The sequence below is a fragment of the Dromaius novaehollandiae genome, chromosome 1 (genome assembly GCF_036370855.1).
Source record: "Dromaius novaehollandiae isolate bDroNov1 chromosome 1, bDroNov1.hap1, whole genome shotgun sequence".
NCBI lineage: Eukaryota > Metazoa > Chordata > Aves > Casuariiformes > Dromaiidae > Dromaius > Dromaius novaehollandiae.
Genome location: NC_088098.1, coordinates 79,895,055 through 79,966,914, shown reverse-complemented (window position 1 = coordinate 79,966,914; position 71,860 = coordinate 79,895,055). Strand labels below are relative to the sequence as shown.

Genomic DNA, 71,860 nt, shown 5'->3' with positions numbered 1-71,860 from the left:
TATGGACATGGACCGTTTTCGGGATGGAGAGTCCTTCTGGAGCTCTGATTTCCATTGGCATCGCACAGGAACGACACGCAGAGAGAGCGAGCCCTCTGGCTCTGCCTCAGAAGCTGTCGATGTCAACAGCTCCGTAGCCAGGGCGAGGCCTTCAGAGTGAGAGACACGTGCCTAACTCTCGATGCCTAGTGATAGCTGTCCATCTCCACAGGCATTCTTGCTGTTTTCACAGGGCCCATCCTACTCTCGTGAGGCATCCAAGGAGGTTCGCCATCGACAACTCTCGATAGCGAGGGGCATCGAAGCCTGTCCGATTCCACACCTATCGATAGCCATTGATATCCATCGGCATCGAGAATATCGCTGCCGAAGGATATCGATGCCTATCGATAGGCAGCGGGAGCTGCCGATCTCGAGAGGCATGCAGGGCTTCCGGGCTGTGGGCCGTGTTGCTCTTGGCAGGCCCCGAGGCCTATGGACATTGACCGTTTTCGGGATGGAGGGCCCTTTTGGAGCACTGATTTCCATAGGCATCGCACAGGAACGACACGCAGAGAGAGCGAGCCCTCTGGCTCTGCCTCAGAAGCTGTCGATGTCAACAGCTCCGTAGCCAGGGCGAGGCCTTCAGAGTGAGAGACACGTGCCTAACTCTCGATGCCTAGTGATAGCTGTCCATCTCCACAGGCATTCTGGCTGTTTTCACAGGGCCCATCCTACTCTCGTGAGGCATCCAAGGAGGTTCGCCATCGACAACTCTCGATAGCGAGGGGCATCGAAGCCTGTCCGATTCCACACCTATCGATAGCCATTGATATCCATCGGCATCGAGAATATCGCTGCCAAAGTGTATCGATGCCTATCGATAGGCAGCGGGAGCTGCCGATCTCGAGAGGCATGCAGGGCTTCCGGGCTGTGGGCCGTGTTGCTCTTGGCAGGCCCCGAGGCCTATGGACATTGACCGTTTTCGGGATGGAGGGCCCTTTTGGAGCACTGATTTCCATAGGCATCGCACAGGAACGACACGCAGAGAGAGCGAGCCCTTTGGCTCTGCCTCAGAAGCTGTCGATGTCGACAGCTCCGTAGCCAGGGGGAGGCCGTCAGAGTGAGAGACACGTGCCTAACTCTCAGTGCCTGGCGATAGCTGTCCATACCCACGGGCAGTTTGCTGCTGGCACGGGGCCGATCTTATTCTCCTCAGGCTTCCAAGGAGTCTCGCCAGCGATACCTCTCGATAGCGAGGGGCATCGAAGCCTATCCAATTCCACACCTATCGATAGCCATCGATATCCATCAGCATCGAGAATATCGCTGCCAAAGGATATCGATGCCTATCGATAGGCAGCGGGAGCTGCCGATCTCGAGAGGCATGCAGGGCTTCCGGGCTGTGGGCCGTGTTGCTCTTGGCAGGCCCCGAGGCCTATGGACATGGACCGTTTTCGGGATGGAGAGTCCTTCTGGAGCTCTGATTTCCATAGGCATCGCACAGGAATGACACGCAGAGAGAGCGAGCCCTCTGGCTCTGCCTCAGAAGCTGTCGATGTCAACAGCTCCATGGCCAGGGAGAGGCCTCGAGAGTGAGAGGCATGCCTAACTCTCGATGCCTAGCGATAGCTGTCCATCTCCACGGGCAGTTTCCTGTTGGCACGGGGCCCATCCTATTCTCGTCAGGCATCCAAGGAGTCTCGCCATCGATACCGCTCGATAGCCAGGGGCATCGAAGCCTGTCCAATTCCACACCTATCGATAGCCATCGACATCTATCGGCATCGAGAATATCGCTGCCGAAGGATATCGATGCCTATCGATAGGCAGCGGGAGCTGCCGATCTTGAGAGGCATGCAGGGCTTCCGGGCTGTGGGCCGTGTTGCTCTTGGCAGGCCCCGAGGCCTATGGACATGGACCGTTTTCGGGATGGAGAGTCCTTCTGGAGCACTGATTTCCATAGGCATCGCGCGGCAAAGACACGCAGAGAGAGCGAGCCCTCTGGCTCTGCCTCAGAAGCTGTCGATGTCAACAGCTCCGTAGCCAGGGCGAGGACTTCAGAGTGAGAGACGTGCCTAACTCTCGATGCCTAGTGATAGCTGTCCATCTCCATGGGCATTCTGGTTGTTTTCACAGGGCCCATCCTATTCTCGTGAGGCATCCAAGGAGGTTCGCCATCGATACCGCTCGATAGCGAGGAGCATCGAAGCCTGTCCGATACCACACCTATCGATAGACATCGACATCCATCGGCATCGAGAATATCGCTGCCGAAGGATATCGATGCCTATCGATAGGCAGCGGGAGCTGCCGATCTCGAGAGGCATGCAGGGCTTCCGGGCTGTGGGCCGTGTTGCTCTTGGCAGGCCCCGAGGCCTATGGACATTGACCGTTTTTGGGATGGAGAGTCCTTCTGGAGCTCTGATTTCCATAGGCATCGCACGGGAATGACACGCAGAGAGGGCGAGCCCTCTGGCTCTGCCTCAGAAGCTGTCGATGTCAACAGCTCCGTAGCCAGGGAGAGGCCGTCAGAGTGAGAGGCATGCCTAACTCTCGATGCCTAGTGATAGCTGTCCATCTCCATGGGCAGTTTACTGTTGGCACGGGGCCGATCCTATTCTCGTCAGGCATCCAAGGAGGTTCGCCATCGACAACTCTCGATAGCGAGGGGCATCAAAGCCTGTCCAATTCCACACCTATCGATAGACATCGACATCCATCGGCATCGAGAATATCGCTGCCGAAGGATATCGATGCCTATCGATAGGCAGCGGGAGCTGCCGATCTCGAGAGGCATGCAGGGCTTCCGGGCTGTGGGCCGTGTTGCTCTTGGCAGGCCCCGAGGCCTATGGACATGGACCGTTTTCGGGATGGAGGGCCCTTTTGGAGCACTGATTTCCATAGGCATCGCACAGGAACGACACGCAGAGAGGGCGAGCCCTCTGGCTCTGCCTCAGAAGCTGTCGATGTCAACAGCTCCGTAGCCAGGGCGAGGACTTCAGAGTGAGAGACACGTGCCTAACTCTCGATGCCTAGTGATAGCTGTCCATCTCCATGGGCATTCTGGTTGTTTTCACAGGGCCCATCCTATTCTCGTGAGGCATCCAAGGAGGTTCGCCATCGATACCGCTCGATAGCGAGGAGCATCGAAGCCTGTCCGATACCACACCTATCGATAGACATCGACATCCATCGGCATCGAGAATATCGCTGCCGAAGGATATCGATGCCTATCGATAGGCAGCGGGAGCTGCCGATCTCGAGAGGCATGCAGGGCTTCCGGGCTGTGGGCCGTGTTGCTCTTGGCAGGCCCCGAGGCCTATGGACATTGACCGTTTTTGGGATGGAGAGTCCTTCTGGAGCTCTGATTTCCATAGGCATCGCACGGGAATGACACGCAGAGAGGGCGAGCCCTTTGGCTCTGCCTCAGAAGCTGTCGATGTCAACAGCTCCGTAGCCAGGGCGAGGACTTCAGAGTGAGAGACGTGCCTAACTCTCGATGCCTAGTGATAGCTGTCCATCTCCATGGGCATTCTGGTTGTTTTCACAGGGCCCATCCTATTCTCGTGAGGCATCCAAGGAGGTTCGCCATCGATACCGCTCGATAGCGAGGAGCATCGAAGCCTGTCCGATACCACACCTATCGATAGACATCGACATCCATCGGTATCGAGAATATCGCTGCCGAAGGATATCGATGCCTGTCAATAGGCAGCGGGAGCTGCCGATCTCGAGAGGCATGCAGGGCTTCCGGGCTGTGGGCCGTGTTGCTCTTGGCAGGCCCCGAGGCCTATGGACATGGACCGTTTTCGGGATGGAGAGTCCTTCTGGAGCTCTGATTTCCATAGGCATCGCACAGGAATGACACTCAGAGAGAGCGAGCCCTCTGGCTCTGCCTCAGAAGCTGTCGATGTCAACAGCTCCATGGCCAGGGAGAGGCCTCGAGAGTGAGAGGCATGCCTAACTCTCGATGCCTAGCGATAGCTGTCCATCTCCACGGGCAGTTTCCTGTTGGCACGGGGCCCATCCTATTCTCGTCAGGCATCCAAGGAGTCTCGCCATCGATACCGCTCGATAGCCAGGGGCATCGAAGCCTGTCCAATTCCACACCTATCGATAGCCATCGACATCTATCGGCATCGAGAATATCGCTGCCGAAGGATATCGATGCCTATCGATAGGCAGCGGGAGCTGCCGATCTTGAGAGGCATGCAGGGCTTCCGGGCTGTGGGCCGTGTTGCTCTTGGCAGGCCCCGAGGCCTATGGACATGGACCGTTTTCGGGATGGAGAGTCCTTCTGGAGCACTGATTTCCATAGGCATCGCGCGGCAAAGACACGCAGAGAGAGCGAGCCCTCTGGCTCTGCCTCAGAAGCTGTCGATGTCAACAGCTCCGTAGCCAGGGCGAGGACTTCAGAGTGAGAGACGTGCCTAACTCTCGATGCCTAGTGATAGCTGTCCATCTCCATGGGCATTCTGGTTGTTTTCACAGGGCCCATCCTATTCTCGTGAGGCATCCAAGGAGGTTCGCCATCGATACCGCTCGATAGCGAGGAGCATCGAAGCCTGTCCGATACCACACCTATCGATAGACATCGACATCCATCGGCATCGAGAATATCGCTGCCGAAGTGTATCGATGCCTATCGATAGGCAGCGGGAGCTGCCGATCTCGAGAGGCATGCAGGGCTTCCGGGCTGTGGGCCGTGTTGCTCTTGGCAGGCCCCGAGGCCTATGGACATTGACCATTTTTGGGATGGAGAGTCCTTCTGGAGCTCTGATTTCCATAGGCATCGCACGGGAATGACACGCAGAGAGGGCGAGCCCTCTGGCTCTGCCTCAGAAGCTGTCGATGTCAACAGCTCCGTAGCCAGGGAGAGGCCGTCAGAGTGAGAGGCATGCCTAACTCTCGATGCCTAGTGATAGCTGTCCATCTCCATGGGCAGTTTACTGTTGGCACGGGGCCGATCCTATTCTCGTCAGGCATCCAAGGAGGTTCGCCATCGACAACTCTCGATAGCGAGGGGCATCAAAGCCTGTCCAATTCCACACCTATCGATAGACATCGACATCCATCGGCATCGAGAATATCGCTGCCGAAGGATATCGATGCCTATCGATAGGCAGCGGGAGCTGCCGATCTCGAGAGGCATGCAGGGCTTCCGGGCTGTGGGCCGTGTTGCTCTTGGCAGGCCCCGAGGCCTATGGACATGGACCGTTTTCGGGATGGAGGGCCCTTTTGGAGCACTGATTTCCATAGGCATCGCACAGGAACGACACGCAGAGAGAGCGAGCCCTCTGGCTCTGCCTCAGAAGCTGTCGATGTCAACAGCTCCGTAGCCAGGGCGAGGACTTCAGAGTGAGAGACGTGCCTAACTCTCGATGCCTAGTGATAGCTGTCCATCTTCATGGGCATTCTTGCTGTTTTCACAGGGCCCATCCTACTCTCGTGAGGCATCCAAGGAGGTTCGCCATCGACAACTCTCGATAGCGAGGGGCATCGAAGCCTGTCCAATTCCACACCTATCGATAGCCATTGATATCCATCGGCATCGAGAATATCGCTGCCGAAGTGTATCGATGCCTATCGATAGGCAGCGGGAGCTGCCGATCTCGAGAGGCATGCAGGGCTTCCGGGGTGTGGGCCGTATTGCTCTTGGCAGGCCCCGAGGCCTATGGACATGGACCGTTTTCGGGATGGAGAGTCCTTCTGGAGCTCTGATTTCCATTGGCATCGCACAGGAACGACACGCAGAGAGAGCGAGCCCTCTGGCTCTGCCTCAGAAGCTGTCGATGTCAACAGCTCCGTAGCCAGGGCGAGGCCTTCAGAGTGAGAGACACGTGCCTAACTCTCGATGCCTAGTGATAGCTGTCCATCTCCACAGGCATTCTTGCTGTTTTCACAGGGCCCATCCTACTCTCGTGAGGCATCCAAGGAGGTTCGCCATCGACAACTCTCGATAGCGAGGGGCATCGAAGCCTGTCCGATTCCACACCTATCGATAGCCATTGATATCCATCGGCATCGAGAATATCGCTGCCGAAGTGTATCGATGCCTATCGATAGGCAGCGGGAGCTGCCGATCTCGAGAGGCATGCAGGGCTTCCGGGCTGTGGGCCGTGTTGCTCTTGGCAGGCCCCGAGGCCTATGGACATTGACCGTTTTCGGGATGGAGGGCCCTTTTGGAGCACTGATTTCCATAGGCATCGCACAGGAACGACACGCAGAGAGAGCGAGCCCTCTGGCTCTGCCTCAGAAGCTGTCGATGTCAACAGCTCCGTAGCCAGGGCGAGGCCTTCAGAGTGAGAGACACGTGCCTAACTCTCGATGCCTAGTGATAGCTGTCCATCTCCACAGGCATTCTGGCTGTTTTCACAGGGCCCATCCTACTCTCGTGAGGCATCCAAGGAGGTTCGCCATCGACAACTCTCGATAGCGAGGGGCATCGAAGCCTGTCCGATTCCACACCTATCGATAGCCATTGATATCCATCGGCATCGAGAATATCGCTGCCAAAGTGTATCGATGCCTATCGATAGGCAGCGGGAGCTGCCGATCTCGAGAGGCATGCAGGGCTTCCGGGCTGTGGGCCGTGTTGCTCTTGGCAGGCCCCGAGGCCTATGGACATTGACCGTTTTCGGGATGGAGGGCCCTTTTGGAGCACTGATTTCCATAGGCATCGCACAGGAACGACACGCAGAGAGAGCGAGCCCTTTGGCTCTGCCTCAGAAGCTGTCGATGTCGACAGCTCCGTAGCCAGGGGGAGGCCGTCAGAGTGAGAGACACGTGCCTAACTCTCAGTGCCTGGCGATAGCTGTCCATACCCACGGGCAGTTTGCTGCTGGCACGGGGCCGATCTTATTCTCCTCAGGCTTCCAAGGAGTCTCGCCAGCGATACCTCTCGATAGCGAGGGGCATCGAAGCCTATCCAATTCCACACCTATCGATAGCCATCGATATCCATCAGCATCGAGAATATCGCTGCCAAAGGATATCGATGCCTATCGATAGGCAGCGGGAGCTGCCGATCTCGAGAGGCATGCAGGGCTTCCGGGCTGTGGGCCGTGTTGCTCTTGGCAGGCCCCGAGGCCTATGGACATGGACCGTTTTCGGGATGGAGAGTCCTTCTGGAGCTCTGATTTCCATAGGCATCGCACAGGAATGACACGCAGAGAGAGCGAGCCCTCTGGCTCTGCCTCAGAAGCTGTCGATGTCAACAGCTCCATGGCCAGGGAGAGGCCTCGAGAGTGAGAGGCATGCCTAACTCTCGATGCCTAGCGATAGCTGTCCATCTCCACGGGCAGTTTCCTGTTGGCACGGGGCCCATCCTATTCTCGTCAGGCATCCAAGGAGTCTCGCCATCGATACCGCTCGATAGCCAGGGGCATCGAAGCCTGTCCAATTCCACACCTATCGATAGCCATCGACATCTATCGGCATCGAGAATATCGCTGCCGAAGGATATCGATGCCTATCGATAGGCAGCGGGAGCTGCCGATCTTGAGAGGCATGCAGGGCTTCCGGGCTGTGGGCCGTGTTGCTCTTGGCAGGCCCCGAGGCCTATGGACATGGACCGTTTTCGGGATGGAGAGTCCTTCTGGAGCACTGATTTCCATAGGCATCGCGCGGCAAAGACACGCAGAGAGAGCGAGCCCTCTGGCTCTGCCTCAGAAGCTGTCGATGTCAACAGCTCCGTAGCCAGGGCGAGGACTTCAGAGTGAGAGACGTGCCTAACTCTCGATGCCTAGTGATAGCTGTCCATCTCCATGGGCATTCTGGTTGTTTTCACAGGGCCCATCCTATTCTCGTGAGGCATCCAAGGAGGTTCGCCATCGATACCGCTCGATAGCGAGGAGCATCGAAGCCTGTCCGATACCACACCTATCGATAGACATCGACATCCATCGGCATCGAGAATATCGCTGCCGAAGGATATCGATGCCTATCGATAGGCAGCGGGAGCTGCCGATCTCGAGAGGCATGCAGGGCTTCCGGGCTGTGGGCCGTGTTGCTCTTGGCAGGCCCCGAGGCCTATGGACATTGACCGTTTTTGGGATGGAGAGTCCTTCTGGAGCTCTGATTTCCATAGGCATCGCACGGGAATGACACGCAGAGAGGGCGAGCCCTCTGGCTCTGCCTCAGAAGCTGTCGATGTCAACAGCTCCGTAGCCAGGGAGAGGCCGTCAGAGTGAGAGGCATGCCTAACTCTCGATGCCTAGTGATAGCTGTCCATCTCCATGGGCAGTTTACTGTTGGCACGGGGCCGATCCTATTCTCGTCAGGCATCCAAGGAGGTTCGCCATCGACAACTCTCGATAGCGAGGGGCATCAAAGCCTGTCCAATTCCACACCTATCGATAGACATCGACATCCATCGGCATCGAGAATATCGCTGCCGAAGGATATCGATGCCTATCGATAGGCAGCGGGAGCTGCCGATCTCGAGAGGCATGCAGGGCTTCCGGGCTGTGGGCCGTGTTGCTCTTGGCAGGCCCCGAGGCCTATGGACATGGACCGTTTTCGGGATGGAGGGCCCTTTTGGAGCACTGATTTCCATAGGCATCGCACAGGAACGACACGCAGAGAGGGCGAGCCCTCTGGCTCTGCCTCAGAAGCTGTCGATGTCAACAGCTCCGTAGCCAGGGCGAGGACTTCAGAGTGAGAGACACGTGCCTAACTCTCGATGCCTAGTGATAGCTGTCCATCTCCATGGGCATTCTGGTTGTTTTCACAGGGCCCATCCTATTCTCGTGAGGCATCCAAGGAGGTTCGCCATCGATACCGCTCGATAGCGAGGAGCATCGAAGCCTGTCCGATACCACACCTATCGATAGACATCGACATCCATCGGCATCGAGAATATCGCTGCCGAAGGATATCGATGCCTATCGATAGGCAGCGGGAGCTGCCGATCTCGAGAGGCATGCAGGGCTTCCGGGCTGTGGGCCGTGTTGCTCTTGGCAGGCCCCGAGGCCTATGGACATTGACCGTTTTTGGGATGGAGAGTCCTTCTGGAGCTCTGATTTCCATAGGCATCGCACGGGAATGACACGCAGAGAGGGCGAGCCCTTTGGCTCTGCCTCAGAAGCTGTCGATGTCAACAGCTCCGTAGCCAGGGCGAGGACTTCAGAGTGAGAGACGTGCCTAACTCTCGATGCCTAGTGATAGCTGTCCATCTCCATGGGCATTCTGGTTGTTTTCACAGGGCCCATCCTATTCTCGTGAGGCATCCAAGGAGGTTCGCCATCGATACCGCTCGATAGCGAGGAGCATCGAAGCCTGTCCGATACCACACCTATCGATAGACATCGACATCCATCGGTATCGAGAATATCGCTGCCGAAGGATATCGATGCCTGTCAATAGGCAGCGGGAGCTGCCGATCTCGAGAGGCATGCAGGGCTTCCGGGCTGTGGGCCGTGTTGCTCTTGGCAGGCCCCGAGGCCTATGGACATGGACCGTTTTCGGGATGGAGAGTCCTTCTGGAGCTCTGATTTCCATAGGCATCGCACAGGAATGACACTCAGAGAGAGCGAGCCCTCTGGCTCTGCCTCAGAAGCTGTCGATGTCAACAGCTCCATGGCCAGGGAGAGGCCTCGAGAGTGAGAGGCATGCCTAACTCTCGATGCCTAGCGATAGCTGTCCATCTCCACGGGCAGTTTCCTGTTGGCACGGGGCCCATCCTATTCTCGTCAGGCATCCAAGGAGTCTCGCCATCGATACCGCTCGATAGCCAGGGGCATCGAAGCCTGTCCAATTCCACACCTATCGATAGCCATCGACATCTATCGGCATCGAGAATATCGCTGCCGAAGGATATCGATGCCTATCGATAGGCAGCGGGAGCTGCCGATCTTGAGAGGCATGCAGGGCTTCCGGGCTGTGGGCCGTGTTGCTCTTGGCAGGCCCCGAGGCCTATGGACATGGACCGTTTTCGGGATGGAGAGTCCTTCTGGAGCACTGATTTCCATAGGCATCGCGCGGCAAAGACACGCAGAGAGAGCGAGCCCTCTGGCTCTGCCTCAGAAGCTGTCGATGTCAACAGCTCCGTAGCCAGGGCGAGGACTTCAGAGTGAGAGACGTGCCTAACTCTCGATGCCTAGTGATAGCTGTCCATCTCCATGGGCATTCTGGTTGTTTTCACAGGGCCCATCCTATTCTCGTGAGGCATCCAAGGAGGTTCGCCATCGATACCGCTCGATAGCGAGGAGCATCGAAGCCTGTCCGATACCACACCTATCGATAGACATCGACATCCATCGGCATCGAGAATATCGCTGCCGAAGTGTATCGATGCCTATCGATAGGCAGCGGGAGCTGCCGATCTCGAGAGGCATGCAGGGCTTCCGGGCTGTGGGCCGTGTTGCTCTTGGCAGGCCCCGAGGCCTATGGACATTGACCATTTTTGGGATGGAGAGTCCTTCTGGAGCTCTGATTTCCATAGGCATCGCACGGGAATGACACGCAGAGAGGGCGAGCCCTCTGGCTCTGCCTCAGAAGCTGTCGATGTCAACAGCTCCGTAGCCAGGGAGAGGCCGTCAGAGTGAGAGGCATGCCTAACTCTCGATGCCTAGTGATAGCTGTCCATCTCCATGGGCAGTTTACTGTTGGCACGGGGCCGATCCTATTCTCGTCAGGCATCCAAGGAGGTTCGCCATCGACAACTCTCGATAGCGAGGGGCATCAAAGCCTGTCCAATTCCACACCTATCGATAGACATCGACATCCATCGGCATCGAGAATATCGCTGCCGAAGGATATCGATGCCTATCGATAGGCAGCGGGAGCTGCCGATCTCGAGAGGCATGCAGGGCTTCCGGGCTGTGGGCCGTGTTGCTCTTGGCAGGCCCCGAGGCCTATGGACATGGACCGTTTTCGGGATGGAGGGCCCTTTTGGAGCACTGATTTCCATAGGCATCGCACAGGAACGACACGCAGAGAGAGCGAGCCCTCTGGCTCTGCCTCAGAAGCTGTCGATGTCAACAGCTCCGTAGCCAGGGCGAGGACTTCAGAGTGAGAGACGTGCCTAACTCTCGATGCCTAGTGATAGCTGTCCATCTTCATGGGCATTCTTGCTGTTTTCACAGGGCCCATCCTACTCTCGTGAGGCATCCAAGGAGGTTCGCCATCGACAACTCTCGATAGCGAGGGGCATCGAAGCCTGTCCAATTCCACAGCTATCGATAGCCATTGATATCCATCGGCATCGAGAATATCGCTGCCGAAGGATATCGATGCCTATCGATAGGCAGCGGGAGCTGCCGATCTCGAGAGGCATGCAGGGCTTCCGGGGTGTGGGCCGTGTTGCTCTTGGCAGGCCCCGAGGCCTATGGACATGGACCGTTTTTGGAATGGAGGGCCCTTTTGGAGCACTGATTTCCATAGGCATCGCACAGGAATGACACGCAGAGAGAGCGAGCCCTTTGGCTCTGCCTCAGAAGCTGTCGATGTCGACAGCTCCGTAGCCAGGGGGAGGCCGTCAGAGTGAGAGACACGTGCCTAACTCTCAGTGCCTGGCGATAGCTGTCCATACCCACAGGCAGTTTGCTGCTGGCACGGGGCCGATCCTATTCTCCTCAGGCTTCCAAGGAGTCTCGCCATCGATACCGCTCGATAGCCAGGGGCATCGAAGCCTATCCAATTCCACACCTATCGATAGCCATCGATATCCATCAGCATCGAGAATATCGCTGCCGAAGGATATCGATGCCTATCCATAGGCAGCGGGAGCTGCCGATCTCGAGAGGCATGCAGGGCTTCCGGGCTGTGGGCCGTGTTGCTCTTGGCAGGCCCCGAGGCCTATGGACATTGACCGTTATTGGGATGGAGAGTCCTTCTGGAGCTCTGATTTCCATAGGCATCGCACGGGAATGACACGCAGAGAGGGCGAGCCCTTTGGCTCTGCCTCAGAAGCTGTCGATGTCAACAGCTCCGTAGCCAGGGAGAGGCCTTCAGAGTGGGAGACACATGCCTAACTCTCGATGCCTAGTGTTAGCTGTCCATCTCCACTGGCATTCTTGCTGTTGGCACGGGGCCGATCCTATTCTCGTCAGGCTTCCAAGGAGTCTCGCCATCGATACCGCTCGATAGCCAGGGGCATCGAAGCCTGTCCAATTCCACACCTATCGATAGCCATCGACATCTATCGGCATCGAGAATATCGCTGCCGAAGGATATCGATGCCTATCGATAGGCAGCGGGAGCTGCCGATCTCGAGAGGCATGCAGGGCTTCCGGGCTGTGGGCCGTGTTGCTCTTGGCAGGCCCCGAGGCCTATGGACATTGACCGTTATCGGGATGGAGAGTCCTTCTGGAGCACTGATTTCCATAGGCATCGCGCGGCAAAGACACGCAGAGAGAGCGAGCCCTCTGGCTCTGCCTCAGAAGCTGTCGATGTCAACAGCTCCGTAGCCAGGGCGAGGACTTCAGAGTGAGAGACGTGCCTAACTCTCAATGCCTAGTGATAGCTGTCCATCTCCATGGGCATTCTGGTTGTTTTCACAGGGCCCATCCTATTCTCGTGAGGCATCCAAGGAGGTTCGCCATCGATACCGCTCGATAGCGAGGGGCATCGAAGCCTGTCCGATACCACACCTATCGATAGACATCGACATCCATCGGCATCGAGAATATCGCTGACGAAGGATATCGATGCCTGTCAATAGGCAGTGGCAGCTGCCGATCTTGAGAGGCATGCAGGGCTTCCGGGCTGTGGGCCGTGTTGCTCTTGGCAGGCCCCGAGGCCTATGGACATTGACCATTTTTGGGATGGAGAGTCCTTCTGGAGCTCTGATTTCCATAGGCATCGCACGGGAATGACACGCAGAGAGGGCGAGCCCTCTGGCTCTGCCTCAGAAGCTGTCGATGTCAACAGCTCCGTAGCCAGGGAGAGGCCGTCAGAGTGAGAGGCATGCCTAACTCTCGATGCCTAGTGATAGATGTCCATCTCCATGGGCAGTTTACTGTTGGCACGGGGCCGATCCTATTCTCGTCAGGCATCCAAGGAGGTTCGCCATCGACAACTCTCGATAGCGAGGGGCATCAAAGCCTGTCCAATTCCACACCTATCGATAGACATCGACATCCATCGGCATCGAGAATATCGCTGCCGAAGGATATCGATGCCTATCGATAGGCAGCGGGAGCTGCCGATCTCGAGAGGCATGCAGGGCTTCCGGGCTGTGGGCCGTGTTGCTCTTGGCAGGCCCCGAGGCCTATGGACATGGACCGTTTTTGGGATGGAGAGTCCTTCTGGAGCTCTGATTTCCATAGGCATCGCACGGGAATGACACGCAGAGAGAGCGAGCCCTCTGGCTCTGCCTCAGAAGCTGTCGATGTCAACAGCTCCGTAGCCAGGGCGAGGACTTCAGAGTGAGAGACGTGCCTAACTCTCGATGCCTAGTGATAGCTGTCCATCTCCATGGGCATTCTGGTTGTTTTCACAGGGCCCATCCTATTCTCGTGAGGCATCCAAGGAGGTTCGCCATCGATACCGCTCGATAGCGAGGAGCATCGAAGCCTGTCCGATACCACACCTATCGATAGACATCGACATCCATCGGTATCGAGAATATCGCTGCCGAAGGATATCGATGCCTGTCAATAGGCAGCGGGAGCTGCCGATCTCGAGAGGCATGCAGGGCTTCCGGGCTGTGGGCCGTGTTGCTCTTGGCAGGCCCCGAGGCCTATGGACATGGACCGTTTTCGGGATGGAGAGTCCTTCTGGAGCTCTGATTTCCATAGGCATCGCACAGGAATGACACGCAGAGAGAGCGAGCCCTCTGGCTCTGCCTCAGAAGCTGTCGATGTCAACAGCTCCATGGCCAGGGAGAGGCCTCGAGAGTGAGAGGCATGCCTAACTCTCGATGCCTAGCGATAGCTGTCCATCTCCACGGGCAGTTTCCTGTTGGCACGGGGCCCATCCTATTCTCGTCAGGCATCCAAGGAGTCTCGCCATCGATACCGCTCGATAGCCAGGGGCATCGAAGCCTGTCCAATTCCACACCTATCGATAGCCATCGACATCTATCGGCATCGAGAATATCGCTGCCGAAGGATATCGATGCCTATCGATAGGCAGCGGGAGCTGCCGATCTTGAGAGGCATGCAGGGCTTCCGGGCTGTGGGCCGTGTTGCTCTTGGCAGGCCCCGAGGCCTATGGACATGGACCGTTTTCGGGATGGAGAGTCCTTCTGGAGCACTGATTTCCATAGGCATCGCGCGGCAAAGACACGCAGAGAGAGCGAGCCCTCTGGCTCTGCCTCAGAAGCTGTCGATGTCAACAGCTCCGTAGCCAGGGCGAGGACTTCAGAGTGAGAGACGTGCCTAACTCTCGATGCCTAGTGATAGCTGTCCATCTCCATGGGCATTCTGGTTGTTTTCACAGGGCCCATCCTATTCTCGTGAGGCATCCAAGGAGGTTCGCCATCGATACCGCTCGATAGCGAGGAGCATCGAAGCCTGTCCGATACCACACCTATCGATAGACATCGACATCCATCGGCATCGAGAATATCGCTGCCGAAGGATATCGATGCCTATCGATAGGCAGCGGGAGCTGCCGATCTCGAGAGGCATGCAGGGCTTCCGGGCTGTGGGCCGTGTTGCTCTTGGCAGGCCCCGAGGCCTATGGACATTGACCGTTTTTGGGATGGAGAGTCCTTCTGGAGCTCTGATTTCCATAGGCATCGCACGGGAATGACACGCAGAGAGGGCGAGCCCTCTGGCTCTGCCTCAGAAGCTGTCGATGTCAACAGCTCCGTAGCCAGGGAGAGGCCGTCAGAGTGAGAGGCATGCCTAACTCTCGATGCCTAGTGATAGCTGTCCATCTCCATGGGCAGTTTACTGTTGGCACGGGGCCGATCCTATTCTCGTCAGGCATCCAAGGAGGTTCGCCATCGACAACTCTCGATAGCGAGGGGCATCAAAGCCTGTCCAATTCCACACCTATCGATAGACATCGACATCCATCGGCATCGAGAATATCGCTGCCGAAGGATATCGATGCCTATCGATAGGCAGCGGGAGCTGCCGATCTCGAGAGGCATGCAGGGCTTCCGGGCTGTGGGCCGTGTTGCTCTTGGCAGGCCCCGAGGCCTATGGACATGGACCGTTTTCGGGATGGAGGGCCCTTTTGGAGCACTGATTTCCATAGGCATCGCACAGGAACGACACGCAGAGAGAGCGAGCCCTCTGGCTCTGCCTCAGAAGCTGTCGATGTCAACAGCTCCGTAGCCAGGGCGAGGACTTCAGAGTGAGAGACACGTGCCTAACTCTCGATGCCTAGTGATAGCTGTCCATCTCCATGGGCATTCTGGTTGTTTTCACAGGGCCCATCCTATTCTCGTGAGGCATCCAAGGAGGTTCGCCATCGATACCGCTCGATAGCGAGGAGCATCGAAGCCTGTCCGATACCACACCTATCGATAGACATCGACATCCATCGGCATCGAGAATATCGCTGCCGAAGGATATCGATGCCTATCGATAGGCAGCGGGAGCTGCCGATCTCGAGAGGCATGCAGGGCTTCCGGGCTGTGGGCCGTGTTGCTCTTGGCAGGCCCCGAGGCCTATGGACATTGACCATTTTTGGGATGGAGAGTCCTTCTGGAGCTCTGATTTCCATAGGCATCGCACGGGAATGACACGCAGAGAGGGCGAGCCCTTTGGCTCTGCCTCAGAAGCTGTCGATGTCAACAGCTCCGTAGCCAGGGCGAGGACTTCAGAGTGAGAGACGTGCCTAACTCTCGATGCCTAGTGATAGCTGTCCATCTCCATGGGCATTCTGGTTGTTTTCACAGGGCCCATCCTATTCTCGTGAGGCATCCAAGGAGGTTCGCCATCGATACCGCTCGATAGCGAGGAGCATCGAAGCCTGTCCGATACCACACCTATCGATAGACATCGACATCCATCGGTATCGAGAATATCGCTGCCGAAGGATATCGATGCCTGTCAATAGGCAGCGGGAGCTGCCGATCTCGAGAGGCATGCAGGGCTTCCGGGCTGTGGGCCGTGTTGCTCTTGGCAGGCCCCGAGGCCTATGGACATGGACCGTTTTCGGGATGGAGAGTCCTTCTGGAGCTCTGATTTCCATAGGCATCGCACAGGAATGACACGCAGAGAGAGCGAGCCCTCTGGCTCTGCCTCAGAAGCTGTCGATGTCAACAGCTCCATGGCCAGGGAGAGGCCTCGAGAGTGAGAGGCATGCCTAACTCTCGATGCCTAGCGATAGCTGTCCATCTCCACGGGCAGTTTCCTGTTGGCACGGGGCCCATCCTATTCTCGTCAGGCATCCAAGGAGTCTCGCCATCGATACCGCTCGATAGCCAGGGGCATCGAAGCCTGTCCAATTCCACACCTATCGATAGCCATCGACATCTATCGGCATCGAGAATATCGCTGCCGAAGGATATCGATGCCTATCGATAGGCAGCGGGAGCTGCCGATCTTGAGAGGCATGCAGGGCTTCCGGGCTGTGGGCCGTGTTGCTCTTGGCAGGCCCCGAGGCCTATGGACATGGACCGTTTTCGGGATGGAGAGTCCTTCTGGAGCACTGATTTCCATAAGCATCGCGCGGCAAAGACACGCAGAGAGAGCGAGCCCTCTGGCTCTGCCTCAGAAGCTGTCGATGTCAACAGCTCCGTAGCCAGGGCGAGGACTTCAGAGTGAGAGACGTGCCTAACTCTCGATGCCTAGTGATAGCTGTCCATCTCCATGGGCATTCTGGTTGTTTTCACAGGGCCCATCCTATTCTCGTGAGGCATCCAAGGAGGTTCGCCATCGATACCGCTCGATAGCGAGGAGCATCGAAGCCTGTCCGATACCACACCTATCGATAGACATCGACATCCATCGGCATCGAGAATATCGCTGCCGAAGTGTATCGATGCCTATCGATAGGCAGCGGGAGCTGCCGATCTCGAGAGGCATGCAGGGCTTCCGGGCTGTGGGCCGTGTTGCTCTTGGCAGGCCCCGAGGCCTATGGACATTGACCATTTTTGGGATGGAGAGTCCTTCTGGAGCTCTGATTTCCATAGGCATCGCACGGGAATGACACGCAGAGAGGGCGAGCCCTCTGGCTCTGCCTCAGAAGCTGTCGATGTCAACAGCTCCGTAGCCAGGGCGAGGACTTCAGAGTGAGAGACGTGCCTAACTCTCGATGCCTAGTGTTAGCTGTCCATCTCCACTGGCATTCTTGCTGTTGGCACGGGGCCGATCCTATTCTCGTCAGGCTTCCAAGGAGTCTCGCCATCGATACCGCTCGATAGCCAGGGGCATCGAAGCCTGTCCAATTCCACACCTATCGATAGCCATCGACATCTATCGGCATCGAGAATATCGCTGCCGAAGGATATCGATGCCTATCCATAGGCAGCGGGAGCTGCCGATCTCGAGAGGCATGCAGGGCTTCCGGGCTGTGGGCCGTGTTGCTCTTGGCAGGCCCCGAGGCCTATGGACATTGACCGTTATCGGGATGGAGAGTCCTTCTGGAGCACTGATTTCCATAGGCATCGCGCGGCAAAGACACGCAGAGAGAGCGAGCCCTCTGGCTCTGCCTCAGAAGCTGTCGATGTCAACAGCTCCGTAGCCAGGGCGAGGACTTCAGAGTGAGAGACGTGCCTAACTCTCGATGCCTAGTGATAGCTGTCCATCTCCATGGGCATTCTGGTTGTTTTCACAGGGCCCATCCTATTCTCGTGAGGCATCCAAGGAGGTTCGCCATCGATACCGCTCGATAGCGAGGGGCATCGAAGCCTGTCCGATACCACACCTATCGATAGACATCGACATCCATCGGCATCGAGAATATCGCTGACGAAGGATATCGATGCCTGTCAATAGGCAGTGGGAGCTGCCGATCTTGAGAGGCATGCAGGGCTTCCGGGCTGTGGGCCGTGTTGCTCTTGGCAGGCCCCGAGGCCTATGGACATTGACCATTTTTGGGATGGAGAGTCCTTCTGGAGCTCTGATTTCCATAGGCATCGCACGGGAATGACACGCAGAGAGGGCGAGCCCTCTGGCTCTGCCTCAGAAGCTGTCGATGTCAACAGCTCCGTAGCCAGGGAGAGGCCGTCAGAGTGAGAGGCATGCCTAACTCTCGATGCCTAGTGATAGATGTCCATCTCCATGGGCAGTTTACTGTTGGCACGGGGCCGATCCTATTCTCGTCAGGCATCCAAGGAGGTTCGCCATCGACAACTCTCGATAGCGAGGGGCATCAAAGCCTGTCCAATTCCACACCTATCGATAGACATCGACATCCATCGGCATCGAGAATATCGCTGCCGAAGGATATCGATGCCTATCGATAGGCAGCGGGAGCTGCCGATCTCGAGAGGCATGCAGGGCTTCCGGGCTGTGGGCCGTGTTGCTCTTGGCAGGCCCCGAGGCCTATGGACATGGACCGTTTTCGGGATGGAGGGCCCTTTTGGAGCACTGATTTCCATAGGCATCGCACAGGAACGACACGCAGAGAGAGCGAGCCCTCTGGCTCTGCCTCAGAAGCTGTCGATGTCAACAGCTCCGTAGCCAGGGCGAGGACTTCAGAGTGAGAGACGTGCCTAACTCTCGATGCCTAGTGATAGCTGTCCATCTTCATGGGCATTCTTGCTGTTTTCACAGGGCCCATCCTACTCTCGTGAGGCATCCAAGGAGGTTCGCCATCGACAACTCTCGATAGCGAGGGGCATCGAAGCCTGTCCAATTCCACACCTATCGATAGCCATTGATATCCATCGGCATCGAGAATATCGCTGCCGAAGTGTATCGATGCCTATCGATAGGCAGCGGGAGCTGCCGATCTCGAGAGGCATGCAGGGCTTCCGGGGTGTGGGCCGTGTTGCTCTTGGCAGGCCCCGAGGCCTATGGACATGGACCGTTTTTGGAACGGAGGGCCCTTTTGGAGCACTGATTTCCATAGGCATCGCACAGGAACGACACGCAGAGAGAGCGAGCCCTTTGGCTCTGCCTCAGAAGCTGTCGATGTCGACAGCTCCGTAGCCAGGGGGAGGCCGTCAGAGTGAGAGACACGTGCCTAACTCTCAGTGCCTGGCGATAGCTGTCCATACCCACGGGCAGTTTGCTGCTGGCACGGGGCCGATCTTATTCTCCTCAGGCTTCCAAGGAGTCTCGCCAGCGATACCTCTCGATAGCGAGGGGCATCGAAGCCTATCCAATTCCACACCTATCGATAGCCATCGATATCCATCAGCATCGAGAATATCGCTGCCGAAGGATATCGATGCCTATCCATAGGCAGCGGGAGCTGCCGATCTCGAGAGGCATGCAGGGCTTCCGGGCTGTGGGCCGTGTTGCTCTTGGCAGGCCCCGAGGCCTATGGACATTGACCGTTTTTGGGATGGAGAGTCCTTCTGGAGCTCTGATTTCCGTAGGCATCGCACGGGAATGACACGCAGAGAGGGCGAGCCCTCTGGCTCTGCCTCAGAAGCTGTCGATGTCAACAGCTCCGTAGCCAGGGAGAGGCCGTCAGAGTGAGAGGCATGCCTAACTCTCGATGCCTAGTGATAGCTGTCCATCTCCATGGGCAGTTTACTGTTGGCACGGGGCCGATCCTATTCTCGTCAGGCATCCAAGGAGGTTCGCCATCGACAACTCTCGATAGCGAGGGGCATCAAAGCCTGTCCAATTCCACACCTATCGATAGACATCGACATCCATCGGCATCGAGAATATCGCTGCCGAAGGATATCGATGCCTATCAATAGGCAGCGGGAGCTGCCGATCTCGAGAGGCATGCAGGGCTTCCGGGCTGTGGGCCGTGTTGCTCTTGGCAGGCCCCGAGGCCTGTGGACATTGACCGTTATCGGGATGGAGAGTCCTTCTGGAGCACTGATTTCCATAGGCATCGCACAGGAACGACACGCAGAGAGAGCGAGCCCTCTGGCTCTGCCTCAGAAGCTGTCGATGTCGACAGCTCCGTAGCCAGGGCGAGGACTTCAGAGTGGGAGACACATGCCTAACTCTCGATGCCTAGTGATAGCTGTCCATCTCCACGGGCATTCTTGCTGTTGGCACGGGGCCGATCCTATTCTCGTCAGGCTTCCAAGGAGTCTCGCCATCGATACCGCTCGATAGCCAGGGGCATCGAAGCCTGTCCAATTCCACACCTATCGATAGCCATCGACATCTATCGGCATCGAGAATATCGCTGCCGAAGGATATCGATGCCTATCCATAGGCAGCGGGAGCTGCCGATCTCGAGAGGCATGCAGGGCTTCCGGGCTGTGGGCCGTGTTGCTCTTGGCAGGCCCCGAGGCCTATGGACATTGACCGTTATCGGGATGGAGAGTCCTTCTGGAGCACTGATTTCCATAGGCATCGCGCGGCAAAGACACGCAGAGAGAGCGAGCCCTCTGGCTCTGCCTCAGAAGCTGTCGATGTCAACAGCTCCGTAGCCAGGGCGAGGACTTCAGAGTGAGAGACGTGCCTAACTCTCGATGCCTAGTGATAGCTGTCCATCTCCATGGGCATTCTGGTTGTTTTCACAGGGCCCATCCTATTCTCGTGAGGCATCCAAGGAGGTTCGCCATCGATACCGCTCGATAGCGAGGGGCATCGAAGCCTGTCCGATACCACACCTATCGATAGACATCGACATCCATCGGCATCGAGAATATCGCTGCCGAAGGATATCGATGCCTGTCAATAGGCAGTGGGAGCTGCCGATCTTGAGAGGCATGCAGGGCTTCCGGGCTGTGGGCCGTGTTGCTCTTGGCAGGCCCCGAGGCCTATGGACATGGACCGTTTTCGGGATGGAGAGTCCTTCTGGAGCTCTGATTTCCATAGGCATCGCACAGGAACGACACGCAGAGAGAGCGAGCCCTCTGGCTCTGCCTCAGAAGCTGTCGATGTCAACAGCTCCGTAGCCAGGGCGAGGACTTCAGAGTGAGAGACGTGCCTAACTCTCGATGCCTAGTGATAGCTGTCCATCTCCATGGGCATTCTTGCTGTTTTCACAGGGCCCATCCTACTCTCGTGAGGCATCCAAGGAGGTTCGCCATCGACAACTCTCGATAGCGAGGGGCATCGAAGCCTGTCCAATTCCACACCTATCGATAGCCATTGATATCCATCGGCATCGAGAATATCGCTGCCAAAGTGTATCGATGCCTATCGATAGGCAGCGGGAGCTGCCGATCTCGAGAGGCATGCAGGGCTTCCGGGCTGTGGGCCGTGTTGCTCTTGGCAGGCCCCGAGGCCTATGGACATGGACCGTTTTTGGAATGGAGAGTCCTTCTGGAGCTCTGATTTCCATAGGCATCGCACAGGAACGACACGCAGAGAGAGCGAGCCCTTTGGCTCTGCCTCAGAAGCTGTCGATGTCGACAGCTCCGTAGCCAGGGGGAGGCCGTCAGAGTGAGAGACACGTGCCTAACTCTCAGTGCCTGGCGATAGCTGTCCATACCCACGGGCAGTTTGCTGCTGGCACGGGGCCGATCTTATTCTCCTCAGGCTTCCAAGGAGTCTCGCCAGCGATACCTCTCGATAGCGAGGGGCATCGAAGCCTATCCAATTCCACACCTATCGATAGCCATCGATATCCATCAGCATCGAGAATATCGCTGCCGAAGGATATCGATGCCTATCCATAGGCAGCGGGAGCTGCCGATCTCGAGAGGCATGCAGGGCTTCCGGGCTGTGGGCCGTGTTGCTCTTGGCAGGCCCCGAGGCCTATGGACATGGACCGTTTTCGGGATGGAGAGTCCTTCTGGAGCTCTGATTTCCGTAGGCATCGCACGGGAATGACACGCAGAGAGGGCGAGCCCTCTGGCTCTGCCTCAGAAGCTGTCGATGTCAACAGCTCCGTAGCCAGGGAGAGGCCGTCAGAGTGAGAGGCATGCCTAACTCTCGATGCCTAGTGATAGCTGTCCATCTCCATGGGCAGTTTACTGTTGGCACGGGGCCGATCCTATTCTCGTCAGGCATCCAAGGAGGTTCGCCATCGACAACTCTCGATAGCGAGGGGCATCAAAGCCTGTCCAATTCCACACCTATCGATAGACATCGACATCCATCGGCATCGAGAATATCGCTGCCGAAGGATATCGATGCCTATCGATAGGCAGCGGGAGCTGCCGATCTCGAGAGGCATGCAGGGCTTCCGGGCTGTGGGCCGTGTTGCTCTTGGCAGGCCCCGAGGCCTATGGACATTGACCGTTATCGGGATGGAGAGTCCTTCTGGAGCACTGATTTCCATAGGCATCGCACAGGAACGACACGCAGAGAGAGCGAGCCCTCTGGCTCTGCCTCAGAAGCTGTCGATGTCGACAGCTCCGTAGCCAGGGCGAGGACTTCAGAGTGAGAGACGTGCCTAACTCTCGATGCCTAGTGATAGCTGTCCATCTCCATGGGCATTCTGGTTGTTTTCACAGGGCCCATCCTATTCTCGTGAGGCATCCAAGGAGGTTCGCCATCGATACCGCTCGATAGCGAGGAGCATCGAAGCCTGTCCGATACCACACCTATCGATAGACATCGACATCCATCGGCATCGAGAATATCGCTGCCGAAGGATATCGATGCCTGTCAATAGGCAGCGGGAGCTGCCGATCTCGAGAGGCATGCAGGGCTTCCGGGCTGTGGGCCGTGTTTCTCTTGGCAGGCCCCGAGGCCTATGGACATGGACCGTTTTCGGGATGGAGAGTCCTTCTGGAGCTCTGATTTCCATAGGCATCGCACAGGAACGACACGCAGAGAGAGCGAGCCCTCTGGCTCTGCCTCAGAAGCTGTCGATGTCAACAGCTCCGTAGCCAGGGCGAGGACTTCAGAGTGAGAGACGTGCCTAACTCTCGATGCCTAGTGATAGCTGTCCATCTCCATGGGCATTCTTGCTGTTTTCACAGGGCCCATCCTACTCTCGTGAGGCATCCAAGGAGGTTCGCCATCGACAACTCTCGATAGCGAGGGGCATCGAAGCCTGTCCAATTCCACACCTATCGATAGCCATTGATATCCATCGGCATCGAGAATATCGCTGCCGAAGTGTATCGATGCCTATCGATAGGCAGCGGGAGCTGCCGATCTCGAGAGGCATGCAGGGCTTCCGGGCTGTGGGCCGTGTTGCTCTTGGCAGGCCCCGAGGCCTATGGACATTGACCGTTTTTGGGATGGAGAGTCCTTCTGGAGCTCTGATTTCCATAGGCATCGCACGGGAATGACACGCAGAGAGAGCGAGCCCTCTCGCTCTGCCTCAGAAGCTGTCGATGTCAACAGCTCCGTAGCCAGGGAGAGGCCGTCAGAGTGAGAGGCATGCCTAACTCTCGATGCCTAGTGATAGCTGTCCATCTCCATGGGCAGTTTACTGTTGGCACGGGGCCGATCCTATTCTCGTCAGGCATCCAAGGAGGTTCGCCATCGACAACTCTCGATAGCGAGGGGCATCAAAGCCTGTCCAATTCCACACCTATCGATAGACATCGACATCCATCGGCATCGAGAATATCGCTGCCGAAGGATATCGATGCCTATCGATAGGCAGCGGGAGCTGCCGATCTCGAGAGGCATGCAGGGCTTCCGGGCTGTGGGCCGTGTTGCTCTTGGCAGGCCCCGAGGCCTATGGACATTGACCGTTATCGGGATGGAGAGTCCTTCTGGAGCTCTGATTTCCATAGGCATCGCACAGGAATGACACGCAGAGAGAGCGAGCCCTCTGGCTCTGCCTCAGAAGCTGTCGATGTCAACAGCTCCGTAGCCAGGGCGAGGACTTCAGAGTGAGAGACGTGCCTAACTCTCGATGCCTAGCGATAGCTGTCCATCTCCACGGGCATTCTGGTTGTTTTCACAGGGCCCATCCTATTCTCGTGAGGCTTCCAAGGAGGTTCGCCATCGATACCGCTCGATAGCGAGGAGCATCGAAGCCTGTCCGATACCACACCTATCGATAGCCATCGACATCTATCGGCATCGAGAATATCGCTGCCGAAGGATATCGATGCCTATCGATAGGCAGTGGGAGCTGCCGATCTTGAGAGGCATGCAGGGCTTCCGGGCTGTGGGCCGTGTTGCTCTTGGCAGGCCCCGAGGCCTATGGACATGGACCGTTTTCGGGATGGAGAGTCCTTCTGGAGCACTGATTTCCATAAGCATCGCGCGGCAAAGACACGCAGAGAGAGCGAGCCCTCTGGCTCTGCCTCAGAAGCTGTCGATGTCAACAGCTCCGTAGCCAGGGAGAGGACTTCAGAGTGAGAGACGTGCCTAACTCTCGATGCCTAGTGATAGCTGTCCATCTCCACGGGCATTCTGGTTGTTTTCACAGGGCCCATCCTATTCTCGTGAGGCTTCCAAGGAGGTTCGCCATCGATACCGCTCGATAGCGAGGAGCATCGAAGCCTGTCCGATACCACACCTATCGATAGACATCGGCATCTATCGGCATCGAGAATATCGCTGCCGAAGGATATCGATGCCTATCGATAGGCAGTGGGAGCTGCCGATCTTGAGAGGCATGCACGGCTTCCGGGCTGTGGGCCGTGTTGCTCTTGGCAGGCCCCGAGGCCTATGGACATTGACCGATTTCGGGATGGAGAGTCCTTCTGGAGCACTGATTTCCATAAGCATCGCGCGGCAAAGACACGCAGAGAGAGCGAGCCCTCTGGCTCTGCCTCAGAAGCTGTCGATGTCAACAGCTCCGTAGCCAGGGCGAGGACTTCAGAGTGAGAGACGTGCCTAACTCTCGATGCCTAGTGATAGCTGTCCATCTCCATGGGCATTCTGGTTGTTTTCACAGGGCCCATCCTATTCTCGTGAGGCATCCAAGGAGGTTCGCCATCGATACCGCTCGATAGCGAGGAGCATCGAAGCCTGTCCGATACCACACCTATCGATAGACATCGACATCCATCGGCATCGAGAATATCGCTGCCGAAGGATATCGATGCCTGTCAATAGGCAGCGGGAGCTGCCGATCTCGAGAGGCATGCAGGGCTTCCGGGCTGTGGGCCGTGTTGCTCTTGGCAGGCCCCGAGGCCTATGGACATGGACCGTTTTCGGGATGGAGAGTCCTTCTGGAGCTCTGATTTCCATAGGCATCGCACAGGAACGACACGCAGAGAGAGTGAGCCCTCTGGCTCTGCCTCAGAAGCTGTCGATGTCAACAGCTCCGTAGCCAGGGCGAGGACTTCAGAGTGAGAGACGTGCCTAACTCTCGATGCCTAGTGATAGCTGTCCATCTCCATGGGCATTCTTGCTGTTTTCACAGGGCCCATCCTACTCTCGTGAGGCATCCAAGGAGGTTCGCCATCGACAACTCTCGATAGCGAGGGGCATCGAAGCCTGTCCAATTCCACACCTATCGATAGCCATCGATATCCATCGGCATCGAGAATATCGCTGCCGAAGTGTATCGATGCCTATCGATAGGCAGCGGGAGCTGCCGATCTCGAGAGGCATGCAGGGCTTCCGGGCTGTGGGCCGTGTTGCTCTTGGCAGGCCCCGAGGCCTATGGACATGGACCGTTTTCGGGATGGAGAGTCCTTCTGGAGCTCTGATTTCCATAGGCATCGCACAGGAACGACACGCAGAGAGAGCGAGCCCTTTGGCTCTGCCTCAGAAGCTGTCGATGTCGACAGCTCCGTAGCCAGGGGGAGGCCGTCAGAGTGAGAGACACGTGCCTAACTCTCAGTGCCTGGCGATAGCTGTCCATACCCACGGGCAGTTTGCTGCTGGCACGGGGCCGATCTTATTCTCCTCAGGCTTCCAAGGAGTCTCGCCAGCGATACCTCTCGATAGCGAGGGGCATCGAAGCCTATCCAATTCCACACCTATCGATAGCCATCGATATCCATCAGCATCGAGAATATCGCTGCCGAAGGATATCGATGCCTATCCATAGGCAGCGGGAGCTGCCGATCTCGAGAGGCATGCAGGGCTTCCGGGCTGTGGGCCGTGTTGCTCTTGGCAGGCCCCGAGGCCTATGGACATTGACCGTTTTTGGGATGGAGAGTCCTTCTGGAGCTCTGATTTCCGTAGGCATCGCACGGGAACGACACGCAGAGAGGGCGAGCCCTCTGGCTCTGCCTCAGAAGCTGTCGATGTCAACAGCTCCGTAGCCAGGGAGAGGCCGTCAGAGTGAGAGGCATGCCTAACTCTCGATGCCTAGTGATAGCTGTCCATCTCCATGGGCAGTTTACTGTTGGCACGGGGCCGATCCTATTCTCGTCAGGCATCCAAGGAGGTTCGCCATCGACAACTCTCGATAGCGAGGGGCATCAAAGCCTGTCCAATTCCACACCTATCGATAGACATCGACATCCATCGGCATTGAGAATATCGCTGCCGAAGGATATCGATGCCTATCGATAGGCAGCGGGAGCTGCCGATCTCGAGAGGCATGCAGGGCTTCCGGGCTGTGGGCCGTGTTGCTCTTGGCAGGCCCCGAGGCCTATGGACATTGACCGTTATCGGGATGGAGAGTCCTTCTGGAGCTCTGATTTCCATAGGCATCGCACAGGAATGACACGCAGAGAGAGCGAGCCCTCTGGCTCTGCCTCAGAAGCTGTCGATGTCGACAGCTCCGTAGCCAGGGCGAGGACTTCAGAGTGAGAGACGTGCCTAACTCTCGATGCCTAGCGATAGCTGTCCATCTCCACGGGCATTCTGGTTGTTTTCACAGGGCCCATCCTATTCTCGTGAGGCTTCCAAGGAGGTTCGCCATCGATACCGCTCGATAGCGAGGAGCATCGAAGCCTGTCCGATACCACACCTATCGATAGCCATCGACATCTATCGGCATCGAGAATATCGCTGCCGAAGGATATCGATGCCTATCGATAGGCAGTGGGAGCTGCCGATCTCGAGAGGCATGCAGGGCTTCCGGGCTGTGGGCCGTGTTGCTCTTGGCAGGCCCCGAGGCCTATGGACATGGACCGTTTTCGGGATGGAGGGCCCTTTTGGAGCACTGATTTCCATAGGCATCGCGCGGCAAAGACACGCAGAGAGAGCGAGCCCTCTGGCTCTGCCTCAGAAGCTGTCGATGTCAACAGCTCCGTAGCCAGGGCGAGGACTTCAGAGTGAGAGACGTGCCTAACTCTCGATGCCTAGTGATAGCTGTCCATCTCCATGGGCATTCTTGCTGTTTTCACAGGGCCCATCCTACTCTCGTGAGGCATCCAAGGAGGTTCGCCATCGACAACTCTCGATAGCGAGGGGCATCGAAGCCTGTCCAATTCCACACCTATCGATAGCCATTGATATCCATCGGCATCGAGAATATCGCTGCCGAAGTGTATCGATGCCTATCGATAGGCAGCGGGAGCTGCCGATCTCGAGAGGCATGCAGGGCTTCCGGGCTGTGGGCTGTGTTGCTCTTGGCAGGCCCCGAGGCCTATGGACATGGACCGTTTTCGGGATGGAGAGTCCTTCTGGAGCTCTGATTTCCATAGGCATCGCACGGGAACGACACGCAGAGAGAGCGAGCCCTTTGGCTCTGCCTCAGAAGCTGTCGATGTCGACAGCTCCGTAGCCAGGGGGAGGCCGTCAGAGTGAGAGACACGTGCCTAACTCTCAGTGCCTGGCGATAGCTGTCCATACCCACGGGCAGTTTGCTGCTGGCACGGGGCCGATCCTATTCTCCTCAGGCTTCCAAGGAGTCTCGCCAGCGATACCTCTCGATAGCGAGGGGCATCGAAGCCTATCCAATTCCACACCTATCGATAGCCATTGATATCCATCAGCATCGAGAATATCGCTGCCGAAGGATATCGATGCCTATCCATAGGCAGCGGGAGCTGCCGATCTCGAGAGGCATGCAGGGCTTCCGGGCTGTGGGCCGTGTTGCTCTTGGCAGGCCCCGAGGCCTATGGACATTGACCGTTTTTGGGATGGAGAGTCCTTCTGGAGCTCTGATTTCCATAGGCATCGCACGGGAATGACACGCAGAGAGGGCGAGCCCTCTGGCTCTGCCTCAGAAGCTGTCGATGTCAACAGCTCCGTAGCCAGGGAGAGGCCGTCAGAGTGAGAGGCATGCCTAACTCTCGATGCCTAGTGATAGCTGTCCATCTCCACGGGCAGTTTACTGTTGGCACGGGGCCGATCCTATTCTCGTCAGGCATCCAAGGAGGTTCGCCATCGACAACTCTCGATAGCGAGGGGCATCAAAGCCTGTCCAATTCCACACCTATCGATAGACATCGACATCCATCGGCATCGAGAATATCGCTGCCGAAGGATATCGATGCCTATCGATAGGCAGCGGGAGCTGCCGATCTTGAGAGGCATGCAGGGCTTCCGGGCTGTGGGCCGTGTTGCTCTTGGCAGGCCCCAAGGCCTATGGACATGGACCGTTCTCGGGATGGAGGGTCCTTTTGGAGCGCTGATTTCCATAGGCATCGCACAGGAACGACACGCAGAGAGAGCGAGCCCTCTGGCTCTGCCTCAGAAGCTGTCGATGTCAACAGCTCCGTAGCCAGGGCGAGGCCGTCAGAGTGAGAGACGTGCCTAACTCTCGATGCCTAGTGATAGCTGTCCATCTCCATGGGCATTCTTGCTGTTTTCACAGGGCCCATCCTACTCTCGTGAGGCATCCAAGGAGGTTCGCCATCGACAACTCTCGATAGCGAGGGGCATCGAAGCCTGTCCAATTCCACACCTATCGATAGCCATCGATATCCATCAGCATCGAGAATATCGCTGCCGAAGTGTATCGATGCCTATCGATAGGCAGCGGGAGCTGCCGATCTCGAGAGGCATGCAGGGCTTCCGGGCTGTGGGCCGTGTTGCTCTTGGCAGGCCCCGAGGCCTATGGACATGGACCGTTTTTGGAATGGAGGGCCCTTTTGGAGCACTGATTTCCATAGGCATCGCACAGGAACGACACGCAGAGAGAGCGAGCCCTTTGGCTCTGCCTCAGAAGCTGTCGATGTCGACAGCTCCGTAGCCAGGGGGAGGCCGTCAGAGTGAGAGACACGTGCCTAACTCTCAGTGCCTGGTGATAGCTGTCCATACCCACGGGCAGTTTGCTGCTGGCACGGGGCCGATCCTATTCTCCTCAGGCTTCCAAGGAGTCTCGCCATCGATACCTCTCGATAGCGAGGGGCATCGAAGCCTATCCAATTCCACACCTATCGATAGCCATCGATATCCATCAGCATCGAGAATATCGCTGCCGAAGGATATCGATGCCTATCGATAGGCAGCGGGAGCTGCCGATCTCGAGAGGCATGCAGGGCTTCCGGGCTGTGGGCCGTGTTGCTCTTGGCAGGCCCCGAGGCCTATGGACATGGACCGTTATTGGGATGGAGAGTCCTTCTGGAGCTCTGATTTCCATAGGCATCGCACAGGAAGGACACGCAGAGAGGGCGAGCCCTCTGGCTCTGCCTCAGAAGCTGTCGATGTCGACAGCTCCGTAGCCAGGGAGAGGCCTTCAGAGTGGGAGACACATGCCTAACTCTCGATGCCTAGTGTTAGCTGTCCATCTCCACACGCATTCTGGCTGTTTTCACAGGGCCCATCCTATTCTCGTCAGGCATCCAAGGAGTCTCGCCATCGATACCGCTCGATAGCCAGGGGCATCGAAGCCTGTCCAATTCCACACCTATCGATAGCCATCGACATCTATCGGCATCGAGAATATCGCTGCCGAAGGATATCGATGCCTATCGATAGGCAGCGGGAGCTGCCGATCTTGAGAGGCATGCAGGGCTTCCGGGCTGTGGGCCGTGTTGCTCTTGGCAGGCCCCGAGGCCTATGGACATTGACCATTTTTGGGATGGAGAGTCCTTCTGGAGCACTGATTTCCATAGGCATTGCGCGGCAAAGACACGCAGAGAGAGCGAGCCCTCTGGCTCTGCTTCAGAAGCTGTCGATGTCAACAGCTCCGTAGCCAGGGCGAGGACTTCAGAGTGAGAGACGTGCCTAACTCTCGATGCCTAGTGATAGCTGTCCATCTCCATGGGCATTCTGGCTGTTTTCACAGGGCCCATCCTATTCTCGTGAGGCATCCTGTTGGAAACTTGCACGCGAGGAGCCGACGGAGGGAAGACCCAGACGCTCAATATGAGTGATCAGTGTACTTCAACTTTATTAGGCGTGGTCTTTCTTTATATAGTATAGGACTAATCAGGCTCATACATATTGCAAAAGCTGAGCTCCTTATTGGTAACAGCAATTTGGTTTACCCAGCAACTTCTGCATTACATCACCCGCAAGTTCCCAGGACTACTAATCATTGATAACACCTTGGAGCCAAGGACAATGTGTCCTTGGCTCTAGCTGTTTTTACTCTCGTACGGGACTTGGCTCACATCAACTGTGTGCGATATGCACTTAGTTCTGCTTCCTTTAGTTGTTCAATCCACATGACCTCTGCCCTCAAGCCAGTCCTCCACAATTCCCCCGTTTTTATTTTGTGCGAGAAAGACCTTTTTAGTTAATTGTTCAAGCTTTTGTGTTAAGCAGCCAAAAATCACTCTTACAGCAATTAAAATTAATACAATTATGAATAGAATATATAGCCCTTCTTTGATCAAGCCCAAAATCCAGGTACTCACATTACCAAACATCTTTCTAAACAGATCATCAAACCAATTATACTGTACGGTGATTCTCTGGGTGTGGTCCTTTAGCCATTTCAATTGCTCATGGATTGACTGTCCATGATCAGAAAGATTAAAACAACACATTCCTTCAAAATCCTCACACCCGCGTCCCTGTGCTAAAAGCAGAAAGTCTATAGCTGCTCTATTTTGCAACACTGCATGTCTCAGGCTATCCATATCCTGTGACATTTCAGAGAGAATTTGTGTAGTAACATTTGATTGCTTAACAGCCCAACAAGCAAGTTTATTTAGATTAGACATGGCATGCGCAACTGCAACGTTAGGAGCTAAAGCTGCGGCGAAAAACCTTTCCGCAGGCCCCCATAATTCTACATCATCAACACAATCTGAACCTAGTTTTTTCAATTCACACTTGCCTCGACGATTCTCACTTCTTCTATGTTTGATTGCTGCAGTCAGATTTGACCAACGCTGATCATGTAAGTCAGGGGCGAAGAGTGTCCTAATGAGTTCGGCCAGCATTGAATTTTTTTTCTTGAATAGTTCGTTTTGGTTGTAACGGTGGTGCTATCCATTCTAGTACAATGGGTTCCGCCAACCCTCTTTTTTCCCCCGTTTTTATTTTGTGTTGTGTAATGGCTCCCATTAGGTATTGTGGGCCACATAAAATAGTAAGATCAAGTGGCTGATTTTCCAGGCATCGGTGCGTAGCACGCGTAGTAATTAGCGATGCAATTTCCTGGAGTACCCGTTGCTGTTCCTCTGTGAGCGTGACGGCAGCCGCTGGGTCTGTTCCCTTCAGCAAGGGGCGTAGCAGATTTAAAAGTTCATTAGGAATGCCGACAACCGGACGGATCCATTGGAGGTCTCCTAATAGTTTTTGAGCATCATTGAGTGTTCTTATGTCAGTCCTGATTGTCAATTTCTGTGGTCTGATGGTGGCATTCGAAATATGCCAACCTAGATACTGCCAGGGGCTGGATTCCTGTACCTTTTCCGGGGCCACCACAAGTTCCTTTTTCTTTAATTGTGTGATTAGATCAAATTTTTGTTCAGGAGAAAAAGGGTTTTTTTTGTGCCAACAATATATCGTCCATGTAGTGATATATTATGGTCTCTGGCCACTGTTGACGTAACGGTTGAAGTGCCGCATCGACATAGAGTTGACAGAGGGTTGGTGAGTTTCGCATACCCTGCGGTAGTACTGTCCATTCAAATCTTTGGTCTGGCCCCTCTCTATTGATAGCAGGGAGTGTAAATGCAAATTGCTGTTTATCATCTTCATGGAGGGCTATGGTAAAGAAACAGTCCTTTAAATCTACGATTAGCAGGTGCCAGCCTTCTGGGATCATTGCTGGGCTGGGTAACCCCGGTTGTAAAGCGCCCATGTCATGCATCTGTCTGTTTACAGCACGTAGATCATGTAAAAGTCTGTATTTGCCGGATTTTTTCTTGATCACAAATATTGGGGTATTCCAAGGGCTGGTAGATAGTCTTAGATGACCTTGTTTGTACTGTTGCTTTACTAGTTCATGTGCTTGAATGAGACTTTCCCGTTTAAGCGGCCATTGCTCTACCCACACAGGCTGATCAGTCCTCCAGCTGAGTGGGATTGGGAAAGTCCAGGCAATGGCCGGTGCTATAAAGGGTGTTCCGAGGTAAGCACCATACCCATCTGGGCAAGGATATCGCGCCCTATTAATGCTTGCACTCCTTCAGGTAGGGGTAAAATGGAAACGGAGCAATTAACCACCATGTTCCCTATAGTCCATTGTAGTGTCGATGATTTCCGGGCGAGGGTGACCCCGCCTACTCCAGCTACCGTGGAGCTGGTCTCTCGGGTTGGCCAATGCTGGGGCCAAATCTTAGTGCTAATTATTGATACATCCGCTCCAGTGTCCAATAAGGCATTAGTGCGTATAGATTCTTCTTTATACTTTACAGTCACGGTTTGTCGGGGCCTTTGATGCATTCCGACAGTCAGTAATGCTGCACTTCCAGTGGAACCAAAAGCACCATAGCCTCGTGGTTGCTCTTTCGCTGGTGCCACCCCTTCAGTCAGGTGGGGAAGCGGAATAAGTTGAGCTATTCTCGATCCTTGTGGTATGTGCATAGGTGGAAACATTGCTGAAACCACAATTTGTACTTCCCCGAAATAGTCCTTGTCGATCAATCCTGTCAAAACTTGTAATCCTTTCATTGTAGCGGACGATCTTCCAATCAGTAAGGCACCTACTGGCTCATGATGATTAATAATTACTGGTCCATAGACATTCGTCCGGATTCTTGTTGGCTTTGTATCCAATAAGGTGGCGTCTACTGCTGTTGCCAAGTCCAGTCTGAGACTCCCTCTGGTGGCTGGTCGAAGACAAAGGGGTTCATGGCGTTCGGAGTGGAGCTGGGCGCCGGCTGAGGTGGTTGTGTTAACTGCGGGGGTTGCTGAGTTGTTGTGGTGAAGGCCGCCTTTTGTGTCGTCGCGGGGCGGCTCGTCCCGCTTCTCCGGGCGTTTCCCGAGCCAGCCTTCCAGCAAGCCGCTCCATCATGTTTGCTGCTTTTGCAGTTGGGACACCATACTCTACTAGCTTGGCATTCTCGTGCCGATCGTCGATCGGGGGGGTATTTCCGCCGGGATTTTGCAAAGGAGCAAGGGCAGCGAATACCTGTCTTGGATTCTGTTGCATATTATCCCGCAACGCCTGTGCTTGCTCTCTCATGCTCTCTCCTAATTGTTTCACCGCCTCTACTAGCATAGCTTGCGGTCCTACAGGTACCTGCGCCATTCTTTCTAGCCCCTCCTCAATAGTCCATGTTCCCGGGAGTGTGGCTAAAATACTACGCGTTGAAGGGTTACTATTCTGTATTGCATATTGTTTCAAGATAGTCCCTTTCAGGTAATCTGGTACCCCTGCTGCTTGTATAGCATTGGCTACTCTGTCAATAAATAAGCCGAAAGGCTCTTCCCGGCCCTACTTTATTCCCATATAAGATGGGATACCCCCTTTTTTTTTTTTTTTTTTTTTTTTTTTTTTCAAACTGCTTTTATTAGTGGTTTCTGAGCATTAATATCATAGAGAAAAACTTATTTCACATTGATAGCCTGAGATGGGTGTCCTCAGATAACTGTGGCCAAAGGAAGAGGAGAAGGAGGAGAGGAGAAAAAGGGGGGGGGGAGAGAGGGGGGGGAGAGAAAGAGGGGGGGGAGAGAGAGGGGGGAGAGAGAGAGGGTGGGAGAGAGGGCGGGGGGAGAGAGAGAGGGGGGGAAGGGAGAGGGGGGGGAGGGAGGGGGGGGGAGGGAGGGAGGGGGGAGGCGCTGAGGGAGGAGGGGGGATCTGCCGCATGGTCAATGTTGCTCCTTTTGGCAGGCCTGTGTTCCCAGACCCTCCCTGGGCAATAGTAAAGGTTCGGATCGAGGGGGGCGATGGGTATGGGAACACAGGGGACACCTCTGCATGCGGGGGTTCCTTGAACCCATCGGGGCTTCCCAAACGCTCCGCGGCGGCGGCAGCTACTTTCTTTCTTTTTTTTTTTTCTTTTTTTTTTTTTTTTGAGGTGCGAGAGCATTAGTAACTGCCCTCCACGGCTTCATCAGCTTTTTTGCTGTCTTGTTGTCACTTATTACTTCATCAAACAACTTGTCCCCAAATTTTTTCCATTCAGTTTGTTCGAACATGGTATCTGGGTTAACAAAACACCCCTTAGCCACTCCGTAAGCTAATAGCCCTGGGAGTTCCTTATAACATTCTATTCCTTGAGTACCTCGCTTTTCTAAAAAGCATCTTAATAAATAATAAGCCGCTTGTCGCGCCGTGGTTACTCACTTACCGTTGCAACCTTTGCAAGACCTGCGGCGAGACTTTCTGGCAGGACCCCGTCTCGTCCTGGGCACGGACCCCCTTTGTTTGTGTCCTCTCCACCTCCTCTGTAGCTCTGGCACGTAGACCCCCTTTTGTGTCTCGTCGCCTTTAGCACAGCAGGACCAGCTGTCTCTAGCACTCTGTCGACTCCTGAGTTTTTAATCACCGAGTCCCTGACCGGCAGGGTCCCTGTTCGGGCGCCATTTGTTGGAAACTTGCACGGGAGGAGCCGACGGAGGGAAGACCCAGACGCTCAATATGAGTGATCAGTGTACTTCAACTTTATTAGGCGTGGTCTTTCTTTATATAGTATAGGACTAATCAGGCTCATACATATTGCAAAAGCTGAGCTCCTTATTGGTAACAGCAATTTGGTTTACCCAGCAACTTCTGCATTACATCACCCGCAAGTTCCCAGGACTAATCATTGATAACACCTTGGAGCCAAGGACAATGTGTCCTTGGCTCTAGCTGTTTTTACTCTCGTACGGGACTTGGCTCACATCAACTGTGTGCGATATGCACTTAGTTCTGCTTCCTTTAGTTGTTCAATCTTCACATGACCTCTGCCCTCAAGCCAGTCCTCCACAGCATCCAAGGAGTTTCGCCATCGATACCGCTCGATAGCGAGGAGCATCGAAGCCTGTCCGATACCACACCTATCGATAGACATCGACATCCATCGGTATCGAGAATATCGCTGCCGAAGGATATCGATGCCTGTCAATAGGCAGCGGGAGCTGCCGATCTCGAGAGGCATGCAGGGCTTCCAGGGTGTGGGCCGTGTTGCTCTTGGCAGGCCCCGAGGCCTATGGACATTGACCGTTATCGGGATGGAGGGCCCTTTTGGAGCACTGATTTCCATAGGCATCGCACGGCAAAGACACGCAGAGAGAGCGAGCCCTCTGGCTCTGCCTCAGAAGCTGTCGATGTCAACAGCTCCGTAGCCAGGGCGAGGACTTCAGAGTGAGAGACACGTGCCTAACTCTCGATGCCTAGTGATAGCTGTCCATCTCCACGGGCATTCTTGCTGTTTTCACAGGGCCCATCCTACTCTCGTGAGGCATCCAAGGAGGTTCGCCATCGATACCGCTCGATAGCGAGGGGCATCGAAGCCTGTCCAATTCCACACCTATCGATAGCCATCGATATCCATCGGCATCGAGAATATCGCTGCCGAAGTGTATCGATGCCTATCGATAGGCAGCGGGAGCTGCCGATCTCGAGAGGCATGCAGGGCTTCCGGGCTGTGGGCCGTGTTGCTCTTGGCAGGCCCCGAGGCCTATGGACATTGACCATTTTTGGGATGGAGGGCCCTTTTGGAGCACTGATTTCCATAGGCATCGCACGGGAACGACAAGCAGAGAGAGCGAGCCCTCTGGCTCTGCCTCAGAAGCTGTCGATGTCGACAGCTCCGTAGCCAGGGGGAGGCCTTCAGAGTGAAAGACATGCCTAACTCTCAATGTCCATCTCCACGGGCATTCTTGCTGTTGGCACAGGGCTGATCCTATTCTCGTCAGGCATCCAAGGAGTCTCGCCATCGATACCTCTCGATAGCGAGGAGCATCGATGCCTGTCCAATTCCACACCTATCAATAGACATCGATATCTGTCAGCATCGATAATTCCCCTCTCTTCGCCAGAATTGTGCCCAGAGTCCCCTGTGTGCCCTCTGCACACCCCCTTGCAGCCCTGTAGTGCACTCTGGATCACTCTTTTGCACAGAACGGGACCCCCCCAGCTGTCTTCTGGCCCCCCCAGCCCCCTTAGGCACCCTCTAGTCTCCTTGGAACCGCTCCAGATTTCTTCCTTCTACTCCGGAGGCATTTGTTGAGCATGTAGACCCCTTAGCACTGCACTAGTGCACTCTGCACTCCTCTTTCAGCCTTCCTTCTGCCCCATAGCTGCCTGTTGGGCCTCTGGGCCCTTTAGCACCCCTCTAGTCCTCTCAGAACCTCTCCGGATGCCTTTGTGGTGCCCCGGAGCCCCCCTTTGACCCTCCAGCACTCTCAGTGGCCCTCTCCTTTGCTCTGCACCCCTCTCTTGGCTGTAATTGGGCCCCAGAGTCCCCTGTGGGTCTTCTCCACCCCTTAGCACCCCACTAGTTCACTCTGAACCACTCTTTTGCACAGAATGGGGTCCCTGAGCTCCCTTCTGGCCCCCCAGCCCGTTTCGACACCCTCTAGTCTCCTCGGAACCCCTCCAGATTTCCTGCTTGTTCCCCAGAGGCCTTTGTTGACCATGTAGACCCCTTAGCACCACACTAGTGCACTCTGCACTCCTCTTTCAGCCTTCCTTCTGCCCCAGAGCCCCTCTTTGGCCCTCCAGCACTCTCAGCGGCCCTCTCCTCTGCTCTGCACCCCTCTCTTGGCCAAAATTGGGCCCCGCAATCCCCTGTGGGCCCTCTGCACACCCCTGAGCACCCCTCTAGTGCACTCTGGAGCACTCTTTTCCATGGCTTGGTCCCCTGGGCTGTCTTCTGTCCCCTCAGGCCGCTTAGACACCCTCTAGTCTCCTCGGAATCCATCCAGATTTCTTCCTTGTTCCCCAGAGGCAGTTGTTGACCATATAGACCCCTTAGCACTGCACTAGTGCACTCTGAACCACTGTTCTGCACAGAATTGGGCCTCCCAGCTCTCATCTGCCCAGCAAGCCCCCTTTAGACACTATCTAGTCTCCTCGGAACCCCTTCAGATTTCTTCCTTCTTCCCCAGAGGCATTTGTTGACCATGTAGACCCCTTAGCACTCTCCATTCACTTGCTGCTCACTGCTGGGGCCTCTCGGGGTGGGGAGCTCTCAGCCTCAAGGCTTATGATTCTTGATGTCAGGGTCCCTCGACTCACAGGGGTTTGGGCATTCGGCCTTCTCGGTTCTCATGCCGCCCCTGGTCGAGAGTGCTCGGATTCGAGGCTCCTAGACTGGCAGAACTCTGGGGGTCAGGCACTCTCAACACATACGCGTCTCAGTGCCAGTGCCTCTGCAAGTCGAGGCATCTCAACTCCCACGCTGCTCAGGGTCGATGTCCCTCAAATCGCATCTCTCTCCTGGTGTCAGTGTGTGGAGCTCTTTGGTGTCCGGGGGGGGGAGGGGGGGTACTTTCTGGTCACGTGAATCTGGGAGTCAGGACTCCTTGGCATCAGGGACACTAAATTTGCAAGGCTTGTGGTTTTGGGGGTTCACAGGGTCAAGGTGCACACTGGTCAATGTCTGGGTCCCTCGACTCACACAGCTCTGGGTGGGGGACCTCTCGACTCACATGCCTCCCATGGTCAGGAGCTCTTGGGTTCGAGGGCCCATGACAGGCAGACTTGTGGAGTCGTGCAGTCTCAACATGTCCTAATCTCAGTGCTTCAGCCTCTCCATTCTCCCATGCCTCTAGGGTTGGTGCCCCTCAAATCATGCTTCCGTCTCGCTGTAGGGGGTCTTGATGGCAAGCACTTTGGGCATAGGAGTCCTCCCTGCTCACACGCCTCTCGGGGTGTGGGACATCAAATTGGCAAGGCTTTTGGTGTCGGCAGCTCATGGCGTGAGGGTCTGCCAACTTGCACACATCTCCCTGTCGGGGAATCGTGCCGTCAGGGCGGGATGCCTCTCAAGTCACGTGCTGCTCACTGTTGGTGCCTCTCAGGGTCGGGAGGTCTTGGGGTAGAGGCACATACTGGTCGATGTCAGGGTACCTGGACTCACACGGGTCTGGTTCCTGACCTGTCAGCTCGCATGCCGCCCATGGTCGAGAGTGCTCGGATTCAAGGCTCCTAGACTGGCAGAACTCTGGGGTCAGGCACAGGGTTAGGCCCTGGTATCAATAATATGGCATATCGTTATGTCCCAACATCAACATACCAAAATACCGCTATTATGGTGTAAGGATATACCTGGTTGTAAATACAGAGTTTGTATACCATGATCAATTCACCCCAATATTTATACACCCTGACATTGATATGCCTCAAAATTGACAGCATGGGGTATATTCATAGACCCTGACACCGACAGACAGCAACATCGATGGCATGGCATATCTCTATGTTGTGGCACAGAATTCCAGCAATAAGGATGTCGGGGCTTATCAATATGCCGCAGTATCGATTTGGGGGCTTATCAATATGCCGTGGTATCGATTTCGGGGCCTATTGATATAATTCTTTACTGATGTTGGGGTGCATCAATATGCCTTGGTATCAATGTCAAGGCTTCTCGATAGGGCACAGTATCATTGTCCAGGTGTATCTATACACCATGGTATCGACGACGGCGCTTGTTGATATCAGGGCATAGCAATACCCCGGTGAATCAATGTCAGAGGCACTGCTGGATGCCAGTATCGATGTCAGGGCACAAAGATACCCCATGGTATCGATGTCGGGGCGTATCTCTGTCAGGGCTTATCAATACACAGCGCTTTCGATGTCAGGGACTATCGATACACCACACCATCGATGACAAGGGCTCTTGATGCTGGGGTTGTTGTTAGTATCGATGTTGGGGCTGAGGTATTGATGACAGAGCATATCACTATGCAGCGGTATCAATGTTGAGGCCTACTGATAAGCCACAGTGTCCATGTCGGGGGCTATTGACATGCTGGGGGATTGATGTTGGGGCTTATTGAAACGCCGCAGTTTCAATGTTGGGGTTATCGATACGCCACGGTATCAATGTCGGGGCCTATCACTATGCCATGGGATCATTGTTGGGGCCTATTGATACAACAGGGTATTGATGTTGGGGTTTATTGATACGCTGCAATATCGATGACGGGGCCTGTCAATATGGGGACATATCCATACTCCGAGGAATTGATGTCGGGGTTGTATTGATACAACGCAGTATCAATTTGGGAGCCTATGGATACACCCTTGTATCGATGTCGGGGTGTATCCATACGCCACGGTATCAAGGTCGGGGTATACTGAAACGCCATGGTATCCATGTTGAGGGCTATCAATATGCTGCAGTATTGATGTGGGGGCTTATTGATATGCCACTGCATCGATGTCGGGGACTATTGATACGCCACAGTATCGATGTCGGGACATAAAGATACACTGTAATATCCGTGTCGGGGTGATCTATACGCTGCAGTATCGATGTTGGGGCCTATTGATATGCCACGATATCCTTGCCGGGGCCTATTGGTATGTCGCAGTATCGATGTCGGGGAGTAAAGAGACACCGTGGTATTGAGGTCGGGGCCTATCGATCTGCAAGCCCGTCGACGTCGGGCGCTACAGACATCGCAGCCTGTGGATACACAGCGGTTTCGATTCTGGGGCTATCGATGTTGGGGCCTATCAATACGCCACGGTGTCAGTGTCGGGGTATATCAGAACGCTGTGGTATCGATGTTGGGGACTATTGATAGGCCACGGTATCCATGTTGGGGGCTATCAATATGCCACAGTATCAGTGTCAGGGCTTATCTATACGCCATGGCATCGATTTGGGGATTTCCTGATACGCCACAGTCTGGAGGTCGGGGCATAACAATACACCGCCATAGCCATGTCAGGCCTTATCAATATGCTGTGGTCTCGATGTCAAGGCATAAAGATACACCGTGGTATCTATGTTGGGGCCTCTCAGTATGCCAGGGCATCAATGACAAGGTATTGACAGACCACACTATGGATGTCGGGGTGTAAAGATATGCTGCGGTATCAATCTTGGGGCTTCTCGATGTTAGGGTCTAGTGATACTCCGCGGCATCAATGTTTGGGTCATATCAATAGGCAGTGGTATTGAGGTCCAGGTGTATCGATAACCACGGTATAGGTGTCAGTAGCATATGGATACACCATGGTATCAATGTCAGTGCCTCTTTATGTGCCACGGTATGGATGTCAGGGTGTATCGATACTCCGCAGTATCGATGTTGGGGCCTATTGATACCAGGGCCTACTGATGTTGCAGCCTATCGATATGCTGGGGTATCACTGTCGGGGCCTACCAATGTGCCATGGTATTGATGTTGGCCTATCTCTAAGCCCCAGTATCGATGTCACAGCCTACCGATACACCGCATTATCAGTTTTGGGGCTTATCTATATGCCGTGTTATTGCTTTGGGGAGGTACAGATAGGCTGTGGAATCGATGTTGGGGCATAAAGATAGCCCACAGTATGGATATCAGGGGCATTTCCATATGTTGTGGTATCGATGTCAGTGTCTCTCTACACACCGCGGTATTGATGTCAGGGCCTGTCGATCTCGGGGCTATCGAGATCTTGACCTATTTATACACCGCGGTATTGATGTCAGGGCCTGTCGATCTCGGGGCCTATCGAGGTCGCCACCTATCGCTATGCCACATTCCCGATGTTGGGTTGTAATGATGCTGGAGCCCATCGATGTTGGGGCCTACCGATACACCACGGTATCGATGTGGGGGCCTATCTCTATGCCTCTGACTATCTCTATGCTTTTCCATAAAACAATTTCTGTGAAAAATTTCCTCCAAGTCCTCATGGTGGTTTAGCTTATGAGGAAATCATGCATGAGTCTACAGTGATGCCAGATCCCTTCATGTAGACCCATTCACGATGGGAGGCTGTAAGGAGGACAGGACCAGACTCTTCTCAGTGGTGTCCAGCGACAGAACAAGAGGTAATGGGCAAAATCTGAAACATGGGAAATTGCACATGAACACAAGAAACACAAGAAAGCACTCTTCACTGTGAGGGTGAATGAGCAATGGAACAGGTTGCCCAGAGAGACTGCAGAGTCTCCATACCTGGAAATATTCAAAACCCAACTGGACATGGCCCTGGGCAACATGCTCTAGGTGACCCTGCTTGAGCAGGGGGGTTGGACTAGATGATCTCCAGAGGTTCCTTGCAACCCCAACTGTTCTGTGATTCATGCATGAGTCTACATTTTGAGGATCAATTAAATTGCTCGTGTTTTTCTTTGTTATTTTGGAGACTGCCTATATGGGAAGGATTTCTATATATACTACTTAAATTATCACAAACTGTTGTTAAAATAGGACAGTTTACTAGTCCACCTGTATAATCCCTGTTATGCCATCACAAAACTCAGTCTGATTTACATTCAGTCACTTCCCAACATATAAAAGCTAACCTGGGGAAAAGGCAGTCAAACCAGAATAAGAATGTTTACATTGGAAATCAAGCCACTTTAATGAAAGGAAATTAAATTTATACCTTATCATTTAAGAGGAAATTGTCCTTCTGTGGACAAATTCATAAGCAGGGTGTTGGCACAGATTTGCTCTCAGGTAAAACTAAAGCAGGTCTTTTGTTAGAGGCTGTGAGGTACTCAGCATCCTGAATTCCCACGGATTCCCTTGATCAGAGCTTTGATAACAGAAACAAAGGATCAGGATTTGTGTAAACCAGAATAGTGCTTTCTGTGACGTAACAAGATAGGGAGCTTTTAGAACAGTGATGCATTTGTCACGTTTATCTCTCTGTTTATCTCTCAAACTTCCCTATGAACCACTGTACACTATTCATCAGGTATGCAGGAGCACTGTGGGTTCTGTTCAAGGTTTTGAGATTGTATTGCATATCTGAAATACACCTACCTTTCACTGACAAGACCTTTGAGAGTATTCCATTCTTGGGTAGGAGGTTTGAACTGAGCATACTTTTTAATGAATAGTTTATTCACAGAAAAAAATAATATTGGATAACTAGCAATTGTGAATTTGACGTAAATTGACTGGGTACCTTTGAACCTATTTTCAAATGGGGGAGAGAGAACAGGATGTTATTAAAAATGTCTGTTTTACTGTTTTGGAAAGAAGACATTTCAGTTCTTCAAGACAGATTTATACTGACAGTGGTTATGGCCATTACTGTGGCAATTAGCCAATGCCATTAGAAAAGTTAGAAAGCTAAGTGAACAATGTTTAATGGAATTTTCCATGTTCCAGTACAGAGAGATCATCTATGTACTTTTTGGACCAGCAGCACTTCTACTTCTGGTTGCAGAAAACAGATGGAAACATAGTTTCTTATAAAGCCCACCTGAGATAGAAAAAAAGCAACCACTCCATTCATGTTATTTGTATTTAAAATAGAAAACATCATAACATTGTCTGTGGAAGAAGACTGATAAATTCTGATGGCAAACAGAATCTAAACTTCTTTTTATGGTTAAATGGGTTTAATATCTAAACTGATTTTTTAAGACTTCCTCCAGCTCTTTAGTCAAGTTGATACAAAAACACTGGTTAGCTTTTTTCACACATCCTTGTTTATCAGTCTTGCACCCAACATGGTTAACACAGTTAGTTTTGGCCTCACAGGATGCTCCAAGCCTTCAGCTTCTACTGAAATTATCAGGGATTCAACTACATAAAATGCTGAAACCTAACGAATATAACAGACTGCAATTAGTCTTTTGTGGGTTGCTATGGCCTTCTAATTCAAACACATAAAAGGGTCATGCTAACTGAAGAGATATTGAATGAACTGACTAACAATAAACCACACAAAACTTATTAGAAGTATTCCTTTAATATGAATTTATTCTTTTTTTTTACTAGTGTCTTTATTGCTCCAAGTGCCAAAATAATTAGAGAAAAGAATGTTTTTTAGGGTGCTTTCAACTCAGGCAGAAGCAGGAAGAAGTGGAAGTCAGATGAGGAAATTTGTTTTGTGAACAGACTGATTCTGCTTATTTTGAAATGAAGGCAAAAATGTTCATGACTTCAAGAAGTGCCTCTGATTTTTTTCAGAAAGTTTGCATGTTTATTAAAATTGTGTTATTGATCAAGCAAAAATCTTCTTCTTTTTTTTTTAATTACAAAGACATATCCCTGTTCCAGGCAGACGCTGAAGGCACACAGGTACTTTTCCACTGGGATTTCAACTGCTCAGCTGCCCTAGGTCAAGTCTTAGCATAGGCACTACTAATATCCGTGCTATAACGCTGGCACAGCCAAAGCCTACCCATAACTTGGTAGTCAAACCACATGCACTCATATAAATCACCAGTGCAACTACCCTAGTCATTAAAATCCTTACTGGAACAATGCATGGCATATAAATGATATATAAACATACCACATAGCAAAAATTTCTCACACTATTATTTTAAACTGAATCTTGAGTTCACATCCAGCAGCTCAGTGGGCATAAATTCATCTTCTCTGTATGATTATCAAAGTGCTTGTATTATTACTGTGCAAAATCTTGAAACAGCTCTGTTATCCTCACAGTATTCACAAAATGCTACATACTGTCAATTTGTCATAGGATAGTTAGGAAGTCAGCATTCAATATCCATATTCTCACTACAGAAGTCATACAGTAAATGTATCACCATACATACAATATGCAGTATATTCTCACCCCAATCACACAGTGTCACTGTGCACATTTATTCTTATTGTATGTTGTTTGTACTGTAGCTCAACCTTTCTTGTTTGGTGTATTCAGACCATTTCTGTATTCTTTTCACAGTAGCTGTTATAATTAAGGCCAGATGTCCCCCCCAAAAAACAAAATAATTAAGTCAGCAACTAGCAGCTTAAAGGAAAAGCACATGAATAAATCATCTGCTCTGCTTAAATGAATGATCAGTTAAGGACCATCCCTGAGAACTTAAAGTAAGGACTTTTCCCTGAGATGATGGGATAATAGGGATTTTGCCTTGCAGTACTCATGTGACCCTACAGCTACCATAGAAAAGACACAATCTACATCAGGAAAATGTAGTACATTAGTGTAACGACTTCTGCATCCCCAGATATGCAGGTATTTTATTTCAATAGAATATACAGTTCCCCTTCTCCCATGGGGAACTAGGGCATAAAGCACCAGGAGAAGTCCCAGAGAGTTACTGGACACTTAAAGGCAAGAGTGCAACTGACTTAAGTGGGTCCTTAGTGAATGTGTAACTAATGGACAGGAAACTATCCATTTGTGTTACCTATCCTGTCCACTTTCTCCTGCAGGACTGTGCTCCATAGCATAATCCCCAGAACATCACCTACTTTCTCTTTCGAATACCCCAGTAATGCAGTTTCGTGGGACAGAAATAATGGGGAGAGATTTCCAAAAACTCTCAAAATGCTTCTTGATATTCTGGATCAATTTTCTCTCTTTTTGCTTTAACTCAAATTTCCCAACACATTTTCTGTATCTTCCTAAACCCACTTTGCTCCCAAATGACCACTGCTGTGTTTGGTTGGACCCTTTCTAATAGAGTGGTATCAACAGGGTGAATTAATAGTAATAATACTGCTAATCCATTGTTTCAGGTGTGAAGGAGAAATCTGAAATATATAATGTGTTTAAAAAACAAAGGGATACTTCCCAGGATACATGCCTCATTCTGAACTTTGACAGTGTCTAGAAAGCAGCAATGTCAGAGACTTCTCCTTTCCTGACATGTGAAAGGTTCCTTCAGAGTACAGCGTAGTTGCTCACTAGACTACCCACATCAACACCAGCAACATTAGCATAGAATTCAGGCACCACCATCTCAGGTACCTGCAATACTTCATGGTCATTGCTGCACTTTATAGCTGTTTGTAGGCACTGGGTCAGGTCTGCTGGGGAAGGCCAGCTAGTTGCAGTCCACTGCCAGCAGGACTTCATGATGCTATACCTGCAGGATGGAGAAGCAGGGAGGAGCTGGGAATGAGAAGCACCAACACAAAGTTTTACTACAGTTAAGACATCTCATACTTCAGTTAGAAACTGAAAAGAGGAAATGATTGAGTTTAGTGTTCCCTTTTGAAACAGCAGATGGGATTCCTTATGGACAAAAGTGCCTCTGAATACTCAAAAACTGTCTTCACAAGAGGAACTATAATGCCCCGGATCATTCCCCACGGATGGTTAGTTCATTTCAGGGATAATTCCACCACTTTCAGGAGAAAAGGAAAAACTTACTCCAGAACAGTCCCGCACCATGCAGGGAAGCAGGGGAACAGCAAAATGGAAGATAATAAAACAGAAACAAAATCAAATTTTAGAAGTGTGAAAGAGAGCTTTAGGTAATTAAAGTTTCATGCAACAGAATCAAGCAAGAAGAGGTGGCAGACACATGAGAACAAGTCTCCTCAGCTAACAAGTAACTGTCTAGTTTTATTTGTCTCAAATCATTTGGCTTTTTTCACTTCCATTTAGTTTGGCAGATCTCCAATTCAATTGTCCACAAATCAAGTATCCTTACATGGCTTGCTGGCAACTTGAGGGCCGTTTCATGATGTTCCGTTTCTGCAGGTATGGTAAAATGTCAGAAGGTGGCACCTCAGGATATGGTGGAGCACCTGGAAGAGGAAAGAAATAACAGGAGAAAAAACATAAGGGAATGATTGCAGATAGCAGCTTCTACGTAAGAATGCCTTCCTTTCCTACCAAAACTGATTCTTCCTTTCCTACCACAATTCCTATCAACAGAAATTCTAAAAGGATCTGTCAAGACTTTACAGATTGGAAAAAATAGGATGCTTATTTAAAAGTTCACTTTACAATCTCAGATTTGAGACTTTGGATCTTAACTTGTTAATTGGCTTCCTTATATCCTTTTTTTATTTAATCTTCTTACCTAATGTAACCATTTCATATAATAGAATTCCAAAAGACCATCTGCAAGAAAAGAAAACAAAACAGTGTTAAATTTCCATTCTTGGCTGAATGAATGAGGTAGCTAGCTTAAACAAATACAGACAACTACGCATGACCTGCAGAAATGAGAAGGTATGAGCTACAAGGTGGAGCACTGTGATAGATAGATATGCCTTACTGTGAAGTTCAGGGCATCAAATGATGCATAAAGAAGTGAAAGAGGCCTGACAGCCAGATGAACTTCCAGTCCAAAAATGAAAACATACATGTCTGCCTTGATGCTGAGGGCTTTCTTCAGGAGTCGCTCTGGTGCCTGCCACTTGAGAGGCACAATCTGTGTGACCGAGCTGGCACCATATGTGTGAATTTCATAGGCCAGCCTCAAACCACAGAGTTTGGCAGTGAAGTTGTGCTGAAGGAGGACATTCCTGGCAGCAACATCACCATGGAACAACTTCTTCTGCTCGAGGTAACCCTGCAAATTTGGAGGAGGACACCATGATCATTATAAAGGGAATTTTAAATGAAAGAAATTTTCATATAGTTCGTACCCAGCCTCCACACTGCAGAATAGAAGTCTATGCTCAGCAGAACAATGCAAGTATATCTGGCTTGTCTTTAACAAACCACATCCTCAGTGCTTAGACCAAGAAGTTTCAACACCATGCAGGGACTTGTGTTGCAAGCAAGCCAGCAGGAAAAAAAGACCGCAAATCTGAGCAGACTTACCAGAGCTGCTGCAACATGCTGTCCAACTTCATATATCTGCCTCTCAGTGATGTCGTAGGGGATACCATCCACTGTCATTACATCCTAAAGACAAAAGAGCAAACCTTGGAACAAAGAAATGCCATAGCTTTTGGGTACTGGGGAACATGTTTCCCTCTAATCTAATAAAATAAGTGCTACTTAATCTTATGCTCCCCAGATGAATTCACAGATCAACAGCAGAGTGACTGAAAGATAAGGGCACACATATGAGTGGTGCTGATAGATGATAAGCTGGGTAAGATGAGTATACTAGAGACAACTGGTGGATAAATTGAAGAGTGGAAAAGAGATAAACAGGTTAGACAGGAAAGGGCATAATGACAGTGGAGAATGACAATCCACGCAGAAGAATGAAAGAAATACTACATATTACAGTGATGAGTAGAAAAGCACACTTATAAGAACGAACATCTAGGATCAGACTAACAGCCCATCTCTCTCACTACCCTGTCTCTAACAGTGACCCTAGATGGATGGCCAATGGAGAGAGAGAACAAGGTAAGAATATGATGCTTTTCCTGAGTAGGCTTCCTGCCCCAACTATTTTCAGCTCAAGGACTTCCTGAGATGGTTAGGTTTCAACACGTTCAGTAACCTTTAACAGGTTATATTCCATGAATTTATTCAGTCTCATCTTGAACCCATGTGAAGTCTAAGCATCCACAGCATTCAGTGGCAAGAAATTCCATTAGTCAACTTGCTGCTGTATTAGGAACCACCTCCATTCATTTATTTTGAATAAGGCACTTACTAGCTTTAATTGCTTCCACTTCATCCTTCTACTGAACAAGACAGTGAGCAATCTCTGTATGTAGTGTTCCAGATGTGGAAGGATGGATTTATATAGCAGCATTTTGTTTATATGTCTGTCTTAATAATTCCTAACATTTGGTTTCCTTTCTGGCCTGAGTTGACAGTTTCATAGGACCAAATGTCTTCATAGAATCAGTCTCATGATTTCACTGCTCATCAGCAATGGTCAGATTTAAGCCCATTGGTTCATATGTGGAGCAAGGATTGCTTTTCTACATGCATCATATGCAGTATATATAATATACTGAATTCCCTCTGACCCTTTTATTGGCCAGTCTCTCAGTCTTGGAAGAGCCTTCTGCAAGTCTTCACAGTCAACCCTTACCCTTACTGGCTGGTATCATCAGCAACCTTCATCACCTCACTGTTATCCTGTTCTCTAAGACAATAAACAGCACCAGGTCCTAGCATATATCCCAGAAAACCTTCACTGGTGACCTCTATCCATTGCAAATACTAACCTCGCACTTATATGCTCTGTTTTCTATCTTTTAATCAATTAGTTATCATTCAAGGACTTTCTTCCTGATGTCATGACTGCTCTGTTTCCTTAAAAGTTTTTGGCACGGAACTTTGTTGAAAGCTTTTTAGAAACTGAGGTAGCTGTATCAACCCTCATTCTTATTCCAACGCCTGCCGACTCCTTCAAGGAACCCCAATGGTCTGCAAAGTAGGTCTGTAGTCTTTACAAAAAAGCATGTCATCTTTTCCAAACTATATTGTATTGATCCAGGCATCCACTGTTTCTATTCCAGTTCAGATTGCTTTGGAGCTTTTTTGCAGGTACGGAAATAGTTTAGACAGATATAGATGGATGCATGGACAGATGAAAAGAATCATCTATGACTTATGGATTGATATGTACCTAAGCAGTTTAAGAAGATATTCTACCATCACTTTTTTTGACTCACCTTCCGACATGTCCATAGAAAGGTCAACAGGTCACCAAGAGACATATCCTCCATGATCATATAAAGGGGGAGCTGGCCTACACAGCATCCAACCAATTCCACCAGATTCTCATGATGGCCAAGATTTTGATGGAATTTAATCCTTCCCAGGAAATCTTTTATTTCCCAGGGACCAGCCAGGTCTGAAAGAACCAAAAAAATCCCCAGTCTGTCACCACATGGAGGCAGCAAAGAACAGGGCAAGCAGCTTGAACATCAACATGAGCAGCAACCTTCTTTGGTCCTTACATACTGCTTTTGAATAAATACTTCAAGAACCAAAATGCCACTCTGATTAGCTAATGTGATACTGAACACATCCTACTCTTGCCCAGTAGTTACTGCAGAGTTCTGTTCAGCATCATATCTTTGATACAGATACCTGTACCAAAATGGATTCCTGTCATGTACATTACCTTGTAAGGCTTTCAGTACGACAGTCCTAGTACTCCTGGGGTTCTCAATTTTCAATTCTGCCCTGTAGATACTCCCATAGCTGCCATGGTGTATCAGCTCCAAAGTGCCTGATGAGAGTTTCTGTCGTGGTATCTCTAGTTCTTTAAGAGTCAAGGATACAGAATTTAGCAGACTCTCCACAGTTGTCTCACTCAGCCGGATGTAGGGGTTCTCTGCTAAGCTGGATTCCTGCTGATTCTTGTCATTCACTGGCAAAACAAATACACATGATACATAAATACAGAAGTGACAATACCCATTCATCTACTCCCTTTGATTTGTGCTCCATACTGTTTTTGGAAATCAGGATGAGGTAAGGAAATGTTGTTTTATGTACCTTATCCCAGCCCTTGAAAGGGCTATATCTGATGAAAAGATATAATGAGTCCAGAGACCTCTACTATATTTAAATATGAAAATATTCTTGCTGGTAAGACACCTCTATACTTGATTCCCATGTGGTAAAGTAACAACCATTTTCATTTGTCACCAGTTACAAATTATTACAAAAAAAGCTTGCACAGGATGTTCGCACAAAGGCTTTATCTTTGTTCTCAATTATTTCCTTTAATATAGGCTGATGATGCCTTTTCCTGTGCAGAAACAAAAATAGTTCAGATCTGAATTTCCATTTCCCCATGGCAGCATGTTCTTGCCGTAATGACAGCCCTTTTCCCTACCTTCTCCCCAGTCCCTGTTCTATTTCCAGTTGTCCCCACAGGAAGTGCGAAACAGCATCTTGAAACAAAATTTCTTTAATGACAGTGTAGAAAATAGATTAATTAGATGTGATTTACAGCAAAAAGACTCATGCACAATTACCCTTGTGAAACTGTCCTTGCAGTAGGACCCATGAAGGCTGTAACATAAACAGAATTTGCAGCTCTCAAGTGATCTTACTATAGTATATTAATCAGCCTATGGGATATATGGTACATTGGTTTAGATTCCTCCGATCCATTTATACTACAGATTCTATTACAGCTACTGCAAGTGGGGTAACAGAGGGTTCCCAATTTTGCTAATGTTCCTTGGGCTGCTGAATACCACATTTAGGCTCTTCAGAAATTCTACTGTCTAACAGCTCAAGCAATGGGGAAATGGGATTGACTTCTGGCCACTGAAACCAATACTCTTTCCTCTGCTCTGAAAACCATGATGTTACCTTGGTGTCCAGGTGGTGATGATTCCTCCTGCTTTGTTCTCATGCCTCGACAGTGGAGCCAAAGGATCACACTTACCAGGATGATAAAAGCACCCACAAGGAGAACTGGGATAATGATCACTTCAGTCTGGTATTCACGCAAAACTGTCAGCAGAAAAAGAAAATGGGAAGACAAGGAATGAGTGGCATAGCTCTGAAAATGACTGTGTGTGCAGCATTGCCTGACGCACACTGATTCTGTACAGCAGAGCAGTAATAACCTATTACAGTAATTTTCAACCTCAAAAGTATGTGTACCCACCCTGTGTTCCTTGGAATAGCAATTGAACACTTTTAGTGCCAAATATCTAAACCTTCTGAAGCCACTGGGACTCCTGCACCTCAGGTCACTGACTTAGGTGCCAAAATACAGAAGCTAGAAATTGTAGCCATGTGCCTAACTATTATCCACTAGTTAAATGTAGCTGACCCTGGGAGAGGGGTAGGAAGGAAATGGGAAAGGCTGGAAGTTGTTGAGCCTTCACAAGTCCTTGTAACAGTGCAATTAGAGGTTTAGCTTGTTCCATTAAAATTATAGGGAATTTTAGGGTGTGGTCACCTGATTTGGAATTTGACTGAAGACATTGCAATTAACAGGAATGTTGCAGTTAACCAACTCTCTTAAGTCCCCAGATTTGAAGGTGGTGCTATTCTTGCATGCGGCAACACCATATTTCAGTTCCCAAAGATGACAGAAACTGATGGAATCAAAATCTTACAAGACTGGGCCTTAGGAAAGCAGCAGAGAATCTTTAATGACTATGTTTTGAGGTTGTAACCTCATCTTTATGTCTCATTTAAGGTAGAAATACTCTAAGATGGCTAATATTTTGTAAGATGAATCCCAACCTGCATGACTAAAGGCTGCATTCATGTAAAAGTTTCTATCCTGAGACACAATGCAAGGAAAGCTCAGTGAAGTTATTCTGTGTGGACTGGGGATGGAGGTAGAGGAGAGTAAAAGCCTTTGCCCACTTTTAGCAAAGTTGGCCTTGTTGTTCAGCATATGAAACCTTATTAAAGGAAGAAGTGCACGCTTGTGAATCTTACCACATAGCTTGTCATTGCTGCTGCATTCCAGTAGCATGCGTGTGAATCTTCTTACATCCCCTGCCACGTTCAATTACAAGCAATTATCGCCAACCTCTGTCTTCTGCAGAGACGTGAAGAATATTAATAAATTTTTTCAGGAGGACAGGATGATTTATGAAAAAGTGGGTGAGCTGAATATGGAGATTTCCACGCCTGTCAGTACTACTTAAGTTCAGTGGTAGTGCGAAGAAGGAGCACAGGAAGTTAGAAGCTTAGAAAATGACACGAGATATCCAGTACCAAATTCTATGAATTGGCAAGAATTTTAGAGTAAGTTTTTTCTATAGTGCTACACAAGCAATTGGGTATCTCTAGACCTACAGGTTGGCATATGCACAAACATTCATAATTATTAGCTCAATTATATAAAAATAATCTAGCTAATACACTTAGATGCCAGAATGACTCAGCCTCTTATCTTCTGTTTCACAACAAATGAACAGATCAGAAGCATGCATACAAAATGTCTGTCACCCTTGACTAGACCACTTGCCACAACTCCTATTATTGCTCCACAGACATGGGGAAACAAGAAGTCTTGCCATTAGGGCTCCCCAGTACTGAGTCCATAACATTGCCAGGTCTATAATTTGAATCAGAACATATGTAACTCCCTGATGTCCATGGAAGCACACTGGTAGTTGAAATTCCACAGTCTGTGCAAGCATGCACCTTTCCAGCTGTAATTTCAGATATTATTAAACCAATCCCTTAGCACTTGCAATCATACACCTACAAAACCTTCCGACTGTGTATGTGACATATACAATCTCACTCAGACGGAGCTAGATTCACCAGTGTATACCAGTGACTTTGTATTGTGCCAGGATTGAAACACAGCTGCAGACCCCCCCCAAACACATAACTGTGTTTCAGCTGTGCTATATTACAGGGGGAGCTTGAAGCAGACATGAGGTATGGCGTATCTGGTCCATAATTCTATTTATGTTTCCATGAAGATCCTTTTAAAGGTTAATTTTATTTTATTCTATGTTCAGTTCCTATCTGTTCTTTTCATATGAAGGAAATGCTTCTGCCTGTAAATATTTGTCCATGCTAATACCCTGTAAAAATTTGTATTTCAATAAGAATTGATATATGTGGGCTTTTTTATTCTCTTGAGAACGCATAAGAGTTTTAGAAGATGTACCACTGCTACACAAAGCCTACTATCTTTGCTGAAGATAGATTTAAACAATAGACATGGGCCCAGTGGTGCTGCGCTGATTTACATCAACAGAGGAGCTGGAGTATTATTTTTAAATTGTGAGAATCAGTGTGGTGAATGGTGATGGCCGACAGAAAAGCAAGGCATGTACATTTAGCCACTGTTACTTATAAACATCACCAGAAGTTTAACATCTGCAGCTTCACAAACAACTTCACCTAGAATGTTTTATATGCAATAGGACCTTGATCTTGTAAGTACTTACTTTATTTTCAGCTGTGCATAGAAGGCTATTACCCTCAAGAGCAAATGTTATACATTCTTATAGATACTAATGGGGTTTATGGAAATTGATGGTACATAAAACAATAAACAGATTTTGTTCTCCGGGTTAAAACTGAGGAGTAAATTTATGCTTTTACCAATTGCACAAGGGAGGCACTGCAAAGGGGAAAAGAGGAATACATACACACTTTAAAATATTGCAAAAAGTCTATTCCATTTTTTTATTTCTTTTGATTCTTAATATGTTAACAAATTCGCTTGTTTTCAGGGTGTGGTTGTAAAGTGAATCAAGCCAAAAGAGTAATGATACAACAATAAAATCAATCCAAGCTTCTCAGATACACTCTGAAAGCAAGCAAACTAAGTAAACCTACACTGGATATAACACATATGCACACTCACACACAAATACATATGCACAATGCTAAGGGGAACAGTCCTAGCGTCTTTCATTCTCAGACTGACACAGATACGTTATGTTGTGTCAAGACCAGTGCTATCTAGATCAGAAGAACCAGAAAGCTGAACAATGTATTCTGTATTACTTCAATTTAGAATTTCCATTGGAAACTGGTACAGTTGGTCAGTTGGTGCAATCACAGGTAAATTGTCAGCTTCTTTTTTTTTAATTATTCTTTTGCACACATTGAAATCTACTCATTGAAATCCTTGGATCTTCATTTCTCTTTATTGTTTTCTTTCAAAAATAGATGCTCTCCTTGCCTGGGCCTATTTAATATTTCAGCTATAGAAGATATAGAAGATTTTCTTCTTATTCAGTTGAAACTCCTTGACCTGAATCTTTATTTTTGTTGTTTAAACAGATGCTGGAATTTTCCTTTTTCTCTTGGACACATGCATTTTCACTAGATCCTCTATTGTGAAGCAAATCAATGAGACTTGACATCTTATCTAAGAAAACCAGTCTGATGTAGTTAGGAATGTAATAAAAAATGACAGGTAACAAGCATAGTGCTATGCCATTCTTCTTTCAGAATGTCAAGGACGAAGGTAGTAGTGATATGTTCCAGTTCAGCTTCAAATTCCAAAGCCATTTTGAAAGACACCTTACCTTTCATACAGTTATAAGAATGCAAATTAAAATTTCTGAAACAAATCTTTGCAAAACAAAGGAGTGAATGGAAGCAACAGTGAGCCATAAAGGTCTCTGCAAATGAGTTTTTAAAAGGTACTTGTTCCCCTGAAGGGAGGTCAGATAGGAAACAGGGTTTCCACTATGCAGATTTGGAGAGATGGGAAATCTGCTGCTGCGGCAGAAGGAAATTAATATGAATCAACCCAGCTAAAGAGGGCTTGAGGGCAAAGCTCGATGCTTTATTAACCCTCTTCAGACATTACATGGTTATCAGTGGACTGCAATAATGATGGCAGCCAGCCTTTCTTTGATCAATAGCTGAATCCAAAGCCCCTTCGGCAAGCTAAATGCACAATAAAGATTGCAGTAACTAGAAATAGCAGAAGCTGCTGCCCTTAGACAATGGGATACACTGCAAAACATGAGCAGAAGCTACAGGCAACAGTGTTTGCAAACTGGTGCTATCAGACTACTTGGTAAATTGGGGGGGGCGGGGGGCAGCGTCAGTAATTAACAGTCATTCCTTTAGTGACAGTGATAGGTTAGTGAGCCCCCCGTATCTGCCCTTCACTGACCACTTGTTGCCACATTTGCCAACATAATGAGCACTGGGGAAAAAAACCTGTTAACTTTCAGACATGTTTGTTCACCACACTGGACTGCCACCCCAGTAATTCTGACATACCACGGGGCAACATGGGGACAGGAATAAGTAGCCAAAAGAAGGCAGCTGTGAGGGCTGCTTCAACCAGTTCAAGGAGACCCAATACTGAATATGAACACGGTTTGGTAATGCAACTGAGCTGAATTAAGTGCTTCCCACTGCCAAAAAGAGGAGTATCTCTTTTCTCCTCTCTCTCTTCCCACTCCTCCTTGTTCTGCTCCCAGATGAGCAATTGATCACAAAGTAAACTGATTTAAATCACTAAGACAGCAGAATAATATTCACCTTTGTCTTCCCACTTTAATGTCCTAGCATTTTAGTGAGTGGTATCAGTTTGCCAAGACAATTAAGCAAGTGCCAAAGGAGGCTCAAGGAAGTGGCAGGAGCATACATCCAGAAGCAGCAACAGGGAAGATGTATCTCCCTCTACTGAGGACGGTGAATGGCTAATTTGTCTAAAGCCACATTGTAAAAACTTCCCCTGCATCAAATAGGTTCCACAGGCACTGTATGCCAGCATAAGCCCAGCTATGATTTTACCCCATAAACCCTACTGTGACTTTCCCCACCCCCCGTCACTCATTCCCACATGCATGCTGTCCCCTTACTTAGCGCTAGCACAAGCATTCACACAGCAGTGCTGTAAAGTGGATTGGGAAGCTGTTCTGCCCTAAAAATAACCATCCTCTCTTGCATGTTACACTGGACTTATTTTCTTAGCAGTCTTATTTTATGCTATTTAATTTGCTAGGATGTAAGAGTCAAGCAGCCTTAGTAACAGACCTAATTGTGAATACTGAAAAGAAACAGAAATATAGAGTTCTATATGTCTGCAGTAAACAACGGAATAGTTGGCTTGAGAACTGTAAGCATGGAAAATGCCTGTCGTTTGTTCCCACCACAGTCAGAAAAGCAAGGTGTTATATATATTCACTGTAAATAAACAGTTTCATTCATGAAAATGCCTGATTTGTAACATCAGTTCTCTTTATAAGAACAAAGTTCTAAATCCATGAGTCCTGACTAGCTATTCTGGCTAAAGGAATGGCTGATTAAATTAAGTACTGTGAAAATAAAGTCTAGGATTAATTGGGATCTTCATTAGACCCTTTAAAGTATATTTTGTAGGAGGTGACATGGGAATTAATGCAGTTACTTCTCCAGACTTCCTGACCAATATTAAGTAGGAGGTGACATGGGAATTAACGCAGTTACTTCTCCAGACTTCCTGACCAATATTAACTACACATCACTTTATTATCAGAATATCCTTACAGCTGTTTTTCACTACTCATAAAGACCAACTAAAGGTAGGTAAAGCACAGCTGAATAGTTACTCACTTCAATCTAGCATATTGCCTGGCTGATAAAAGGCAAAATAAATTCTTTAACCATGATGACTTCTATATAATTTATTGCAACAGAAGAATCATATTCTCAGGCTTTTCCAGTCACCATTTCTGTATTGCTTTTATTATTTTCTTCCTCTGTTTATATGACCTTCAGAACACAGCCACAAGTCAGGGCCCAGACAGTCACTGTGCACAAGTGGACTGTACTGGCCATGCAGATGAAAGGGAGAGTGCTACTGAAGAACTGCAGAAACCAAAATGGTGAGGATACCCACAATGTGTGGGCTTAGGAGGGCTTTGCTGTTGTGAACATGGCACGTAAGAGAAGAGGGAGAAGACAAGGAGCATGGAAAAGCAGACAGCAAAACAGAGATTTCTTCCTCTGCAGTGCCTACCATTTTACTAAAAGCAGCACACCAAACTAATCAAAAACAATTCCCACAGCTTTCAGAACTAACAACTTTATAGCATAGGAACATATTTCTGCAGAATGCTGCTTACCTGTTACACCGCATGTTCTGTCTCTCAATTCTTCTGCCTTCAGCAGACTTTAGTGACTATTTCCAATACCCCAGCAATCTCCAAGGAGATCATGACATCTTGGCAAAGTTTCTGTGGCCCATCAAGTTATCTCATCTCTCACTGTAATGTGTCTCTGAGCTACTAAGCAGCATCTCCAACTGTGTAGAATGGGGAATTCTGTCAATTCAGTCCTGGTCATAATGTACCAGAGCTGCCTCACTTCTGTCCTGAATAAGATTTGCTGGCAATATCCTGGAGCTCGTTGTACTGGAATGTGATAAATTCTCAGCTATAAAGATTTGGTAAGCCAACTCACATTCACACCAGCCGCACCAGCCGGTGGCCGTAACACTTTATAAGAAAACAAAATGTTTCAAAAAACAATGTACAGTGACTTGAGATTTTCTCTCAGCCCAAAATTACTAGCACTGCCTGAACATCAAAGCAGGCTAGCTGCTACTGAAGTATATTAAGGAGTGAAAGAAAATAAGGCTGACCACTTCTGAAGAGCTAGATCATGGAGAAAACAGCAAATAATGAGGTTCAGGCTGCTATTTGAACAGGTGATTAACTTATGGCAATCTTGGTTCCCTTCTGCTCTTGGGAGCAGCAAATAATAGGCAAAGTCAGCAGTCACTACTGCATTGAGAAATATGGGTGAGGAGGACCCTGCACTGCTGTGCTTTTATGCTACCAAGGTTAGTCCACACCAGCACCACATCACACATACACATATATACAAGATCTCATGGTGTTAAGTGTTGCTTAAACTTAGACTATCTCAAAAAATGAATTTATTTGCATAGCATGAGGAAGTTCTAAGTACAGAAGTGTGATACTGTGCAGAAACTGAATAGTGATTAAGACAATTTTTTTCTAATGCAGGCAAGCCATATGTATTTTTTCTGAAATATTAATGTCTATCTACATCAGATTACCTCTGAAATTAAGGCCACAATAAATTATTTGTCACAGGTAATCTGAAAAATTAAAATTAAAAAACCCTGAGGAATACATTAACCTGAAAACTCAGCGAGAAAGCTGTTCAGCATATGAAAGTCTGGAGGCCAGATTCTCGACAGCACACTCTTGCCTATGATTTTCATTTATGCAGTTCAAAATCACTTGCTACTTTTGAAAATGCTGGTCATTCTGTCTCTCTCTTACTATCTGAACTCTGATTTTGTTGGCAGCTGCAAGCATGAAGCCTGTAACAAACCCTAGGCCAAACTCAATACAGGTATTCTGGAACATTGTGACAGTAAAAGCTGTGAAAGCATATAAGAAGAATGAAGGAGCTTTTAAAAGACTGCACATACACGTATTTCTTGTAGAAAAATACTGCATGATACTGTATTACTGAATAATGGCTTAAATAGAACGTGAATCTGCTTTTATAAATGCATTAGCACAAGTTGCAGTTGTGTACACAACTTAGCTTCATAAGTTCCCGACTTTTTGACGTCTAGTTGTGCATTTAATGTAAACAGGTAAACACATAGAAAAATCTAGATATCTGCACTGCATTGGGTTAGAGTTAACTTCCTTACAGTTGAGTGATAATGATGGAAATCAAATATGCCTGTAAGTTATTTCATTTAAATCAACCTGAGTGTAGAAGAAATACCACTCTTTTCTTCTCAAGCCCCCAAATCATCAGGATAACATAAATTTATTATTACAGGTAACTTCAATATAAACAATAAGTACATGCGCAGATGTATATGCATACATACATGCACTCACACATATAGGCTCTGTATAGCTACATCCTAGTTCAGGTGACATAATTAAAGTCTTTTCAAAGATTTAAATATTTATTATATAATCTTTAGGTAGTGTTTTCTCTCACCTGAATTATATCACTTCTCCTGCACTGCGGTAGTCTCTCCGTGGAGCTGGCCTCCTGCTGCTTTCCAGTTTGTCTGAGGCCACTCCTGATAGCGCTGATGGTTATACCTTGTGTGGTTGTAACTAAGTTACTCCTTAGTGATTTTCCTACCCCAGACCTGCCCAACTTCAATTCTTTACTCCTCAAAGTCTTCTCAGCTGTCTCCCCAGAGGGATCATGTAATTGTTATGACTAACATGCCAGCTGATAGGTAAGCAGACACTGGTAAAACGGGTCTGCCTGGCTGCTATGCATAAACTGTTCACCCTCTGATGATAGAGCCAGCCAAGGGAAAGAGTCCTGGGGCGGGGGCCTCAGTGAACAATGTGAAAGGCAGGCAAACAGATCAAGTGGGATAGACTAATGTAACAGACAAACAGTGATCATACACTTCAGACGAAAGGTTCACCTTTAGAAAAAAATGGGTGCTCAGAACAGAAAACCTGTACAAAATCCCTAAAAGCTTCCAGATGCTGAAACTACTTTCTCAGCAGGAATAGATCCTAATGGGAAATACGCAAATGAAGAACAGGAGAAAAGGAGAAAATGTCGAAACATGTTACAAGGGAAAGAGGCAACGTAGGCCTTTTTCACATTTAGCCTTGCTTATATCCCTCCTACCTGGGATGTCCATGCCTTCTGCCAACATCTTCAAGTCCTGCTGTCAGCCATCCCCACCTCCAGCCCTGAGCTCCTCACACAGCCCTGCCAGTGATATCCATTCTTGCTTTTCATTCAGCTCCTCACAAATCCACCCCGAGCTCCCCAAACAGACCTATTAATATCTCTTGAACTTGCTGTAGAACCTCTTCCTGTTACTATGCCCTTGAGGTCACCACACAGCTCTGCTAGTGACCTTAGTTCTGAGCAGCTCTAAAGTATATTCTTCATTGCATTTTAGTTCTTCAATATTCAGTTCTGTAGACTTCAAAATTTGCCTGTGTATTTACTTTTCAGTTGTTGGCCTGCAGGTTCCTCCTATTACCTCCAAGACTCTCCTCACCTATCACTGTAAAATCTTTTGTTAGAGTTTTTCAGATTCCTGACTCCTGGTTATATGAGTTTGTACAAGATTATTTGCTTACCTTTTTCATAGAAGTGGGAGGCAGTTGTATTACAAGAGGAAACAACATGCAACCTGCTGTTGAGAGACAAAGTTCATTTCACAGTCAATGACATGCCGCAGGTGGCTTTGAGAAGATGCAGAAGATGATATAATTTCTGCCAACTGCTCAAGCAAAACTGACTGCTCCTATTAACACTTTGGCGTTGTGTATATTCTTTTATTATGGGAGGATTTTAGTTGTAGATGCAACGTATAGATATTAGATATTGAAACACAATACCTCATTTAGCCATAAGAGGGACTGCATATGAATGTATTTCTAATAGCAGTACCTCCTAAACTTCTCCCTGCAATTATTCTTCCACCCCACAGATAGTGCCTGTGTGGGGGAAATGGCGAAAACAGAAGTGGTTCTCTTCATTGCCTGATCTCTATATAATAGAGACTAGCAGAAGCAGGCAAAATAGTATTAGTGGAATCGTTCTGTGATGTGGACTTTTGTCCCCTGAGAGGCCAGGAAAGGCATTATCTAGACTGAAAATTCAGTACAAGTATAGAGTGTAGGCTCAGACTCTCTTTCTATTTTCCTTTTACTGTGGCATTAACTTGTGTAGACTCTGAGAAGTATTTTCTCCATGAAGGAGCAGATCTGCCCTACACCCTGTTCTCTGTCAAGAAGTGGGTAAATTGCAAAAGATAGTTCTTCATTTAAATGGGTTCTTTATTGAAATGTGTCCCTTTCCATGGGCATGCTCACTAAGGACAGCTGGGAGAACCTACTCAAATTTCCTGTTTAAAAATATGATAATCGACCATCTTCTTCCTTTCACACCTTCTTCCCCATTTTTCCAGCTCTCAACTGTAGAAAATAGAGTGGGAAAGGCAAGTGGTTAATATTCAAGTCATGCATATGAGGAGCAACCACTGCTGCTGTTATTTTCCCCAGCCAGTCTTCCTGCTGTGCTCCCAGTCAGACTGGTTGGAGAAGATATTTTAACAGTTCAGAGTACAGGCCTGTGACTAGTCTTCCTCACTGATCCCTAAGCCTCTCCCCGTTTGGTTAAGGGACAGCAATCAATCACTGTCATGTTTTGTCCTGCCAAAAGCAAACTTTCCTGCTACAAATCTGTGCATACCCACGAAGAGAACACTGCCTGTTGAAATGCTTCCTTCCATCTGTTTTTTTTGCTTAAGCAAGTATGATTAGGTCGATTGAACAGTAGTGGACTGGCAGTAAGTCTTATTAACTCAAATGTACTCTTTATCTCCAGAGCAGCTGCAGCACATGTAGCAACCATGCAAACCACACACACTCAGTAGCTTCAATAGCGTGCATCTGAGACCGAGCAGCAATTCAACCACAATCCATTCAGCCTTGTGGCCTATGTGATGACTGTTAACAAATGTGCTAATTTTGCAGTTCAACCTCCAGAAAGTCAGCAAACATAGAGGAACTACCACTGGACTAGAAAAAGCACACTTCAGATGAAAGGATCCCCTTCCTAAATGACACTGAGGTATTCACATTGCTTGCAGTAATTTAGAGGTTAGTAAGGTCTCAGACTTGATTTCACATCCCAATGTAAAATTTAAAACCATGGATTACGAACATGGCTGATGGACAGTGACTGATTTTTTGGTCAACCTAAGCCCACTGAGAAAAAAATGAAAGGTTCAGTACCTGTTCCTTTGTTTCTACAAGCCAGCCATTCATCCCAGTATGGGGTACTAATCAGAATAGGTGATCTAAAAGTGAAAGAAACATTCCCATTGTTATCCCAAGTCACTATTGTTCCACAAGAGCTCTGCCTCTGCCTATTTAAGTTCAGACTTTTCTTGAAAATGCTAGTTCTAGTGTGGTTTTCACTTTATCCATGCAGGTTTTGTTACTTAAAATTTCCAAAAGAACAAAGGTGGTGGTAGGGGGGGGCGGGTAGCATTACTTGAAAAGAAAGAAAAAAATACAAAGCTTCTCCTTAAGAAAATGAAATGACTGAATGATTATGCATCTATCCTCTGCAGCCAGTTGAAGGTCCAGTAATTTGCCAGCACTTCCTCTATTTAGGTTTAGGCATATGTAATAATATTTTTGTTCCTCTGCCAGTAATAGTTTTTTCCTCCTCCTGCCAAATTCGACCTTGTTATTCCTAATTCTTTTCTTAAATCTAAATTGAAATTTCCTTTGAACATTTTTATGCAGTCACTGGTCTGATCAGCCCTCCCTACTCAAACTAGACACTCAGAAAAGCTCCTGAAGGTTGGTCAGATGCCCTAGGTTAAATGAACTCAGTAGGCTATGGTAGAGTTTCCCCCCTTGGTTTCTTTGGCAGATTTTCCAGGCCCAAAGACTGGGATTCGTTCTACATAGCTAAAAAGCTAAGTTGCCCTAGGTTCTCTGTATGGTTAATACAAGGTCATAGGCACTTTTGTGGGTGAATTCAATTCAAATACTAAAATCTTCTCTCCCTACATTGACTTGACAGGTATAAAGGGGAACCTTGCTCCTGATTTACATGTCTTGGTCAAGTGACAGAAGTTAGATGGCATACATCTGGGCTAAATTCTGTTTGTTGTTTTTCTCTTCATCAAAGAAATAACTTCCCAGAGCCAGAGTTCTTTGGGCTCCCAGAATCAGCACCAGTCCACAATATAACTCGATAGCTTGACCATAGCCTCTCCCAGAATTCCAGCATTAACGGATGAACTGTTAGATTGTAAGTTAGCTGCAGCACATAACACATACACTTATTTAAGTTTTGTGAAGAGTTTCTGAATGCTCTTGTTTTTTACTCAAAACATGTGAGCATACCTTAGTAATTAACATCCTGAACACAATGTGGGTGCATTTTTTTCTCTTATTTTTACTTCATTCCTTTCTTTATGTTCCTTTTGTTAAATATATATACTTTTCTCTGAAGCTCCTGCTCTGTCACTGCATTTTTACACTGTTCACATTTTTCCAGTGGGAATCCTACAGCTCTTGCTGAAAAAAACTAGAAGCGAGTGAACAGAGCTATAGTGACCTAAACATTCAGTCTAAGAACGGGATAAATTGCAGGGCTTCACACAAAAATAAGTAAAGGAGGCTCTTCAAAGGGGGCAACCCTGGAAAGGTTGCCCATAGGGACCTTATAACAGCTAGAAAGTACATCTTACTGAGGGCTATCAGATTGTTATATAAAAATGCATTTAAGAACTATTCTATTTAATAATGCTATTTTTAAAATCTGAAATTCACCCGCTATCACATCACTGTCTCCTAAAGGATACTAGAGGAAAAAATGCAAATAAACCAAAACATGTTGAAACAAAACAGGTTCCGGTCTGCTGATTTCACTGGAAATGTATTTTAGCCCATTTATTAATATGCAGTAGCAAGGTGGCTGCTAAACTATTGGAATTACACACATTCTAGGATAAATAAATAAATTATTATATAAACACACAATGTTTGCTGCCCAGGTTTACATAGACTAGTATAGCAGTACTGAACAGCAACACCACTAAAATTAAGAGCCTCCTAATCATATATAAACACACACATGTATAGCACGAGGCAGCATCTGGAAGACAGCTTAATGGCACACAATTTAGGAGCTAGGGTTACATAAGAAGATTAAAATGACAGTGCTACATCAAACCAGTGGTCCATCTAGCCTAATATTATGCCTCAAATAGCTGTCAATGAGTGCCTAGGGAAGTGAAAGACCATAACAAACATAAAATGATACTTCCCTTAGTACTTTCACTATCTGCCAGTAATCTGTGGCTCAAGGATTTCTTTACCCAAATATGACTTTTTTCATATGTCTTGAAGGATTTTGCTCAACTGTTTTTGAATGCCTGTAAAATTTTAGCAATACAATGTGCCATGATAAATTCCATGACGTTAATGGAACTTGTAAAAATAAATACTTCATTTTGTTTGTTTTGAAGATGAATTACAGTCCCCAAAGTAGCCACTTGTTCTACTGGTTTGGCAGTGAGATGAGTGGTGATAACAAGAGATGAATAAAAAACTTTCATGCACTTTGAAAATATGCATTTATTCAATCGTTTTCCTATTTATTGTGGCAAAAAACCCACAAGACTTTCAATGATTGTGTTTGCAAATGAAAAAGCAAAACAAAAGACAGCTCAGACAGTTTAAGGTTTGGATACTCAGCTTGAATGGTACATGACTTGGGACACGAACAGCTTAGAGAAAGACTTGGATCTAGGCTTCCTATGTACCATCTAATGCCTAATCAGCCAGCTCTTGACAAACTTTCAGTCTTGTTTCTCAGTCATCAGAAAATTTCTCACCCTTCTTTGACTAGCACTGCAATCATCTTCTCTGATATTTTTTAAAGATAAAAACAATGCAGAAGCAGAGATGAACCCCTGCAGAAAAAGAAGTAGATGCACCCAGCACTGGACTTTCATAACTTCAGACTTTGGGCTTGAGACTTAACTTTTGGGTTTAGATTTTTCACAAGAATTACAGAATTTCTAGTGCAATTTATGTTGTCCTTGCTGCAAATGTTGCAAGTCAAACAGCCACAGTCAGGAAAGAAACTTGGAGCAGTGATAAAGAAATGAGTGGCACTTGTAGATTCCTTAAGCAGCTGCCAGCTTCTTGTCAGAATGCACGTACTTAATGCTCTTCACGTAGAACATCAGAATAATTAAATTATAGTAATAACAAAAGACAAGAAATCAGATGTGTAGGACTCAGGACAGTGAAATAAACAGCAAAAAGGGAAAGAGGACATTAAGCTTTGGTTTTCTGGCCTCCGGGAAAAGCTAATTATTTTATGTCGTAGGCAAAGTGATGAGATACTATCGAGGAAGTAGAAAATGCGATCTGCCAGAAAACCACGGAAGGAGCCAGGCTAGGTGAGAGGCCAGATTAACGGCAGCCCCTGCACCCCCGGGCGGGAGAAAAGTGGGCCTGCCCCGGCTGTGACTGCGGGTCCCTGCGCCGGGGCTGGGGTGCTGCCGGCACGGGCCCGCCCGGGCGGTCTCCAGTGTGCTGGCGCTTCACTGCTTCTGGGCCCGGGCCGTAACGTGACTCCTCGCCGGCCACGGCTCCCGGGGCAAACCCCGCCAGTGCCGTCCCCGCCTCCAAACAGGGTATCTTTCCCGTTCTCTCTCCTCGGCCGCCTACTCGTTACCGAAATGCTCATTTTGGTGAAACACAGAATTAACCGAGTATGTGAGTTTGGGGGCAGAGCAGTGACATCGGAGGACGGTTACGAGGGAACATTTCTGAGTGTGCCGTTCCCGGCCGCTCCTGTTATCATCCCTGTTTGTCTCGCGCCCGGCCGCAGCAGTCACGTGAGGCGGGGGAGGGGCGGTAGGCGTGCGCGCGGGCGCCTCGAGTACGGCGGATTGGGGTGGGGCGGATGAAACAGTTGGCTTTGGCGGGAAACGGGGAGGGTGAGGCGCTCGCAGGCGTTGCGAGTGGGCTACGAAGTACCCCCGCCCGGCGGATGGGAGCGGGGTTTGGTGGGGGTGCGGAGGTTGTGGCAGGGCTGGAGAGGGAGGCAGAGATGCTGGTGGAAGCAGGGAAAAAAAAGGTCCTTCCTGTTAGGAGGGTGGGAGGGAGGAAACCAGTCGGAGGCTGAGGTCTCAGATGGATGGGTGCTAGGCAGCACCTGAAGGTTGCTCCCCCGCATGCCTTTTGGACTCAGGATGAGGTGCAGAGATCACCCAGTGCCAGCTGTCCTCTTCTGTCAGTGCATCGCAGGGGAGCATGATTGAGTAAAGGGTGTTGAGCAAGCCTCCTGCCCCAGAGCTGATGTCCAGTAGTCCTCGGTGCCTTTGGGGTAATTCAGTCCTGGCGGAAGGTGAAACCGTGCCCATAATATGGTACAACAAGGGAGGGGGTTGGTTTTTTTTAAGGTCTTTGCAGTGAAGGGTTTGTGAGTTTGCACTTATCTAATGGAATTGGTTGTGTGATTAGACCTTTTAACAGCAAGCATCTTGATAAGTCTTGACATTCCTTTAAAATGCTTTAAATCCAATATAAAAGATTGCCTCCCTTTTTATAGCATTTATCTACAACAAGAGCTAGCAAATGGACCCCATAATTGAGTGCAAGAAATTATTTTTAAAAAAAGACAAACACTAGTTCTACTACATGATGTCTATCATGTATATTTACTAGAGTGAAAGTATTCCCTCTCCTTTGTGGTCTCATTACATCTACTGGTAGTTTTCAGAAAAGGAATTTAAAAGCAAAGGTGTATGTCACAGTTTTGGTTAATATGAGGGTTCTGAAACTAATTGCAGCAGTTGGGGCCCAGTTTTATTTATTTACTCCTAAACAATTTTAATGAATTCACATGTAAATTTAGAAATTCAGTATGTTGTATTAAAATTTATCAGAACGTTACTTTCCCTCAACTGTGAAAATCAACTCACTTCAATGGAAAATACAAGTATGAAATTCTTGTTTTCCTTGTAGATGGCCAAATCAGAACCTCAGGAAAGAAACTATGATAACATGGTAAAGATGGTGGAGGACCTGAACAGGGACTTAGAAAAACTTCTGGAGGAAATGGAAAAACTATCAGGTATTGCTTTTTACTGAAAATAATATGGATTTGTCTACTGGAGGGTAAAGACATTGGAGCTTTATTAGGTATATTTATTATTGTAAACATCCCTGTGTGACAGAAATGTAAATAGAAAATATTGCAATCAATTAATATCTTAATGTTCTCAAGTGAGGGAAAGTGTACAAGTAATCTAGAAGTTTTAAGTGGCTCAGAATTGAAAATTAACAGGATGCTCACTTCAGAGTGGTGTCTGAGAACAGAAATAACATTAAGGCATTTAATTTACAGTGATTAAAATGTAGTGTATAAAATGAGATTTACTTTGGAAAAATGGTGGAATGCATTTTCAGGTCAGTGCATGACATGTTTAATTATTCAACTAGAATAAAGGCTCCCCTGCAAATTTACCCTTAGTCCTTTATGTATGGAGAGCTGCAACAGTTCTCTCAGAAATTGTGTGCAACTACCAAGAATAGACCAAAATTAATAATTAAACTGTGTAATCAAGTACAATTTAGGAGTGCATTTGAGAAAACTACTCAATTTAAGTCAGATTTTATGTCAATTTATGGTAGAACAAAAGAGGAAAATACGAAATAATTGCAAAAATTACTTGCTCTGCTTTGTCAGGTACTAATTTTTTCAGATTCTATCTCATGATTTAGCTTGTTCTTTAAACCATCTATCACCTTGCTGTGGCCTTCTGGTTTTCCTTTCCTTACCTAACACTGGTCTCCTGACTGTTACAGGTCTTGAAAGAGAATTCTTTGATTCTGTTAATTTATTTTAAAAGTCTGTTTTACCCTTCTTTTTGATTGCCTGTTTGTCAATTTTTGTAACAGTGTCTGTCTCTTGTTTCCAATTTATATAAGTAATAAATATATTTCACTCTGAAGCATTTTGAGACATTTATAAAAAAGTAATAATAGATGTCCATTTTTTTAATCTTGAATATTATTGTGGGCAGTGTCTACTAGTTATTGTATTGCAGGCCTGCTCAGACATAGATTTGAACTGATTATCATTAATGTCCTTTTAACTTTTATTGAATCTGCCATTGCTTTTTTTTTATGGTAACATTGCTGGCTTGGTAGTATCTGTTGGTTTTTTTGTAGTGCAGGCAACCTGGATGGCTTATGACATGGTAGTAATGCGTACAAACCCAGACCTGGCCAACTCCATGAGGCGACTGGAAGATGCCTTCCTGAATTGCAAAGAAGAGATGGAGAAGAAATGGCAAGAGGTGCTAAGGGAATCTAAAGGTGAAGAGCAAAAAAATGAATAAATTGGCTTCAATCATGTTGGTGGCAGAATTACATCCCTTGGAAAATCATTCCATTTTTTTTGTTTTCTGGTCCTGAAGGATTCACAAACACCATGGAAAAATGGATTGACTTTCATCTGTTTGAGAACTGCATATATGGCTGTATCTGTGGTTGTATTTTGATGAGTAGACATATATACGTTGTTGAAACTGAAAGGTAATGATGTGTCTATTTTTATGATGCTCGTTAGTAGTCCTTGGAGCATTTGTGCATACACAACTTACATGTATTCTGTGTTGTTGTTCCTGAAAGACTGCACTCGCTTTGTAGTATATATGTGTACATGGAATTCTTTGTCCCCTGTACCAATGTAAGATTTTTTTGGTGCAGCGGACCATTGCAATTGTATTACACCAGCATGTGCCTTTCAAGAAAAACCGAAGAACAATTCTTTTTCCAAATGAAAAACAGCTGGGTTACTTTGATTGGGGATTGCCAACTAGATGCTCAGTTACAGAATTTGATTATTTAGATAACATTTATAGCTGTTTCATTTGTTTTCTTGGATTTTAACCATTTCTTTGGATTGTTTTTCCCAGAAAGATTGCTCCATCTTACTTTGAAGATAATGCATCTAGATTGTTTACAATCACAGACTGTACAGTACAATCACCACTACAATACTATCACCACTGAAACCACAGCAATGTAGTCTGTGGTACTGCTGCAGAAACCAAGCTAACTCTATTCTTAAACGATTTTCTCAGTATGCTCCTACTGTGCAGGGAGTACTGCAAGAGGAAGAAAAGTAGTGACTTTTGTCAAGATATGGATTAAGAGCATCACCTTGTGGCCTGCAGGTACGGCATAACTGAGTGTTCTGAGATGGAAGTCTACTAAGTTTTGAGGAGAGGGAAGTCCCCTTTCATTAAAATCAGTCTCTTTAACAAGCTGATTTCTAGTAAGCACCTTTCATGATTTAAATCACATCTAAATGATCTGTCAAAAGTTTGCTTAATTGTTAGATTAAGTACTTTCTTGAGACTAGTTGTTCTCAATTCACAGGAAAAAGGTGTTTTTTATTTTATGAAGTGAGAAACAAGTAACTAATTTCACCGGTTTTGTTTGCAATGCTACCAAGTGTTTCCAGAGACACAGTTCCAACATTAATTTTGACCTCTACCTTTGACTTTCCTACTAGCAGGTGGGTCTTCATTCCTGGCAGAGTTAGGGCATAATGGTAGAGCAGCATGAGGAAACTAGCAGTTTGATTATTCGCCGGAGGATTTTAATGGCATATTGTCACTTTGGTACCTTTTCACAACACTACTTTGTCTTCATTCTTGATAATTCAGTATTAAAAACTAAATGCCTTTAAAGAAGCATTGTCTTCAGCAACTTGTGTAGGGATGTACTAAATTGTGTGATTTTGTGTGACCTTTGACCATTAAGTGCTAAGTACTCAACATTGGCTACAGATTTTCAGAGTAGCTCAGTTTCTATTTGGGGATTTAAATGAAGTGGCCAGTGTTACAAAAAAAAGATTTTCTTTGCATCCAGCAGTCCTGTTGAGAATAGAGAATGCTGCTTGAAAACAATACTTCTGAAAATGTCTTTTAATGTATTAAGGACTCCTTTGTGATATTCAGTGAAGTTACATCTGTAGGCCTCCTCTGAACTTTTATTATGTTAAGTTGAATCCAATTTCCTGTGACTGGAAGGTTACATTGAATTAATCTTTCAGAATAGTGTTTCTCCATAGTGAAAGGCCGCAAATTAGAGAATGTAATTGCACGGAAGGGAGGTATCTGGTAACATTTTTTTCGGTCTTCAAGTCTCAGTACTTTACAACTCTTCCTTTCCAAATTTTGGAAAACAGTCTTTTTTCTGTGTAACCACTGAGGCAGAAGGGTACCTTAAATTTCCTCCTCATCAAGAAGCAGATAAGCAGTAGGCTACTAACCATAGGCCACCAATTTATCCTCTAGGACAGGTACTGAAACTGATGTTCTAGGTACACCCTCTATGAAGGAACAGAATGAGTTCAGAGAAGCAGTGTTGGGGATACCCGCAAAAATTTTTTGTCTGTGCCACTCTTTTTCTTACTCCTGAAAGGTCTCACTCTAGCAACCACATGAAGAATGTTAACGCTTAACTGTGATGAGCAGCAGTGACACAGGTTGGGAAGAAAGAACCAAAGTCTGCAGTTGGGACTACAGCATGTGCTTTGCCTAGATGCTCTGGCTGGCTGAGTAGACTGGGTCTGTCTCTTTCTCTCCAGGCTTTCCTTCTCAGCTATATAACATCAACTAGAGAAGAATCAGGGGGATGCACCAGGGTAGCAGTATATATTCCTTGAAATACTATATGGCAAGATGATTATACTTTTCTTTTTCTTTTATCTTTTATCTTTATACTTTTCTTTATTCTTTCCTAAAAATAATCTGGGCTTATTTGGGGGGTGGGGTGTTACATTGAGAATCAGCTTGTGGGGACTGTGTGTTTTGTTTCCATGCATCTTACTTATCTATTAAACTTCAACCCAGCTAGGTGCTTTAGACTTGCAACAGAAATCAGCCCACATTAAAATATATTGGCTTCCTGTCACAGGGGTGTGTAAGAATTTTTCAATAAAAATTATGTGGAGCAACAGCCCCATCTAGTGCTCACATAACCTAAAACTGTCATAATAATCAGGATTGCTGGGTTGACGTGTTAATTACCCATCATGGAAGATTTTTATAATGAGAAGTGCCAGTAGCAGTTTAGCTTTATGTTCACTCTTAACAAACTCCACTTTTGTGATTAGCCTGTTCTGCAGTTATCTACAGATGCTTCTTGTACCGTATTTAAGGGAAAGCATGCTTCTGCACAACAGCTACCAAAACAAGAGAAGTTGGCACTGGTGCACTGCCAATCTGTATGCCCAAATACAGCAGTAAGGGATTCTGTTTCTTTAGTTACTCATTCCTTAACCTCTTATGGTAAGACTTAATAAGCAAGTCGCACATCAGCTGAAGTGTTCATTTTTCTTTATGCAGAAAGCTAGACAGATACTGGAATCGGTATTCACTTGAGTTCATTTGGCATGGATAAGCAGGTTAAATCTTTTATTTCCACAGTTGGACAATAGCTTTAATCAAAAAGCGTGTAAAGGTCAGCAACAAGTTCGTGGACTGGATCCTTAAACACCTAATAAGGAGAGTAGATGCTCTGATGTTTAACATTGCAACACTTTTCCAGTCCTTGCAACAGCAAAATTCACAAATCTTAATTACACTTAAGCTGTTTGCAAGGTGAGAGTTGGATGCCTAAGAATGGAACCCCCAAGAGCCAGCAAGCTGAGCCATAGGTTGTCTGACCCAAAAAGCATGCACTGGGGTAGCTCAGATCACACTCCCATTCTGAACTTAAACACCTTACGCATCTATGTTTTGTAGGAAAGAAAGCTATCCTGTAGCTCTTCTTACCTAGCTGCTCAGTTGCTAGAGCATTATCAGGATATCAGAGCTGCCTGGATTTTCAGCACTGTTCAGAGCTTCTTAACACAAAATCTGAGGACTTGACTAAACGGCAGATACAAAGACACCAAGGAAATCTTGATGGTTGAAACTCTGCCCTTCTGTTTGGTGTGAAACAGAACTGAGAAGGTGTTGTGGGGACTCTGTTTCAGATGTAAACTTAAGCATCTCAATTCTTATAAGAATCTAGCCTGAAATTTTATGTAGAGAATATCTGTTTCAGTTAATAGCACTTTCCAGTTCTTGATTACTGGCCCCCATTCAAGCTATCTCAGACAGATTAAAGAACAGAAGCTGTTTTACATGTTGATTGACAAATTGTTTCAAAATTACAGTCCAGATGCGTAGTGATTTTTCTGAAAAGTGGATGGGAGGAGGATTGTGTGTACAATGCTTATATTTACACATACTGGTATTGAAATAATGGTCTCAATGTTGGTTCTTAGCAGGGAAGCAAAGAGCTTATTAGAAATGAAGTCGGTAAACATTGTTCCTTTTGAGAAAGTCATTCCCTCCAGGGTGGGATTCAGCCACCAGTACTCTGTCAATACTGGTTTTCTTTTTTTCTAGTGTTGTCTCCTGCTTGATTATGCACTACTGTGAAATGCATTTATATTTTTAAAATATGACATTTTGCATTATATATTACATTATATAATATAATGTATTATTAATAATACATTTTAAAAAGAAATCAGCTAGTAGGATATTTTCTCATTTTTCTGTTTCTCATAACTATTTTGTACCTTACTTTCCTTGTTTTCTCCTGATGCTCTGAGCTTGGATCACTGGAACATGCACAGAGGCAGTAAGGTTACATGGTTTTGAGGTGACACAACTTTACATATGGACTGAGTATTGCTCATAACTGGAAGATTCTCTGTGATTCCTCAAAAGGTCAAGTAGTGAATAGTTTGAAGAGGACAGATGGTATCTCCCCTTTTCCAGGAAGCCAGATTCAATAGAAGTATTTAGGGATAATAGTTTGGTTTAGTGACCCTCTAAAGCTCTCACGCTATATTTGACATACAGTCCCAAGGTTATAAAATTGCTAGGCTCTCAGATAGAGCTTGTTATTTATAATAACAGCACTGCATTATGAAGAATAGTTAAAGGAAGAGTTGTGAGATTTAGAGGTCATTAAAAACTGGTAACACAACTCTCCAAGGCATAGGCAAAATTCTAAGTGAAAGTAACACATGCTTTTAATACACAGTTTGTTAGACCAACACAGTGTACAGTAATCACAGAACACACAGGCCTTCTAACCTCTGGAAAGAAAAGACTACTATAGGTACA

General features: G+C 48.5%; 2 protein-coding genes across 2 annotated transcripts; one reads left to right on the top strand and one right to left on the bottom strand.

Moving 5' to 3' along the window:
• Positions 1–42,837: 42,837 nt before the first annotated feature.
• On the bottom strand, positions 42,838–58,319 carry STYK1 (serine/threonine/tyrosine kinase 1). Its single transcript, XM_026106272.2, has 10 exons — positions 58,126–58,319; positions 51,145–51,247; positions 50,056–50,199; positions 48,851–49,099; positions 48,396–48,577; positions 46,630–46,713; positions 46,167–46,375; positions 45,881–45,921; positions 45,506–45,602; positions 42,838–44,935 (listed from the first exon to the last, which is right to left on the bottom strand). Exons 2-10 carry the CDS (start codon positions 51,179–51,181, stop codon positions 44,731–44,733), a joined length of 1,248 nt encoding a protein of 415 aa, XP_025962057.2. The 5' UTR covers positions 51,182–51,247; positions 58,126–58,319; the 3' UTR covers positions 42,838–44,730.
• Positions 58,320–64,565: 6,246 nt separating this feature from the next.
• Positions 64,566–67,074, top strand: SYCE3 (synaptonemal complex central element protein 3). Its single transcript, XM_064517927.1, has 3 exons — positions 64,566–64,608; positions 65,682–65,790; positions 66,891–67,074. The coding sequence occupies exons 2-3, from the start codon at positions 65,682–65,684 to the stop codon at positions 67,058–67,060; spliced, it is 279 nt and encodes a 92-aa protein (XP_064373997.1). The 5' UTR covers positions 64,566–64,608; the 3' UTR covers positions 67,061–67,074.
• The last annotated feature ends 4,786 nt before the right edge of the window (positions 67,075–71,860 follow it).

Excerpts from the sequence above, each read along its gene's own strand:
- STYK1 (XM_026106272.2), bottom strand. The coding sequence starts at position 51,181 with ATGCTACTGGAATGCAGCAGCAATGACAAGCTATGTG. Across the intron at positions 48,578-48,850 it reads CGTACTGAAAGCCTTACAAG|ACCTGGCTGGTCCCTGGGAA; the intron begins GTAATGTACATG and ends TGGTTCTTTCAG. Across the intron at positions 46,376-46,629 it reads AGCATGTTGCAGCAGCTCTG|GGTTACCTCGAGCAGAAGAA; the intron begins GTAAGTCTGCTC and ends CCAAATTTGCAG.
- SYCE3 (XM_064517927.1), top strand. The coding sequence starts at position 65,682 with ATGGCCAAATCAGAACCTCAGGAAAGAAACTATGATAACATGGTAAAG. Across the intron at positions 65,791-66,890 it reads GGAAATGGAAAAACTATCAG|TGCAGGCAACCTGGATGGCT; the intron begins GTATTGCTTTTT and ends GTTTTTTTGTAG.